At 39.8% G+C, this 69,992-nt stretch overlaps 1 protein-coding gene across 1 annotated transcript; it reads left to right on the plus strand.

Annotated features, from left to right (window-relative positions):
* Nucleotides 1-35,100: 35,100 nt before the first annotated feature.
* On the plus strand, nucleotides 35,101-37,842 carry gcnt4a (glucosaminyl (N-acetyl) transferase 4a). The gene is made up of 3 exons (XM_051676640.1): nucleotides 35,101-35,230; nucleotides 35,690-35,758; nucleotides 35,923-37,842. Exon 3 carries the CDS (start codon nucleotides 35,924-35,926, stop codon nucleotides 37,211-37,213), a length of 1,290 nt encoding a protein of 429 aa, XP_051532600.1. The 5' UTR covers nucleotides 35,101-35,230; nucleotides 35,690-35,758; nucleotide 35,923; the 3' UTR covers nucleotides 37,214-37,842.
* The last annotated feature ends 32,150 nt before the right edge of the window (nucleotides 37,843-69,992 follow it).

The raw sequence follows: 69,992 nt of genomic DNA on the forward strand, positions 1-69,992 counted from the left end.
CACTTAATAACTCATAATGGATAGTGGTTAAAAACATTTTTTTTTTTTAAAAATACATACATACATAAACTTTTTTTCCCTTTTTACTTTGTGTATATTCAACATTACTCACATTGATTTTATTCACTGTTGTTTTTGAACTGTTGTAAATGTGCCTTTTTTTGTATGTGTGTGTGTGTGTCTTTCTCTTTTCTCAAAAGATTCATATATATATATATATATATATATATATATATATATATATATATATATATATCATATAGGTCACCGAGCGTTGCAACCCCCCTCACAATCCATTCCGGCCAGCTGAAAGGGGACTTGCCAATACACAATCTTGGGTTCTGCCATATGCTCGAGGCAACATTTAATTTAGTGTCCGATTTAAACAATCTGGACACTTTAGTCCATACCGAGTGTAAATGCAAAATAATGGGGTGTAACTTAACTTTTCCGATTAGTTTGATAGAGAGGCTTTGTAATGGTGAAATAGGGGCAAGAACTGCCTGTTCAGTAACAAACCAGGGTGGGGCTCTCTCAGGTGGAAGTGGCCAATGAGCCAAATGTCTGAGACTGAACGCATAGTAATAAAACAAAATCTTGGGTAGGCCTAGCACACCTTTGTCAATCGGCCTATGTAACTTATTAAAATGCAATTACCATTCCAAAATACCATTCCAAATGAAGGACTTTGCTATGCTATAAAATTGCTTGAAATAAGAGAGGGGGACATCTACAGGGAGAAACTGTAGCAGGTAGTTGAATTTTGGAATACAATTCATTTTAATAACATTAACCTTCCCAATCATCGATAAATGTAATGAAGCCCACCTGTCCACATCACTCAAAAACCTTTTTATAAAAGGGTCGAAATTAACTCTAACTAAATCAGACAAATTTGCTGGGAATATAATCCCCAAATACTTAATGCCCTGATTGGGCCACTGGAAGGTGCCCGGCTGGGAAGCCGTTACTGGACAGTACGCTGTCAGAGCCAAAGCTTCGGATTTAGACAAACTTTGTATCCCGAGAACTTGGAAAAGGAATTAATAATTCTGTGGAGGCAAGGCATAGATCTAGTAGGTTCAGAGACAAATAATAAAATATCATCTGCGTGAAGCAGAAGCTTATGCGCCACACCTCCCACCACCATCCCTGGAAAATTATCCTCCTTTCTTATCGCGGCTGCTAATGGTTCCAGGGCAAGAGAGAACAATAATGGGGAAAGAGGGCAACCCTGCCAAGTGCCCCATCCAGAGTAAAATAATCTGAACTTAATCCATTTGTTTGTACTGCTGCTACAGGGTGTCTATAAAGTAACTTAATCCAACCAATAAATGTACTCCCGAACCCATACATTTCCAAAATTTTAAAAAGATAATCCCATTCTACCATATCAAATGCCTTTTTGGCATCAAGTGGGATGGCAGCAACCAGAGACTGATCATTCACTACTGACCACATGATATTGATGAGATGCCTAATGTTATTAGAAGAGCTGCGGCCCCGAATAAACCCCACCAGATCTATATGTATAAGAGATGTCATAACCTTATTTAATCGGTTACCCAAAATTTTTTACAACATTTTTACATCTAGATGGATCAGGGAGATTGGATGGTAACTTTACACTCACTTGGTTCTTTGTCCTTTTTAAGAATCAGACTGATCCGGGCTTGTGTCATGGTTGGAGGAATCTTTCCATTCTTTAATGATTCCGTATAAACTTCTAACAAAAGTGGAGCCAGTTCTGTAGCATAGGATCTAAAAAATTCTGCGGCAAAACCATCTGGCCCCGGAGCCTTGCCAGTTGGTAGGGACTTAATTACCTCGTCAAGCTCCTCCAAGGTTATCTCAGAGTCAAGAGAGTTTATTTGCTCAGTCGCAGTTTAGGAAGATTTAATGGTTCCACAAAGTTTCTAATATCTTCATCAGTAGACGAAGATGTAGAACTATAAAGATCAATATAGTACTCTTTAAAGGCATTATTAATATCAGTGGCCGAGGTAAAAATTTCACCACCAGCAAATTTCACTGAGGGAATGGTAGAAAGAGACTCTCTCTGCTTTATATATCTAGCCAAAAGCTTCTCTGCTTTGTCCCCCAACTCAAAGTATGACTGTCTTGCCTTGAATAACCAAAACTCCCCTTTCCGCAACAAAATAGTGTTATATTTGTATGTCAATTCTCTGAGGCCATCAGATGACATACAGCGCTTCAGCTCTGCCTCTGCACTTTTAATATTTTCTTGGATTTTTTGATGAATGAGGCATACTGTATGATCCGGCCCCTAAGAACCGCCTTAAGTGCCTCACAAGCCAATTGAGCAATCAACAACAGATGAAATTAGGGATTTGGATATAAAAAAAAATAATCTATTCTAGAATAAATCTTATGGACTGATGAAAAAAATTTATAGTCCCTACCAGATGGGTTCAAAATTCTCCAAATATCTGTAAGACCAAGATTTTTACACATCCTGTGAAGCGTCAATGTTGCTCTAGGGGGCTTACACACTTTTGCTTCACTATGATCAAGGTTTGAGTCCATCAATAGATTAAAGTCTCCTCCCAATATTATATCATGAGCGGTGCCAGCGGTTTGCAACATCCTTTCAAGATCTATAAAAAAGCCCTGATCATCAGTGTTAGGTGCATAAATATTATCCAAAATCAGACTTTGCCCCTGAATTTCTGCTAAAACAATAATGACTCTCCCTAATTTATCTTTAATCTGCTTGAGATATTTAAATTGTAATTGTTTAATTACCAATATAATGACTCCCTTGCTCTTACTTGAGCCTGCACTAAAGAAAACATGTCCACCCCATATCTTCCCAAATGTTTCTTAAACACAAGTCTTTTAAACTTCCTTATGAAGCACAATGTCTTGAGTGATTGCCAAATTGGATTCATGCCAAAATGTCGCACATCTGACCACATTTTCACCCTACAGACACTAATTGATAAATATGTGCATCAAAATAAAAGACACATTTTCACTTTGTAGACTTCAAGAAAGCATTCGATTCAATCTGGCATGAAGGATTATATCTCAAACTTATTGACAGTGGTGTAGGGGGAAAATTTGATGATTTGATAAAATCAATGTACACAGCCAGTCAATGTGCTGTAAAAATTGGAAAAGAACTGATTTTTTTCTCATGGAGTGGCATGGAGTGAGACAGGGCTGCAGTTTAAGCCATACCCTCTTCAACATTTACATCAACCAATTGGCTAATATACTAGAACATTCTCCCATTCAAGGTCTCACTCTACATGACACATAAATAAAGTGTCTCCTCTTTGCAGATGACCTTGTTCTCCTGTCACCCATTAAAAAGGGGCTGCAGGACAGCCTGAATCTGCTGGCAGGTTACTGTCAGACCCGGGCCCTGACAGTCAACCACCAAAAAACTAAAGTTATGATTTTCCGGAAATGTTCCAGATCTCAGGGAATAACATTCACACTATCACAAAGAACCACTGAAACCACAAAAACATACACTTACCTCAGCCTGAAAATCACTCCTATGGGTAACTTTACTTTGACTGTGAATGAACTCAAAAAGAAGCTCAAAGGGATTTATATCCCATTAAAAGATCAATTAAAATTGACATTCCAATTCAAATCTGGCTCATACTTTTCAAATCAATAATTGAACCAATTGCATTATATGGCAATGAAGTGTGGGGTCCACCTATAAAATCTGACACTGGAATTGGGAAAAACATCTGATTGAAACTCTAAAATTTAGAATTTTGCAAAAGAATACTCAAAGTTCAAAGAAAAACACCAAACAATGGATGCAGGGCAGAATTAGGCCAATACCCTCTCCTTTTAAACATCCAAAAAAGAGCCATCAAATTCTGGAAACACTTAAAGACAAGTGACCCCACCACATACCATTATAAAACCCTAAAATACCAAGAGCTGAGCGAGGCAAGGAGTCCCCTCTGCCAGTTGGTGCTGAGACTGACTGACCTCACTCCTGCAGAGATCAGACAACCTCAGGACAAACTCACACTCACAATCATTCGGACCAACCAAATTCTAAACACAGAAAAAGATAAATACATCACCAATTGGACAAACACTATTAAAAATCAACACAAATTGGAATGTTATTCTGCACTAAATCGAGAGTAGACTGTGGCAGACTACCTGAGCTTAAGAAATTTGACTGATGTGAGCTTAAGAAAAGCATTGATGATGTACAGACTCAGCGATCACAGCCTGGCCATAGAGATGGGGCGGCACAGACAAACGTGGGTATCCTGTGAGGAGATACTCTGCTCCCATTGCAATCTGGGAATGATGGAGACAGAGCTGCACTTCCTCACAGAATGTTCAAAATATTAAATCATCAGACACCACTATTATCCCAAAATTAACTAAATATTCCCCCAATTTAATAATTGCACTCCAACTGAAAAACTTTCTTTTATCCTCGGCGAAAAAGCTGAATGTGCAAATATAGCCGCAAGATTTGTAGCATCCTGCCATCTCCTGAGGGACAACCACAACTAAGGAATGAGCATTCGATAAATGTATTATTAAAAATGTAACCCCCCACTCACCCCGCAAAACCCTCATTACACATGAATGTAGATAATGTTTAATTCAGTTTATATAGTTCATTAGTTAAAGTTAACTTGTTACATAATTGATCATAATAATTTTTATTTATCTGTTTTTCTTCTTTCAATGTTTCTCCTTTTATATTGCCTGTTCAAATCCTAATTCAGTTGTTCTAAACTGTTTTCTATGTTGTTTTAAATGTTTTGGCAATACAAACAATTTACTTTTGTCATGCCAATAAAGCAACTTGAATTGAATTGAATAGATAGATACACTGTCAGAAAAAAAGGTACTGCACAGGTACATTTTGTTCCCAGAGGAACAAAATAAATAATTGTACCTATAAAGGTCCACTATAAGTCCTTAGGGTACATTTATGTACCCAGACGAGGTTGAAAGGTACACTTTTTTAGTGTTCAATGTTAAAGGTCCATATTTGTACCTTTGTAACAAAAAAAGTCTATAGGCCTATCTAGAATATGTCATAACAAAGTATATTTTATTTATATACCCTTTACAAAAAAAAAAAAAAAAAATGAAATAGTACATAAATAGCCAACAGTATGAATATAAAAAGGACTAAAATAACAAATCTGTGCATTTATATTGAACATGTACACATAATATTAATATGGTTGTTCTCTTTATCTCTCTAGAATTGAGTTGGGGAAGATGTCTACAGCTCACTTAATAAAGGAGCTAATTCGGTTTGGTATAGATGTCACGGAAGAGGAGAGGAAGAAATCTGAGGGTGAGTATAAAAGTTACACGCTGAAACATCCTTGGAAAATTAAAGTGTTGACCACTATTTAAGCTTGGTATTAAACTCCACCAAATAGTTAACGGCACATAACCTTGGACTTATAACTAAGGCCAACAGAAAAAAAAAACCTAGTTCTGGAAGTTTCTGTCTCAAATAAAATGACTTTATTCGTCAAATAATAGAGACGCTGAAACGAAAGGGTTTTTTAATTGCACTTTGATGTTAAGGCGCTTGCTGTTCTAAGTTTTGGTGGGCAAGTGGGCCCCATGAAGATTACGTTTGCTACGCTTATGCTTATCTTTATCAGTTTAGTATATTTACAACTGTATGTCTTAATATAGGCAATGCATTTCTACTTTATTTCATAGTCTTGTAAAGTGGTTATACATGTTAGAGAGAGTGTATGTGTGTGTGAGACTGTGTGTGTGTATCAGTGTGTGAGTGTTTGTGTATGAGTGTGTGAGAGAGAGAGAGAGAGAGAGAGTGTATGTGTGTGTGTGTATCAGTGTGTGTGTTTGAGTGTGTGAGAGAGAGAGAGAGAGAGTGTTTGTTCATGTATGTGTGTGTGAGAGAGAGAGAGTGTGTGTGTTTGTGTATGAGAGTGTGTGTGTTTGTGTATGAATGCGTGTGTATGTGTATGAGTGAGATTTTGAAATTCTCAAATTCCCTGTAGATGTTCAGACTAAGCTAGATAGAAAATAATGCAATATTTCTACATCAGATCTAATCAAAATCATAGGAACACTGTATGAAAGCATTGCTCAGTTTAAGATGTAAGTATTCTTAATAACTGTGCCCAAGTATTAAAGGTGTACACTAAATTTGGTATTTAAATCACATATAATGCTAAACTAACATTAAAATATTTTTTACAGGTATCCATCTAATCATTTCTGGTGATACAGTGAAATGAGTTTTCATATGATATAAGGGGAAAATACACAGACCAAATGCCGTTTACAAGCGAAAACAGTCCAAAACAGTTGTAAACAAAGATGTCGTTGGATTTTGATGTGAGAGGAGAAGAGGATGCCATGTTGGATGGTGTGAGGTTGAATAAACCATAAGGGTGAACATTTGTGGGTGAACATTTCCTTTAATATAGACGTAGCCTTAGCATTAACTTATGGGACATTGAAACTGTATAAAATTACATAATTTGATAGGAAACTGCTTATGCTTTTTGTGTCTTTCTAAACTATTTGCAGTTTTATCAAGAAACTGGTTTCCTGTATAAATCTCTTAATGTGTGCTGCTGCTTTCGAGAAGGTTTTGGAAACATTACATCTAGTGTGCTACGGCTTGCTCAAGAGAAATCTCCCTTAGCAAAGCTGCACAAGGACACAAGAGAAGAATCTCTCACTGAAGATCATTCTGGTAATTGATTCTGATTATTGATAATTGATCCTCTTAATTAATCCTTGTCTTCCTTTGGATGGATTCATACATATTTATGTGTCTTATGTTTTAGTTATTGATTTCAAAGCAGCTCTCCTGATGTTGCCATCCTTGTTCAGGGAGAAACTTGAAAATGTCATTGTGCTTGGGGAGGTGCGTGTATGGTCCACCTCTGTTTGTTTATTAATTTTATGTATGTGATCATTAAAAAGTACAAATAATTAAAAACTGCATTTAGAGTTGTGCCACATTTATACATGAATATTGTGAATATTAATTACTATTCAAGCATATATATTATGTCTATCCATAATTTAAGTAACCTTAAATAAAAAAAAAAAATTGACAGAGAAACTCTTATGTGTGCTCTGTCATTTAGAATGAACCATCATCACCATATCCAACTGTTCAGCTACCAGACGTCACTGACTGGAAGTCTGTGTTTACAAGAAGTGGTCAGAGCTGATGGGTTGGAGATCTGCAGGGCTAGCGGTGTGGATGAAGGGGCTCTTGCTGCATTTTGTTCTTACTTTGTCTTCAGCCTGGCATATCCATCTCACTTAAAGAATACTCTGATATTTCTTCAGCGGTATGTTCTGAAACTTGCTGTGGATGGTGACAAGCCTCTGCCTACCCCTGTGACCAGAGTCATTAACCGCTTATATAACATCTACCAAAAATGCCTCGCCCATTCTGTTGTGCAAAATGTTCTACAGACAGATAGACAGATAAACAGACAATAGATAGATAGACAGACAGACGAAAGATAGACAGACGGACGATAGATAGACAGACAGACGATAGATAGACAGACTGATAGATAGAGACAGACGATAGATAGACAGACTGATAGAGACAGACAGACGATAGAGAGATAGACAGACAGATAGACAGACAGACAATAGATAGAGAGATAGACAGACAGACAGACAGATAGATAAACAGAGGATAGACAGGCAGATAGATACACATACATACATACATAGACAGACAGATAGATAGATAGATAGATAGATAGATAGATAGACAGACAGACAGACAGATAGATAGATAGACAGACAGACAGACAGACAGACAGACAGGCAGACAGTTGATTGATAGATTTTACCATATGGAAAACAAATACATTGTGTGAATGACTCAGGAGTTATTTCTAACATTTTACCAATATAATATGCAGCGCTTAAAAAATATTCATATTTATTGACAGAAATAAATGCGTAACTGTAAATTGTTTTGAGAAATAATAGCATGATGTCTCGCAAATGACCTCTCGCGATCAAGTCAACGTTCGTGATTCTGACCAATCACATTAGAGCATTTCAACCGAATTTGGCGCTTAAACTACAGCAGAATCTCCGTGACAGAAGATACTAACCGACGTGTATGTGAAGAGTTGTTAAATATTCCTAATTTCCTAATATAACCAGACTCCACGCTTTTAAATTAGTTTAAATTAATGTAGGCTATTTAAATATGGATTTAGACCAAGGGGAAACAATTACGACCGACCACGACAGTGATGAAGCAGACGAGAGCTTTTACCTCAGCAGGTGAACTGACTAACGGCTCTCTCATTTCTACATCTAAGAGAAATATAGCAGTTTGAAACCTGTTTTATTTATTATTTCAGGTTAATGTTGACGGGCGAGAAGCGGTTATCCTCCCCGAACTTGTTCTCTTCAGGTGACTTGAATGATGGTATGACCATTTACAGCAATTTCACTCAAACCCAGCTCATAATGGTTATTTCTTGGCTAACTTAATATTACAGTTGCTATATAGTCTAGGCCTATATATATATATATATATATATATATATATATATATATATATATATATATATTGATTGAGTTAGACCGAGTACAGTTGTAACTTGCAAAACTGAATATTTCCCTTCTCATGAATGTTTGAAATAGATACACATACATACATACATACAGACAGACAGACAGATAGATAGATATATAGATAGATACACATATAGATAGATACACATACAGACAGATAGATAGATACACATGCAGACAGATAGATAGACAGATAGATACACACACATACAGATAGATAGATAGATACACATACATACAAACAGATAGATAGATAGATACACATATATACAGATAGATGGATAGATAGATAGATAGATATACATACAGATAGATGGATAGATAGATACACATACATACAGATAGATAGATAGATACACATACATACAAACAGATAGATAGATACACATATATACAGATAGATGGATAGATAGATAGATAGATACACATACATACAGATGGATAGACAGATAGATAGATACACATACATACAGATAGATAGATAGATACACACACATACAGATAGATAGATAGATAGATAGATACACATATACAGATAGATGGATAGATAGATAGATAGATACACATACAGACAGATAGATAGATACACATACATACAGATAGATGGATAGATAGATACACATACATACAGATAGATGGATAGATAGATACACATACATACAGATAGATGGATAGATAGATACACAGACAGACAGATAGATAGATAGACTGATACACAGACAGATAGATAGATTGATAGATACACATACAGACAGATAGATAGATACACATACAGACAGATACATAGATAGATACACATACAGACAGACAGATAGATAGATGATAGACAGACAGATATATAGATAGATACACATACATACAGATAGATATATAGATATACATACAGATAGATAGATACACATACAGATAGATAGATATATAGATAGATACACATATAGATAGATACACAGACAGACAGATAGATAGATACACATGCAGACAGATAGATAGACAGATAGATACACACACATACAGATAGATAGATAGATACACATACAGACAGATAGATAGATACACATGCAGATAGATAGATACACAGACAGACAGACAGATAGATAGATGATAGACAGACAGATAGATAGATAGGTACACATACAGACAGATAGATAGATAGATAGATACACAGAAAGATAGGTAGACAGATAGATAGATACACATACAGACAGATAGATAGATACACAGACAGATAGATAGATAGATAGATACACATACAGACAGATAGATAGATACACAGACAGATAGATAGATAGATACACATACAGACAGATATATACAGATACATACAGACAGATAGATAGATACACAGACAGATAGATAGATAGATACACATACAGACAGATATATACAGATACATACAGACAGATAGATAGATAGATACACACAGACAGATAGATAGATACACACAGACAGATAGATAGATACACATACATACAGATAGATAGATACACATACACACAGATAGATAGATACACATACAGACAGATAGATAGATAGATAGATAGATACACATACATATAGATAGATACACAGACAGACAGATAGATAGATAGATAGATACACATACATACAGATAGATAGATAGATATATACACAGATAGACAGATAGATAGACACACATACAGATAGATAGACACACATACAGACAGACAGATACACAGATAGATAGATAGTTACACACACAGACAGACAGATAGATAGATACACAGACAGATAGATAGATACACATACAGACAGATAGATAGATACACATACATACAGATAGATAGATAGATAGATACACATACATACAGATAGATAGATAGATAGATAGATAGATAGATATACATACAGATAGATAGATACACATACAGACAGATAGATAGATAGATACACATACATACAGATAGATAGATACACAGACAGACAGATAGATAGATACACAGACAGACAGATAGATAGATAGATAGATAGATATACATACATACATACATAGACAGACAGATTGATAGATAGACAGATAGATAGATAGATATATAGATACATACATATATAGATAGATAAGGGGTGCTTGGGTCGGCTATGCCTCTTCAAATGATCTCTGTATACATTTACACTCATTAAAAATATCTATTTGAAAACAATCACAGAGTATAAAATGTCTGTATATTTTACTTAAAGGAATATTCCGGGTTCAATACAAGTTAAGCTCAATCGAAAGCATTTGTAATAAAATACTGATAACCACAAAAATTTATTTAGACTCGTCATTCCTTTTCTTTAAAAAAAAGTATAAATCTAGGTTACAGTGAGGAAGTTACAGTGGAAGTGAATGGGGCCAATTTTTGTGTGTTAAAAGACTGAAAGTTTATCCAGAAGACGTAAACAATATGCGTGTTGACATGATTTTAGCGTGATAAAATCGTTTACTAACATTTTTTATGTAAAGTTATAGCCAATTTTACAACTTCGTTACCATGACGATGTAATGTCAACAAGACCCTAAAATCCTAAAGTGACTGTAAAAATGACAATTAAAACAACTTTACAGCACAAATAATACATGAGTTTTAAGAGAAGAATTATTGTAAGTGCTTCTATAAAATTATAAGCTTCACATTTCTATGTTTAAACCCTCAAAAAATTGGACACATTCACTTCCATTGTAAGTTCCATTGTTACCTAGATTTTTGATTTTTTTTTTTTTTTTTTTTGTTTTAAGAAATGTTTTGTGCTAATCAACATTATGCCACAAATGCTGTCGATAGAGGTTAACTTGTATTGAACCCGGAGCATTCCTTTGAGTTTGGTATAATGCCTTATTTAAGTACTTTACAAATGCATAACAATGGGTAAGTAAGGTGCACTGAGTATTTTTCCCCATTTAAAAAGATTTGCTTTTAAAGAAATGAACAGTATTTTTGAAACGTATGTTTCAAATCATGATATTGATCACTCACACTCTGCTTCATGATATTGATCATTCTATCTCAAAACTATTATATTCAACATGGAGCGTGTCCCCTCATGGGGGCTGTCGTGTTGAGATCACTTGACTAATACTAATTGTATTTACCAGTAAATGTCAAAGTTGAATATTTAAAGGCAGGGGTTTGTTCGATCCCAAGGATGAACAAGAGAACAAGTTTGCCATAGCAAGCACCACTTATAGAACCAGTCACTGTTCTGCAACTGTAGTAACTAAAGTAGTGTTTTCTCTCTATTTGATAGTGATTTCCCCTCAGATTGGCCTGCTGTGTTGCAGAGTACAGAACAAAAATGCACCCGCCACAAAACAGGTATATTTCATAAGACTGCACGCTCTGGGAGGATTTTAAGGAATATTCCGGTTCAAGACAAGTTAAGCTCAATCGACAGCATTTGGGGAATAATAATGATTACCACAAAAAAATATTTCAACTCGTCACTCCTTTTCTTTAAAAAAAAGTATAAATCGAGGTTACAGTGAGGAAGTTACAGTGGAAGTGAATGGGGCCAATCCGTGAACGTTAAACTAATTATAAATATATACCCACAAGACATAAACAGTATGCATATTAAAATGATTTCAGTGTGATAAAATCGCTTACAAACCTTAATTTTACAACTTCGTTGCCATTACCATGTAATGTCAGCAAACCCTAAAATGGCTGTAAAAATGACCATTCAAACAACTTTACAGCTCAAATAATACATGAGTTTTAACAGAAGAATGTAAGTGCTTTTTAAGCTTCATATTTCTGCCTTTAAACCCTCCAAAAATTGGCCCCATTCACTTCCATTGTAAGTGCCTCACTGTAACATTGATGTTTGCTTTTTTGTTTTTTAAGAAAAGGAGGGACAAGTCGAAGTAATTTTTTGTGCTAATAAATATTATGCCACAAATGCTGTCGAATAAGCTTAACTTGTATTAAACCTGGAATATCCCTTTAATCTTCACTCGGAAGTTTGGAGGATACTGATGTGGGAGTATTGGATTGTCATATGTTACGTGTCCAAGTGTACACCAAACCTTATGTATTCATCTTTGTCTTGATTAAATTTCTTCAATTTTATATTCTGCCAATTATCCATTATGAATTGAATGCTTCTTGCATTAAGCTATTGTATTATGAATTTCATGTTTTTTTTATTTTATAATGAGCAGACCCATGGCACCATGGTTTTTCCAGCAAGCCCTATAAGGTTTGTATGTCTTTTTTTAGACCCTGATCATGAAAGGAAATGGAAACTTTAAATAAAAAAAAAAAACATTTTTATTTTGTTCATCAGAGTCCAAGACGTTCTTAATGAGCAAGAGAACTCTACGCAAAGGGAACAAAGTGAAGGTACCCCAGTAGACAGACACAGTCTGGAAAAGTGCAGCCTCCAACTTTAAACAAGCATCCTAAGACTCAAAAGCCTTTAGTGCCTCACAACTGATGAATGCATAATTGATAACTAAACACGTTTATCTTTAAAAATGTTTATGTCAGATTAAGCCTGATCCATCAATTGTTGGTTTTGGAGAGTCAATAAACTGTAATGATGTGTTTAACCTTTAACAGTAAATTGACTATTCGAATGTAACTGCTTCCCCCTAGTGGTAAGACACGTTGACATCTGTGGCACTGTCTCATTAGATTTCACTGAGCATTTATTAGCTGTTTTAATTTTTTAAGTATATGAGCCCATGGAAAGCCAGATCCACATTGAGGCCGATATCACAGTAGCCAGGATGTCTGAGCAACAGAGAGATGTGTTGATAAGTACAGTAAAGCCACAGCTCCATGTTACATCAAAGCCTCAATCCTCCACTTTCAATTCATCACAAAACCCATCACAGAATACTCTGCCCAAGGATGAATCATTGTTGGATAAGTTTCACCTTCAGCCTGGTCCTCCTTTGAGACATTCAGTGAAAAAAAGTGTCAAGACTGGCAAACAGAAAACTGATCCAGAGGTCACAATGGAGAAAAAGGACAAGACTCCACGCAGGTCAATGATGTATAAGTAACATGGAATTCACAGATTAGTAACGTTAACTGTACCAAAAAAGTAGTTACCAAAGCATGTTATTTATTCATTAATTGAGCTGCTCTGTACAGTGTGAATGGGCTCAAAATTACATATTACGTGTCACATTTACTGTTTATGGACAGGTCACCACGATCTCAAGTAAGGAATGAGACTCAAGACACTAAAGAGTGTAATAAGGTGTTTGATTCGCCTTTGACCGCATGTGTTAAACCGAAACTACAAGCTAAAGCTTTTGTCAGTCCAGGCAAGTTCTCACACCTGAACACACAAATCAAACTTAGTGGCATGTACACAGTTAAACTTTATTACAGCATGAGTTCTTGTTGATTTTGTGTACAGTCACGTGAAATTGCTTAGCAATCCTGAAAGATAAAACCAATGTTGCCCTGTGTTTATTGTTTACAAGCAGTTTTATAGCAATGAGCAGTGCAAAGGCATAATGTTATTCAGAGCTTAACCTTGAAATGGTATACTTAAAATGTGGTATGGGTGCATATTATGTTGAAACATACAGTTGGGAATGTCAATCAGAGAAGATGGAATTCAGTACAGATCTGAATGTAGCACCACTGTTTTGGCCTAAATGATGTACCCAAACCCTGTTCTGTAGGTTTCCGTGGCACGGGCATTGTAAACCCAAAGACAGGGAAAGTCCTAACTCTCAACGCCATCCACAGACGGAATCGGTTTGGTGAGACAAAGGTGCATGCAGCTGTGGTGCAGGGAGACATTCAAGCTGTCAAAGACATGATCAAATTGGGTGCTTCCGTTAACATGGCGGATTATGCAGGTACAGCATTTTGCAGGATACTGAACAATTCTGTCCTCAAATGTATTGCATGTAAGGGTGTAGGAATAAATCTAAAGAGTTAATAGCAACATTTTGGCTAAATGTAAACAACTTAACCAAGGCAAATTATGCTAAGTTGTCAGAGTTAAGAAATTTCACAGGAGTAAGAGTGCTGTTGTGCCATATAACAAGGCCACAGTCCAATAAAATTGCTTTAATAAAACAGCTCGACATTAAGCATTGTCATGTAAATTGGTTATTCACTTGTCCAAGTAAAAAAATTATTTGTCTGGAGAGAAAAGGTTACATTTAAGTAATAATTACATGTTAAAGTCACATGTCAAAGTTTCTGTTGTATGTTTACAAAAATTACGACAGATGCCCAGCCATATAGTATGCAATCAACTTGATTCTCTGCAACAGAAATGTAAACTGTGCTGGGTAGGGGAGGAGGCTGTTGTCATGGTAGTTACATTATGTTACTTACGATAGTCAAATAAAGAAAGGCCACCATCGCCATCATTTACAGCAGGGGTGCTCAGTAGTCAGTAGTGAAATTTGACGATTCTTGATACCAGCTTCAATACCACAACACATTTTATGCTGAAGTGCTGAAATTTGACACTTCTTTTCCTGTCAAAATGCATTTATTTCCATCTTGGGAAAGAAAACAAAACAAAATGTAACAATATAATGGTTTATTAACATTTTCCCAACAAAGCCTTCCCCAGTACTTAGTACTGCACTAAAATAGCACCAATTTACATAGCATTTAAAGTTTCCCAAAGTCTAAGTGGGAGTTTGACTAATTGAGTTTAACTAGTACCCACAGCGGTTGCATATTCATAGCAATGGGCATTAAATCTCTTAAACTCTCATCCTCCACAATATTAATCATCCGGCAGACTGTGGCTCACCGCGTTCATGATTTGCATCAGGGCATCAGCGCCACTTTGAACTTCAAAACAAAAACGTATCATTCTGCGTTTTGGTGATGGTTAAGACTTGACGTGCTTCTGTGGTAATGAAAATATGCCTTACATAGGCTGGAAAATACTTGATTTTGATGAGAAGTCCCATCTGGACTTGTTTTGTACATCAAATAGTGTTAAGAGGACCTTTCTCCATCATTTTATCATGGAAGCGTTGTTGCGAGTGTGTGTGCAGAGATTCTTTTATTTGCTGAGGTAACCTCCACGACTCTATCATAGGAGAGAGCGTAACAATCAACAAGTGTGTTACAACAGAACCGCCCGTAGAATGTCTATGGGACCGAAGCGTTATGCTATTTTTTTTTTTTTACTAAGTTTGTAGGCTCATCTTGATAAAAGGGCTCTAGTGTGTGTCTGTTCGTGGCATGTGCGTCAGTGAAATGACTTCGGGCGGACACATTACAAAGGTTATGTTATATTGTATTAACGGTAAATGTGTTTATTTGCGATTAAGAATAATTAATGCGTTAAAATTTTAAACGAATCGCAATTCTGACAGCTCTAGTCAAAATATCAAGGAAAATTTGATTCCTCATGACATGATCCCTTTAACAGTACTAGAAAAAATTGGATTATACAAATTGAAAATGTCTGTGCCACTGCTGCTTAAAATTATTACACTGTAGTCATTTTCTTAATCAGTATTGTTGTTTGATTTACTTAATTTAAAAAAAAAAAAAACTTTCTTAAAACTAGATACATTTACTAAATCATTAAAGTGGTCCATATGTTTTGTGTGCATTATATTTAATAATCATTCATTGAAAACTTGAAAACAATAACAAAATTCACGTTTTACCTCTAATAATGTTCTTCAAAGGTTCAAAGGCACACATGTCAACCTGATGGCATTGTGGATCAATGCTACTCAACTTAGAGGTCTATTATTTTTAGGTTGGACTCCACTCCATGAGGCAGTGGATAGAAACAACCATAAAATTACAGAAATTTTACTCAAAGCTGGAGCTCGAGTCAACTGCAGAGGATATAATGGCATTATACCATTACATGATGCCATACAGCAACATTATTATGAGGTGTGTGACCCTCATATTGTTTAACTATTATTATTAAAGGTGTGTATACAATTTACAGACCTTGATTGTTATTATATGAAATGCATGTACTTACAGATTGTAGATCTACTTCTGAAGTATGGTGCTGATCCATTATTGAAGTGTGATGGAGGGAAGACTCCTATGGACATGACCACAGACAGTTCTATGTATAGACTGGTGGAGAAATATCTGCCAAAGGCTAAAAGACATCCTTGTACAGTTGTAAATCTTTTGTCATACACATAACTGAATATTTTTAATAATCATAAATAATGTATAATAATATTTTTTACTCAATTTCGTAATAGTTGAATATCCTCCCAACACCACTGATTCTGCAGCTGTCATAGTAAGTTAAATATGATACGTATTTAAGTAAAATATCTGCTCTCACAGATCCTAGCATAATTTTTTGATCTGATTACTGCTTATTTACTTTTGTTTCATTTGATTTTGAGGGCACAAAAGCTGCTCAAAACTCAAAAGGAACTGCTGATGCAAGTGAGCATGAAAGCAGCCAGCAGCCTATTGAAACTGAACCCATTTCTGGTCCAAGCGTAGGAAAACCAAGCTGTGATCCATCCAAGAAGTTTGAGGCTTATTTCAAAGGTACTCCGAAACATTAGTCAAGGGGTGTGGGAACTAGATAGGGCTAAAAAAAAAAAAAAAGAATAACTAAATTACTTAACTATTTCCAAAGTATCATCAAACAACAGAAGTAGCTTTTTTTTTGCATCAAGTTTTCACAAGCTATGCTGCCAATAGTTTGACTGTTTTAATTTGTTACTCTTTAACATGAGTCACTCACATGCTTGTAGTATGTGTTGTTCAAAACAAGAATGAATTGCCCCCCACTCAATTTAAAGACTATATATTTAATCATTGTATATGACATGTCCTCATTTCCCAGCGGAATTGTCACCACAGTCTAGCACCAATGCACTGTGTCCTGTGAGGGACCAAGGAAGGGACTTCTGTAGCCAGGTCCCCTTACTGGTTCAAGATCTGGAGAATCAGGGATCAGACTCCTGTCTAGCCAGTGATGTTGAGAGTGATGTAACAGTGGATTATACCGAAGCTAATTCATCTTCACCAGAACATTGGACTCTTTGTGCCACTCAGGATTTCTCTGGTTCTTAATGCAGATGTTTCAGCGGACTGTCAAATATCTGACATGTTAAATGAATTGTTATTTGACATTTAGATGTCTGCAATTTAGTTCTCTTTTGTTCATTTACATTTACATGGAATAATTGTTTAAACGATCACAATATATGCATTGATGTCATTGCCATAATGATAAATGTAGTCATCTGTTACATGTTCTAAGTGTTGAAGTTATGCAAGTGAATGTGCAGCCACAATTAAAACATTTGTTTTGTTATACATGATTTAAATTTGTTTTGTTTTATGTTATCTAAACATAGTACTGTACTGTACAATTATATAATCAAATACTTGACACCCATATTTATTTTGTTATGTCAGATCTACTATAGTGTCCCTTGTTTGGAAGTTATGACAATGTGTCTGTTCCTTTCATTTTCCAGAATAAAGATATTGGATTTAATCAGTATCCTGACAATTATTTTCTTTGTAAACACAAAATGCTAAATTGCACAGATAAGATTTTGACATTTATTTAGTCTTTTTATTTATTATTCTTAGGGGCAGCTGGTGAAACTCTGATGAATGATGCCAATTCAGTAGCTGAGGAATCAAGCTCAAATTCTTTCTCTGACTATCCAAAATCTCTGGTGAGTGGGTCCCCTTAACCCAAAAAAGTGTGTTCTGTGTGAATTTTGCATTGTAATGAACCATCTGAAACTGTTTTCATGGAATATTTCAGATTATTGAAAAGGGAAAGCCATGTCAGAGTTCGAGTGGAGATTCATGTCAAATTTGCTGTGTAAAAGCCACGGCAGCAGGAAAGAGGTTACTAGAAGGTTGTCAAGACCATAATGGGGCTGATATTAAGGATGATAAAGATTCTGCCACGGCAAAGAAAAAGATCAAAAGAACAAAACTTAACACTCAAACAGAAAATGAGTTTTTGGAGTACTTGATCAACTTTGATCAGAATCATGTCATAACAGATCTAGATGACCCCTCAATTCAACTGGATAAAGATAAAAGCAAACAGTCTCTTGCTGTTTACCAAAAGTTCCCATCTGAAACTTTGCATATTTCTGACACCCACAATGATATGGGTCATGGTTGTAACATTTCTTTACTGTCACCTCGTCTAAATGAACTAGTTGACTCATATTTACAAGAAGAATTCAAGGGAGACATGATGCTACATCTATCTGAAGTTATGTCAGAATCACCATTACAGCGTGAGGATCTGTTTCAAGCAACCGATTCAAACAATGTAGATTCACCATCTTTGCTAGTGGGCATAATCCATAATAATGGACTAACCTGCAGTTCAGAGTCTTCAGAAGTAGATGAACCAGAAGAATTAGACACAGCCAAAAAAGAGATGACAGTCACATTTACAGCCCATTCGTTATATCATGAAGACCAGCAACTGCAGGGAGCTTTGCCACCACCCTGCTTTTCCATTGAGTCCATCCCTGTAGAAAATATATCTGGACAATCAGAAACCCATATAAACGCACATAATTCTAGGAATGACTCAACACATGGCAACTTTCAAGAAGTGATATCTCCTAACACAAAGTCCATATTGAAGCCTCTCAATCAGAATAAAAACTCAAACAAAAACAAACAAAACCAGCAGGGGGTGTCAGAGATACCATGCAGCACTACTCCAACGCAAGTAAGTGGGAGCTGTATTGAAAATCAAAGCATGGAATACAAAAACCTGGTTGGTGATATATTGATATCAAAATTGTCAGAGATTATTATTGATGGACCTGAGGAACAAAATTCTCCTTGCAAGGGGACAGTTAGTGAGCCAGCGAATGACTTTCTAGAGGATCATCCTATTGATATTAATGACCCCAATACCAGTGCTGTTTCACCCACCTTCTCCTGTGCCAAAGTAGACATTGAACATCTTAAATATTTTACCAGGGCTGATTGTGTTGATGAAGATGATGCATCAAAAGCTTCAGATGATTCAGACTGCACTTTTGTGGAACAGTTGTGTCAGTCAGAGGCCACTGACATACAAGATGTGGTCAACACAACAGTTCAGAATAAAGTCTTCAGTTCTGAAGAGAGATATAGTGAAAAGAGAGCTGAGAACACAGCGAGTACACAAATAACCTCTGTGAGTGTTTTGAGGCAGTTGTCACCAAAGCACTTGTGTGCACTTTCTTCACTGTATATCACTGAAGATACAGCAAGTTTTAAACATGATGGTCCGCACATTGCTTTAGAAGACAAAGAGCTCTCCCACAAAGGTAAGCTGAAAAGACAGAAAAAGAAGACAAAACATAGAAAACTGCGTAAAAGACAAACAAGACTGAATTTGTCAAAAGGAATAAATGAACCTGATACACTAAATAAAGGTAATTCCCTGAAGTTAGTTATACAGTTGTCATAATTATTATAATCATTTTTCAGAAAATTACAACAAATAACTATTCAGATATTACTTATATTGTTATTTATCAACAGTATCAAAGAAAGTTTTTAAGTTTCCTCACACTCTTCACAAGAGAAATGGTTTAGGAGAGACCCACCTTCACCGGGCATGCATGAGAGGAGACCTGCAACTGGTCAAAAGCCTAATTGAAGCGGGGATCGATGTTAATATTTCAGATAATGCAGGTTTGAAGAACCTTTGTCTTACTCTGCCATGTCTACATTATTAACTTAGATCTATTTAATGATTGCATTATGTCTTGGCTGGAAAGGATGGACTGCCCTTCATGAGGCCAGTTCTCGAGGTTTTGTAGATGTTGTGGAGCAGCTTCTGAAAGCAGGCGCTGATGTCACTAGCAGAGGGCTAGGTGGATTGACCCCCCTGCATGATGCTGTTTCAACAGGCTCATATGAGGTTGCTTTTATAATTATGTAATGCTAAATCACAATTTTACATTAGTATCCCTTGAGTCCTGGGTGGTGTATCAAAGTAGTTAAAGGGTTAATTCACTCAAAAATTAAAGTTCTCATTTACTCACATTGATGTTGCTATAAACCCAAATGACTTACTTCCTTTGGAACATAAAAAAGAAGTTTGTTAATAATGCTCTTGTCCATATGAAAGTATGCAGTGACCACGGGCTGTCAAGCTCCAAAAAGGTCAAAAACACCATAAATGTAATCAATGTTTAAGAAATTGAAGCATGCAGGTGCCAGATCAGTAATGTTCACACATAATCATAAAATGTGAATGAAGTGTCAAAAGCAGTTAAAGTTCTGATGCTTGTTTCATGCATAGATTGTGAGACTACTTCTTCAGTTCGGCTCAAGCCCTTATGACAAGAATATGCTGGGAAAAAGTGCAGTAGACCTTACAGCACATGAAAGCATCAAAGAGCTGCTTTTGACATTTAAAGGCCCTTTTCGTAAACCTGGCCAGACAACTGACAATTCCAAACAGGGATCTCAGCTTTTGGCTGTAGAGCACTCACAGCCAGGTAAAAGCCTTTTCATAAAAGCAAAAATAACCTACTTTTACTACATTGCTGTTTTAATGCATCTTTATAGAGCTTAAGACATGTGTTTGTGTTTCTTGAGTCCAATGTGCAGATACCACAAAGAGACCTGAGTGTGATAGTGATTGCAGGTCAAAGTGCTTCAGCAGCTGTGAGAAAAGCACTTTGGGGGTAAGTGAAACTGCAAATATCTCAGTATGTGACTCTAACTGACGTTTTAAATTGTAATGATGCAACCTTATTTCATTTTCAAGTCATTTAAATATTTTATTTTCTCTCTGTCCTTTAGACACAGAGTGAACTGAAGAAAAATGTCATGATGTCAAGAGATCCATTACTCATTCAGAATCAGTCTTCCCTTCACCAGTATCACTTAGACAATATTTCCTACCCTTTGTTTGTTGAGCTGGATGTGCCGCAGTATTGTGAGGTTATCTCTGACAGGACAGGTATTCTAAATGACTATACGTACAACAGTGAAAATGCACCACACTCAGAGACACAACCAACGGAACCTGTTGTCCTCAGACCCTGCGAGGTAACTTCAAATTATGTGAAGGACAAGAATACAGATTGGAAATGAAATTTCATGTTATTGTCTCTGTTTCACAGTTATCCTTAACAGATCAGTGTTTACCGCAGTCATCTGAAACAGGGATAGATTTTGGTGGCAAACAAAAGTTGATCTGCCTTATTAAAGATGGAATCATTCAAAATGGGGACAATAATTTAGAAATTACTCTTAAGGTACTTTGTAAATCCTTTAGCAGGTGTTAATCGGGAATGTTGCCAGTAGACGTTTAATAAGTTATATTGGCATTTTTCAGAAATGTTTCTCTGTTCTCTGTAAGGGTTCTAACCACAAGGCCTCTCTTTTGCTAAATGGATCTATCAGAGATGACAATGGCAGGGTCTTCCTCCTTCCAGAACATTGGGTTGAATCAGTCCTAGGGAACAATATTCCTGTCACCTCATATTTTGCCTGGAAAAAGGTATGAGATATATGGTTGTTATTATTATCTACTGTTAATTCTGATTCTGGTTGTTGTTTATTCAAGCTCTTGTACTTTAACCTTCCCTTTTTATGTTAAATATATACCCAACTTACACTTCCCCTTAATTGACCCACAAAACATACAGGACAGACTAGATGGGTGCACAACCAGTTCCTAGTAATTTCAAGCCATACAGAGATTTAAAAATAGTAATAATAAACATACATGTTTTCTGAAGAATGATCTTAGAATATAAAAATATATTAAGAAATCTGAGAGGATGTTCACAGCAATGTGAAGCGACAAAGTGACTAAAAGTAATTTATGTTTGATGTGACAGTGACCATTGCCAACAGTACTGGGAATGAATAACTGTCAGTGTGAACACCCCAAAAAGGTTCAAATAACTTGCAGTTTACAGTATAATACTTCTCAGCACTCTTTAGAAGCATTTATCAGCTAATAATACTGATAAAACAAAGGTCAGCACTGGTGATGAAAGAGAAAATAGAGACATCAGATTCTTAGATAATGTCGAGTGCTTGTCCCCCTTGAGTTCCAATCGCCCAAGGTCCCTCTGGTGGCTTGAGGGTCCTATGCAGGCACTTATACAAAGAAACAGCCCTGATCAGTTAGCTTAGAGTGGAAACATCCTGGTTACTTTCGTAACCTCCATTCCCTGCTGGAGGGAACGAGACATTGTGTCGATGTAGTGACACTAGGGGTCACTCTTGGGAGCCACAAACACCTCTGCTTTTTGGAAAAAAGGCCAATGAGAATTGGCAAGTGGAATTTGCATGCCACAAATGCCACATGCTACGGACATACGGGTGTAAAAGGAGCTGGTATGCAACCACTCATTCAGGTTTTGTGCTGAGGAGCCGAGACCAGGTCCCGGCCATTTCAGCGGGTAGTTCAGCGTTGTGGCAAGAGGGACACAACGTCTCATTCCCTCCATCAGGGAACTGAGGTTACGAAAGTAACCAGGACATTCCCTATCTGTCACTCACTCGACGTGTCGATGTAGTGACACTAGGGGTCCCTATACAAAACGCCACAACTAGCTGAACTGTGTTACGTGAACTGACAGTGTGTGACGGGCAGACTGCTGTGTGCCTCATAGCCAGCGCACCAGGCCGTCACGTAACCTCCCCCAACGCTCTTATGTGCGTCGAACAAGTCGACTGCCCAACTATAGGGACAGGCTAGCCCAGCCGAGGCCTCTTTTCCCTCTCTTTTCTCCCCAAAAAGAATGGAATTTGTTAACTGACTGGGAGCCATAAGTGTCTGCATCGGGGGGTGTCCCTCCCAAGGGGAAGACACCGCGGAGACCACACCCCACCCAAAAAGAGGGAGGGGTATTTTGAGTGGAATACGTCACATGGTCTTACCGAGTCTTGTCGGAAGTATGTCATGTGGAGAGGTCCCATGGTAGGTCCTGCCAGAAGGGGGAGGAGTTTCTACAGAGCATGGCGACCGGGGGCAGAGGGGCCTCTGCCCAAGAAGACGCAGTTTGCCGCCAGAGCAACGATTTTGCGTAAGATATCACATGGGGTCGCCTTCGGGGAACCAGCACATGTGGAGCACCTACCTCAGTACAGGGGCTCATTAGCGCACGTTCTGGGCCGGTCAGCGAGTTTCTCCGCAAACTCAACTGCCAGAGGGCTAAGGAGGAAAGTCATCCAGGGATCACAGTCTGTGAACACGACTGGGAGTCAAGAGCGCACGTCTTCACCTCAAGGGAGGGGAAAGGCGCTATGCGCAAGTGGTACACCCGGCCAGCTGTCCCAGAACTTACCTGCTCATGCCTGCCAATACACGGGACGAGACCGGCTCAACCGGGAGATTGTAGAACCTCGCAAATGTGTTGGGTGTTGCCCAGCCCGCTGCTCTGCAGATGTCTGCCAAAGGGGCGCCACTGGCCAGGGCCCAGGAGGCCGCCACACTCCTGGCGGAGTAGGCTCATAACCCTGCAGGGGGTGGCACATCCTGAGCCTGATATGCCATCGTGATGGCATCAATGACCCAGTGGGCGATCCTCTGTTTGGAGACAGCGCTTCCTTTCCGCTGTCCACCAAAGCAAACAAAGAGCTGCTCGGAGCTTCTAAGGCTTTGTGTGTGATCCAAATAGATGCGTAAAGCTCGCACCGGACACAGCAACGCCAAGGCTGGGTCTGCCTCCTCTTGGGGCAGTGCTTGCAGGTTCACCACCTGATCCCTAAAAGGGGTCGTGGGAACATTGGGCACATACCCCGGTCGGGGTCTCAGGATCTCAGAGGGGCAGTGGTGGCTCAGCGGTTAAGGCTCTGGATTACTGATCAGAAGGTCAGGGGTTCAAGCCCCAGCACCACCAAGATGCCACTGTTGGGCCCTTGAGCCTATCTGCTCCAGGGGCACTGTATCATGGCTGACCCTGCACTCTGACCCCAGCTTAGCTGGGATATATGAAAAAAAAAGAATTTCACTGTATATGTGCAAATGTGTGATAAATAAATAAAATTATAATTAATTAATTATTATTATAATTATTAATTAATTACATGAGAGTAACCCGGACCAAACTCCAGGCACGTTTCGCCTGCAGGCCCCCTACCTTTTTGATGGAGGTGAACGCAGTTAGGAGGGCAGTCTTCAAAGAGAGTGCCTTAAGCTCAGCTGACTCCAAGGGCTCAAAGGGAGCTCCTTGTAGACTCCGAAGGACTACAGAGAGGTCCCATGAGGGGACAAGGCGCGGTCTGGAGGATTCAACCTCCTAGCGCCTCTCAGGAACCTGATGATCAAGTCGTGCTTCCCCAAATACTTACCATCTACTGCATCGTGATAAGCCGAAATAGCGGCTACATACACCTTCAGGGTGGAGGGGGACAACCGCCCCTCCAGCCTCTCCTGCAGAAAGGAAAGCACTGATCCAACTGCACATCTCTGGGGGTCTTCGCGTCGGAAAGTACACCACTTAGCGAACAGATGCCACTTCAAGGCATACAGGCGCCTCGTAGAGGGAGCCCTAGCCTGAGTGATCGTGTCTACCACCACGGGTGGTAGGCCACTTAGGTCTTCCGCGTCCTGTCCAGAGGTCTGGTCGCGGGTGCCAGATGGTGCCCCGTCCCTGAGAAAGTCCTACCTCAGGGGAATCCGCCGGGGGGGCTTTCGCGAGGAGCATGAGATCCGAGAACCATGTCTGGGTAGGCCAGTAGGGTGCTACTAGGATGATCTGCTCCTCGTCCTCCCTGACCTTGCACAGGGTCTGTGCAAGTAGGCTCAATGGGGGAAACGCGTATTTGCGTAGTCCAGGGGGCCAGCTGTGTGCCCGCGCATCTATACCGAGGGGTGCCTCGGTCAGGGCGTACCAAAGTGGGCAGTGGGAGGATTCCCGGGAAGAAAACAGGTCTACCTGTGCTCGACCGAATCGACTACAAACCAGCTGGACCACCTGAGGGTGGAGTCTCCACTCTTCCCTGAGGGTAACCTGATGTGACAGCACGTCCGCTGCGGTGTTGAGGTCGCCCAGGATGTGAGTGGCTCGTAGTGACTTGAGGTGCTGCTGACTCCAGAGGAGGAGACGGCGGGCGAATTGTGACATGCAATGGGAGCGTAGACCGCCTTGGCGGTTGATGTACGCTACTGTCGCTGTGTTGTCCGTCCGGACCAACACATGCTTGCCCTGGATCAACAGCCGAAACCTCCGCAGGTCGAGCAGTACTGATCTAGGGAGTTGATGTGCCAACGCAGCCTCGGGGCAGTCCAGGAGCCAGTGGCTGTGTGCCCGTTGCATACGGTGCCCCAGCCTGTCTTGGAGGCAACTGTTGTAACCACGACGTGCCTTGAGACCTGCTCTAGGGGAATCCCTGCCAGTAGAAATGCAAGGTTGGTCCAAGGGCTGAAGAGGCGCCGACAGATCGTCGTGATGGTCACGCGATGTGTCCCAATGGCGCCGTGCCCATCTCAGGACTCGAGTCTGAAGCCAGTGCTGGAGTGGTCTCATATGCATCAACCCGAGCGGTGTGGCTGCCGCTGAGGATGCCATATGCCCCAGGAGCCTCTGAAAAAGTTTCAGTGGAACCGCTGTTCTCTGTCTGAACACCTTCAGACAGTTCAGCACCGACTGTGCACGCTTGTTCATGAGGTGCGCTGTCATTGAGACTGAGTCCAACTCCAAACCAAGAAAAGAGATGCTCTGAACTGGGGAGAGCTTGCTTTTTTCCCAGTTGACCCGAAGCCCCAGTCGGCTGAGGTGCCGGAGCATGAGGTCCCTGTGTGCGCACAGCAACTCTCGAGAGTGAGCTAGCTAGTCGTCGAGATAATTGAGGATGCGGATGCCCACTTCCCTTAGCGGGGCAAGGGCTGCCTCTGCGACCTTCATGAAGATGCGAGGGGACAAGGACAGGCCGAAGGAGAGGACCTTGTACTGGTACGCCTGGCCTTCGAAGGCAAACCGCAGGAAGTGTCTGTGTCGAGGTAAGACTGAGACGTGGAAGTACGCGTCCTTCAGGTCTACTGCCGCGAACCAATCTTGATGCCGGACGCTCGCTAGAATGCGTTTTTGCATCAGCATCTTGAACGGGAGTCTGTGCAAAGCCCGGTTTAGTACTCGCAGGTCCAGGATTGGTCACAACCAACCGCCTTTCTCCGGTACAATGAAGTAAGGGCTGTAGAACCCTTTCTTCATCTCGGATGGAGGGACAGGCTCTATCGCGCCCTTGCGCTGAAGAATAGCGATCTCCGCACCCAAGGTAGCGGCGTTCTTGCCCTTCACCGAGGTGAAGCGGACGCCGCTGAACCTGGGCAGGCGCCTGGCAAACTGAATCGCGTAGCCGAGTCGGACGGTCCGGGTCAGCCATCGCGACGGGTTGGAAAGCGCGAGCCACGCGCCCAAACTCCAGGCGAGGGGGACCAAGGGAATGATCATGTCGGACATACCGGCTGGTGGGCCCTCGTGGCCGTGCTGAGTCCAGGGACATCGAAGCACTTTCCTGGCTCCTGCTGCCCACCATAAGATTGGCCGAGGAGGGGGGAGTCTCATCCCCGTAGTCCACCGGACCCAATCCCATGTGGGCGTGTTTGTGCCACAGCTGGGCGCACAAGGGCGGGGGGACCGCCGCTGGAGCGCCATACCTGCAAAGATGGGACGGTGGTCGTGACGACGGCCGTGCGCACCAGACATGTGACCCAGGGAACAAGAAAACCACTCTTTTGTTGAATTTTTGGGTACCGCAGACTCTTGGACATGCGGCGAAATTAAATGAAAACGAAACAAAAGATTCTCCTCCTGGCCCTCCACCAGGGGATGGAGTGGTCTGCTCACCAGCTCCAGAGAAGCGGGTCTCCTTGCCCCTGGGTCACCCGTCTCAGGGGTGCTTCGAAGCCTTCCTCGGGTTCTTAGCGGCCGGCCGTGAGACGGGTGGCGTCTGCTTCCTTCACTGAGCTCCACGCCGGGGCCGGGCCACAGGGGCGGGCTGCGGCGGAGCCGGTGTTGTTGTTGCAGGAGGATGCCCTTGGCGGCGAGCAGACGGGGTGCCGGGGCAGGATGTGTTGTATGGCCTCCATCTGCTGCTTCACCGCCGAGAACTGCTTGGCAAAGTCCTCGACGGTGTCGCCGAATAGGCCAACCTGGGAGATGGGGGCGTCATGTAACTGTGCCTTGTCAGCCTCTCACATCTCAACCAAGTTGAGCCGAAGGTGGCGCTCCTGGACCACCAGGGTGGACATTGCCTGCCCAAGAGACCGCGCCATGACCTTCGTCGCCCGGAGAGCGAGGTCGGTCGCCGAGCGCAGTTCCTGCATCAATCCCAGGTCAGAACTACCCTCGTGCAGTTCTTTTTGCGCCTTGGCTTGGTGTGTTTGCAGGAGAGCCATGGCGTGCAGGGCGGAGGCGGCTTGTCCAGCGGCACCGTAGGCCTTAGCCGTCAGGGACGACGTAAACCTACGGGCCATGGACGGGAGTCTTGGGCACCCGTGCCAGGTGGCGGCGCTCTGAGGACACAAGTGCACCGCGAGCGCCGGGGGAGTGGCATGCAAATTCCACTTGCCAATTCTTATTGGCCTTTTTTCAAAAAAGCAGAGGTGTTTGGGGCTCCCAAGAGTGACCCCTAGTGTCACTACATCGACACAACATCGAGTGAGTGACAGATAGGGAACAGTTTTTAGAATTAGTGTGCAAGCTCTAACTAAGAGACAGAAATTAGTTTCATACAGAATTTTGAGATTAGACATTAACATAATTTAAAGTTAACTCATTTGAGATGTAGTTTTGTAGTTACGTTTGTGATTTAGTAGTGCCTTAAAATCCACCACTGTATTTTAATCTTATCCCTACAGATGATATATCAGTCAAAGTCACTGTGGGATTACGCTGTCAGTGCTTATTCAAATACAGAGAAAACATCCTCACTACAGCCACTGCAGTGTCATACATTCAACGTCTGTACAGCAGGACCTGCTCCGAAAGGTCAGTCAGCTCAGTCACTTGATGGTCTAGTCAGTCCACTCAGCGACCATCTTTGGAATGCTCCTGGGCCTCGTTTCCCAAAAGCTTAGTAAGCCTAAGTAGATCATAGAATACATCTTACGATTCATCTTGGTTTCTCGTCCCATTTCCCAAAAGCATTGTAAGCCTAAATAGATCAAAGAATACATCTTACAATTCATCTTAGTTTTGCGTCCCGTTTCCCAAAACAGGGTACCCTCGAGTTCTTAAAAAGTCTTACATTTACTTTTTAAAATTGAAGGCCATAAAAAGTCTTAAATATCTTAAATAAATTACAAGAAGTCTTACATTTCGTTTTCTGAGGTCTTAAATTTTGGGCCGTGAATAGAGGAGATGCTTAAAACAGCAGTGAGTCATAATCATCTCTCTCTCTCTCATGCAGCCAGCATTTAGTAGCTGACTTGAGTTTAGTGTGAGCACGCGCAGGGAAGCGCATTTTTACTGAACTTACGATGTTACACATGTATATACCTTCATAAACCCGTTAATCAGAAATGCAAATGCCGTTATTCAGCGTCTCTGTAAGCGAGCGATGCGTTAACACTATCACTCCTGCTTATAATCAACAATGCTGTCAGCGTTGCAATTTGCAAGCGCTCGATGTTGTAGCGGTCTTTTGATGCCTTTCAAATTATGGTGCTTCCTTATTTCACATCACCTTTGACAATAATTGTAAAGCTAACAGGACTACTCAGCTGCAGAGTTACCCCTGTTACATCTCTCATCTCCATCTCTCTAGAGCTCCATCTGGCATATACAGGTATTTTCTCTGCTATCTGTATAAAAAAATAAATAATATATATATATATATATATATATATATATATATATATATATATATATATATATATATAATATACATAATATGAAAATATATTATCTATATTTAATATTTAGTGTATAATCTGTTTCCATCATACATCATAATTAATTATGCAGCACAGTTAACATTTTCAATACATCTTGCCAACTTTAAATGGCCATTTTTAAGGTAACTGACGAGTTTTGACTTTTACTTGAGATATTTCACACAAAAATGAAAACTGTCATCACTTACCTTCATGCAGTTGCAAACCTGTATGACTTCCTTATTTCAGTGGATATCATATATATTAGGGAGTTTCAGTCACCATTCACTTTCATTGAATGATAAAAAGATGCAGTAACAGTGAATGAGACTAAATGTTTTGCTTAACATCTCCTTTTCTGTTCCACTGCAGAGAAAATTTCATACAGACTCGAGGGTGAGCAGTGATGATAGCAATTTCATTTTTAAATGAACTGCCCTTTAACTACCTGTTAAAGTATTTGTTAAATGTATCTGTCAAGAAAAGAAAATAGATAAATGTTATTCAGCACATGCTAGACCTTATTCAAAGCAGCGCCATCTTTAATTTTTTGATGAGAATGACAACGAGGCTGTGAGGGATAGACGTACAGTCTCTTCAATGGGCTGTACTGCAGTTTAAAGTGTTTATGGATCGTTCCGCAGACAAAACATTGAAAAAATATATTTTCAAGGATACTCAGTTGACAAAAAACTCCAGACAACATGAGTTGTGGAAAATCAGATGGGATCTAGGAGCTTTTTACAGCTTCATACTGTGCATGCCATTGAAGGGATGGTAAGTCTATCTTTCACAGCCTTGTTTCCATTCCCATTAAAAATCAAACAGGGCGCTACTGTGAATAAGGTCTATAGACCAATCCTCTTGTTTACAAAAATGTCAGCGTATGCGCAGTAAGTGGTAGCAGAAAGCCCACTGACTCTTGTGTTAGATTTGACAGATTAGATGATTAAATGAAAATATGACACAAAACCATCATAAATACAAACATATTCTTAGCGATACAATTACTATAATGAAATGAGTTAATAACAAACATGTAATCATGTTCGCTATAAATTTTTGCTGCAAGGTTGTGAGTTGAAATGATCTCCTCAGTCCAGTCAGCTCTGTTGATGGCTTTAAGCCACAGCAGTCAACGAGAGCCCTCTGAATCATTTTTTAACAACGTAATCCGATAAAAGTTTACTTTTTACGCATGGTTTTTGCCACCACTAACGTGTTTGTTATAAGCGGTGACATTGCCAAAGCATTGGTCTATTGCGTCACGTCTTGCTAGAAAGCAAGTGACTAAAGAGAAGGGTCACAATATAGGCTACATACTTTAGGCTACATGCATTCTTAATGAATTAATTTAGAGTTTGAATGTTGTATTAACTTATTTAAAAAATTAAAACACATAAATGCACAATAAAATATAAAAAACATGTCCAGAGACATCCAAAGAGCATCAGTGGTTTTGTATTTACCAGCTAATGAATTATTTAATGTTCTTTCTTTTTTTATTATTATTATTATTATTGCAAAAGTGGTCTTAAATATATATATATATATTTTTTTGGCCTTAAAAAGTCTTATATTTCATTCCTTCGAACCTGCAGAAACCCTGCAAAAGCATCGTAAGCCTAAGTAGATCGTAGAATATATCTTATGATTCATCTTAGTTTTGCGGCCCGTTTCCCAAAAGCATCGTAACCTAAGTAGAACTTGAAAATGCTCGAAGATTAACGAGTGCTCTGGAGTAATCGTACACCACTAAGAACATCGTAAGCACACAGGCTTATGCAGACACCTGCGGGACAAAATTACACTTTATTTCATTTAAATACCAATAGCTACACTTTATGCTGAGACTTTAATATCAAGATAAGTCTAATAATAATAATAATTATTATTATTATAATTAAATACATAAAATAGATAGTCTAAATAGATGAATAGATTCATTAGTAAGCAAATAAAGTTATTTGTGTGGAGTAGTTGGACAAGTTGGTAACAACAAAGTGGTGTCATGATTGATGCAGAAACTATATAAATTAATATTAGAGAGAGAAGATTTTGTGCATGAAAATCATCAGTATATATTTGCTCATCATCCTACATTTACATTTATTCAATTGACAGACACTTTTATCCTCGTCTCCTCTTCCTCTTTGACACCCAAATGTTCTCTCGCCAGCACTACAAGTTGTGTAACACCACACCTGCAGCACTGCTGTCACCGTTATCACTTTTGGGAGTAAAGAGCAAACCTTCACTTTATTGGTGAATGTCCATAGAGCGCATCTTCTAAATGTCTTCTTATTTTGCGTTCAGCGATAACACAGATAATATTCAATGAATGCTTTTAATTAGCAGGATCATACACAGGGTCTCCATTGTCTAATCCTGGAAGCTTTTATATCAAGAGGAATTTGTGAAAATGAAATATTATAAATGCACACCTGATTATGGAAGTAGATTGTGTAAAAGAAAAAGATCGTTCTGCACAAAATTATTGTAAAAACAATATGTAAATATCAGTTAATTAGGTCGAATATTTAAGAAATAAAAAATAAACATTTTAGTGAGGTAAATTACAAATTGTAAAGTTATGAACAAATATAATGAAGTTACAATGACGAACAGCACTATACCGTCACATTTCAGCACTGTCACATGGACAGCGACTCGCACGTTCATGTTAAGTGCAGTTTTGGGAAATGCACATAAAATATAACAAGTGTTCGTAAAATTGCTTGAAGAAAATGCTCTTAACCGCTTAGATCGAACGTTATTGGGAAATGCAGCTCTGGGCAGCTATTTTCAATGTACAAAATCTAATTGAATGGGGAAAGACCGAAATCTCCAAAACAGTTGATTAAGTTTAGTGTTATTTAATCATATTTTTAATGGCTTGGGAAGTTTGAATGTATTTTTTCTTAACTTGAAATACTTCATTGGGGAAAGTGTCAACTTTATTGGAAATTCAATTAACCCTTATGTGTTGTTCCAGTCATTTTTTACCCATTTTTCATTTTGTTTCTTTAATAAAAATGGAATTCTTCATCTAAATGATCCAAGACTTAGTATGCAGGTTACTTTTGCTACATTTGCCATCTGAACACATAATGTTTTTTTTTTTTTACTGGATTCGATGAGGTGAGGCTTTGTAACAAAAAAAGTAGCACTCATGTTGTTCCGGATCAAAAATCACCCGCCATAGAATCGGAAAGACTACAACACAGAGGATTTTTTATTTGTCAAATAAAAAATCAATAAATCAGACACAATGCAGAAAACACCTGCCTAATATTGTGTAGATCCCCCTCGTGCCGCCAAAACAGCGCAGACCCACATCTCAGAATAGCATTCTGAGATTCTATTCTTCTCACCACAATTTTACAGAGCAGTTATCTGAGTTACCCTAGACTTTGTCAGTTCAAACCAGTCTGGCCATTCTCTGTTGACCTCTCTCATCAACAAGGCATTTCCATCCGCAGAACTGCCGCTTACTGGATGTTTTTTGTTTTTGGCACCATTGTGAGTAAACTACAGAGATTGTTGTGCATGAAAATCCCAGGAGATCAGCAGTTACAGAAATACTCAAACCAGCCCATCTGGCACCAACAATCATGCCACAGCTCAAATCACTGAGATTAAATTTTTTCCCCATTCTGATGGTTGATGTGAACATTAACTGAAGCTCCTGACCCGTATCTGCATGATTTTATGCACTGCTGCCACACGATTGGCTGATTAGATAATCGCATGGATGATTGTTGGTGCCAGACGGGCTGGTTTGAGTATTTCTGTAACTGCTGATCTCCTGCGATTTTCACACACAACAGTCTCTAGAATTTACCGAGAATGGTGCCAAAATAAGGTTGGCGCTGTTTTGGTGGAATGAAGAGGACCTACACAATATTAGACAGTTTTTTTTTCACCCAGTTTGGAATGCCCAATTCCCAGTGCGCTTTTAAGTCCTCGTGGTGGTGTAGTGACTCACCTCAATCCAGGTGGCGGAGGACAAATCCCAGTTGCCTCCGCATCTGAGACCATCAACCCATGCATCTTATCACGTGGCTTGTTGAGCATGTTGCCACAGAGACATAGCGCGTGTGGAGGCTTCACACTATCCACCGCGGCATCTGTGCTCAACTCACCATGCACCCCACCGAGAACGAACCACATTATAGCAACCACGAGGAGGTAACCCCATGTGACTCTACCCTCCCTAGCAACCAGGCCAATTTGGTTGCTTAGGAGACCTGGCTGGAGTCACTCAGCACGCCCTGGGATTCAAACTAGCGAACTCCAGGGGCTCCAGGAGCTACCCAGGCCCGCTTAGACAGGTTGTTTTAATGTTATGGCTGATTGGCGTGTGTGTATACATACATACATAAATATACTGTGTGTATGTATATATATATATATATATTACACAAGTGTGACTCACAAACAAACAATGCACAAGGGTTAAAACAGAAAAGTTAACTTAACAGTTTTTTATTTTTTCAATCCCTTTGGTTATGTTGGGTAATATGTTATATGAATTTATTTTATTTTTATTTTTTTTCTCAACAGAGACATCCAGAAATGAGGGTTTCATGAACCTTAAGACAATTCTCTTGATCAGCGATGAGGAGTTTTGTCCTAGCCATGTAATGGACAGATACTGGGATTTCTTCACACAGAGTGAAGAGTGGACCTTTGAAACTGTTCCTGTGTGATAAAACGTTTATAAATATCAAATGCTTTCCCATTGTTAGTTTAAAAAAAAGTGAATATGAGTGAAGCTTGTACACAGATTGTTTGTACACAGGTCAATGCTCACAGTGCTCCTGTTACAGTGTGTCATCAAGTGAAAAACAGTTCATTTGTTATAAAATGTTTATGTTATAACTTTTATAAATATTCAGTGTTACCTATTGATAGTTTGAAAATGTGAATATGTGTGAAACTTGTTTGTACACAAATCGATTTCCCTGATTTGCACTTTGGGGAATCACAGGCACATACAGCATCTGTCATAGGTGCATTCCAAGTCAGTTTAAGAGGGTGTGTGCTTGTATGTGTTAGCTATACTTTGGGGCAGAATTGTCCTCAATAGTTAGCTAAATCTGACCAAATTTTCCTTGGTGACATTCTCATATTTAAAAATGATTAATAAAATAAATGTTTTAACAATTTAAGTGATTGCATTATTAAATTATAAAGGACTGTAATAGTTGTATTACTTCAAAACAAGAATATAATCATGCATGCGTTTGTTTGTAGTAAGTAGTAGGCAAGTAGTAGTTATTCCACATATACCATAGTAATTGGTGCATAATCACTTTAACCATTTTCAGTTTATGTTGCCAATAAAAAAAACACAATGAGAGGACAATCATAAAATTATAAGTAAGGGCCAAAGGTAAATCTTCCATGCTGGTTTGGATTGAGCGTAACACCCTGAATGGTCCAACTGGCCTATTATTCATTTACTTATTTTTACAGATCTGTCAACTGTGGATGTCATGCATCAAATGGTTAACTTAAAAAAAATGCAGAACGTTTTCTTTTACGGTTAGGGTTTGGGGTTAATCTGCAGTAATTATAATTAGCTTTATAAAAATAATAGACGTCTATCATGTCCTTAAATAGGTAAACATGTATTTATGTGTAAGCCTTATCAAAACCAGCATAATGAGCCACATAAATGCTGTTTAGGCAGCTCGCTGGGTTTTAAGACAATCCCTGGTGTGTAGTGGGCGGACAGGACTTTTTTTTTAGTTCGCGAATCACACTGCCTCTCTTGTCAGACTTAAGTCTAAACTGAAGCAGTCCCTGAACTTATTCATGTCGAGCTGAGTGACGATCAGACTGCACAATCTTACCAACTGTAAGTATCCGCGTGTTCATTCCATCCACAAACAAACATTTAGAGATTAATAGAAGACAAATCATATCATTCGGATTACTTTCGTTGTTTGTAGCCTAACAAAATGTAACGCTAGATGGCAATTTTGTTGTTTATTCAAAACTTTATTGCTTCTGTAATTTACTTGTAATGCACTCCAGAACAGAGTTGTGGACGTATAATTATTGTATTCTTAAATTCATCTTGTATGTTTTCTTACCGAAGCTGGTACTATATCTATATATATATATATAAAGCAAATGTACCCTGTTTCAACTATGAAAGGAGTTAACTATCCTTGAAACTGACGACATCGACCGCCACTTGTTTGCTTTCTAGTTTTTGTTATATCTTTTTCTTTTGAAAGTTTTTGTCCTAACTTGCGCCTCCAAACTTAAGGTGTGCGTTTGCTCAAGTGTCTTCAAATTTTCCGTCACACAGGTTCACAAAATGAAATGTTGAGAAACATTTGATGGCAAGTGACAAAACAAAAGACTGGTAGTCTGCAAGGTATGCAAGCCCACTTCTGTTATCATAAAATAAATAGATTATGTATGATCAATGGCTTTAGTGCATCACTTCTGGATCAAGTTGAATAGTTTTGTCAAAGGATAGTCTATGTATCATATGGCAACCACATTTCTAACACTTCTTTTTATTTAATTTACCAACAGAATGAAAAGTAGACGTGCTGTCGTACATTGGTTAAGATGCAAGTTCTACGTGTCCGTCGTGTCATTATTTGTCGTGCTGAAGCTGGTTTATTTCAAGTTTTCAATGGACAGCAGTATCTACATCGGGCCCTATCAGCCTACACATATATTATCCAAAGCTCAACCTCTGGATGGCATTAACTGCACAGACATTTATCATCTGGAACCGGTGGAAATTGGCAAGTCATTGGAGATAAGACGCAAAACAATTGTGGAAATTGATGACGAGAGTGTTGTTTCTTTCACTGCGGACTGCAAGAAATACACAGAACAGAGGGGCTATAATGACATCCATGTAACCAAAGAGGAATGGAGCTTTCCACTTGCGTACTCTTTAGTGGTGCACAAGAACAGCGCAATGGTGGAAAGGATTCTTCGAGCCATATACGCACCGCAGAACATTTACTGCATCCATTACGACCAGAAATCCTCAAAAAGTTTTATAGAAGCATTGAAGAACTTGGCGAAATGTTTGCCCAATGTATTCATAGCCTCTAAACTTGAGTCAGTTCAGTATGCACACATTTCAAGACTCAATGCAGATCTCAACTGCCTTTCAGACCTGCTGAGCTCAGAGGTCAAATGGAGGTATGTTATCAATTTGTGTGGCCAAGACTTCCCACTCAAATCCAATTACGAGCTGGTGACTGAGCTCAGGAAACTGAATGGTACAAACATGCTTGAATCAAGCCGGCCTAGTGAACTGAAAAAGAAGCGATTCCAGTTTCAATATGAACTTAAAGATGTATTTTCTGAGTACCAGAAAATGCCTGTTATAACCTCAAAAGATAAAGACCCACCACCACATGGCATTGAGATGTTTGTTGGGAGTGCTTACTTTGTCTTGACACATGACTTTGTGAGATATATTATGACCAATCAACTGGCAAAAGACTTTCTGCAGTGGTCAGCTGACACATATTCTCCCGATGAGCACTTTTGGGCAACGATGACCAGAGTGCCTGGAGTTCCTGGGGAGATCCTCAGATCTGAGCCTGATGTTACAGACCTAAAGAGTAAGACACGTTTGGTAAAATGGAACTATCTGGAAGGATATCTGTATCCACAATGCACTGGCACACACAGGCGCAGTGTTTGCATCTATGGTGCCGCAGAGCTCCGTTGGCTTCTGGACTATGGCCACTGGTTTGCAAACAAGTTTGATCCCAAAATCGACCCTGTCATTATTAAATGTCTCGAAGAGAAACTTGACGAGAAACGTGTTCAACATTGCCCAAACAGAGACTCTTAAAAATATGGGCATTTTGTTATTTATTCTGCTTTGTGTTGATTGAAACATGTATGTTTGCTGTTGACTTAGGTCCATTCAGAAAACCAACTGTGGGAAAGGTTTGCTGGATTTCTGAGTCTGACCTGTTACCTTAGATTTCCATGTTGTCATCCACTCCATATGCAGAGTCAGTATAAATGCATTTATTTCACATTTGGAAGTGCCTTTCTGCTTTAGCTTTGTTACTCTGCCCCAAATTTTTTTTTTATTTATATGTGCCTTAGCTATGAAATAACTCATTTTAATTGATTCATTCTAATACTGTAAGTTACATGGAGTCCCTCTAGCTTTATTGAATCAGTTTAGATGGGAACTTTTTTAGGGCTTCAGCAGTGAGGGTTGTGCTTGATTGTGTGTTTCTTTCATATGCAAAGAATTATTACTCGCCTTCAAAGTAAAAATACTGTATGTGTAATGAATTGATAGCAATATCTACCAAAGTTTCTCTCTTTTTAAGTGTAATACACTTGGATTTCTGAATAGTAATTTCCATGGTGATGCTGTGTCATTTTATAAATTAAAATAATTGACAATCTCTACTGTACTGTCTGGTCATTGTTTACTTTATCAAATAAATTCAGCTATTGTAATTTTATTGTACTAGTCTTCCTACCCAACTCTATGAAACAAGTTTAAACAAAACTATGTGGTCACACTTGTGTATTTAGAGCTGTACTATATCCCTCATAATTTTCTTTAAACTATTATATTTCATCAGAGAAAATATATGGAATTACTTTGTGTTTGCTTGGATTGGGCTTGTTTGCACTATGTGCAATGTGATCAAATAACTTATTTAAACAGGATGCAGATATGTGCATTATCATCAAAAGACCTATTCGGATGGGTCTACTTTTCCATACATACTGTATGTCTGTAATATAATTATTACTGCAGATATCTCTGTTTAGTGGTTGACCGATATGTAAGGATAATGTACAGTAAGCCTGTTATTGCAAATCATTACACAGCTCTCTGGAATACTCGATTACGATTGATCAGTGGTGCCATCTAGCGATCAGATATTTCTCAGTAACAACCACACATCTATGTATCAGACCACTCATCTGGCTATTGCGAGTCATCTTTCCTGCTTCTCGGATCACTGTGAGATCTCTACAAGCAAGCTAATAAAATAATTATAACTGAAATACATTTTTCATGTCCATTTATTTATTTATTTGGCAAATAGACTTGTAATAAGATGCATAATGAGCAGTCAGACGTTAATTAATAACAAAATAAACACAAACAGAACTCCGACGCAAACCGGTGGTGGAATTTCAGCTGTTCAGTGATATATTTCTTCTCACATAATTACATAATTTTGACGCAAATCAATGTTTCATGTCCATTTATTTGTTTATTTGGCTAGTAGCCTTGTAATAGGCTGGATTCTGAGGAGTGAGACGGTCATTTTCACAAAATGAACACCAAAAGATCTCCGACGCAAACCGGAGGTGGGATTCAGCTGTTCAGCGATTTCTCTGTACATTATTCCTTATATAAACCCTGACAGGGTGATCAGGACCCCGATGCAAAGTGGAGGTGGAATTTAGCTGAAACAGCTGAAATTCCACCTCAGGCTTGCGTCGGAGTTCTGTTGGTGTTTATTTTGTCATTAGTGAACATCTGACTGCTCATTATGCATCTTATTACAAGACTACTTGTCAAATAAACATATAAATGGTCATGAAACATTGATTTGAGTTTCAATGATTTTATTAGCTTACTTCTAGAGATCACACAGTGATCTGAGAAGCAGGAAAGATGACTCGCAATACCCAGCTGAACGGTCTAATACGTGAATGTGCAGTTGTTACTGAGAAATATCAGACCACTAGATTGGGCCATTGACCAATCAGAATCAAGTATTCCAGAGAGCCGTGTAAAAAGGTTTTTTTAATGGCAGATGCAAATGTTGATATCCAGAGAACAATTTTATTCATAAAACTGTTTAAAAACAAAAACATTTATTTTACACAATATTTACACAAAATTGTACACAAAAATTTGTAAAATAATAAAAAAAGATTTTGTGTGTTTTAGTCATCCCATTTTATTTTTTGTAATTTCTTTCTTTATAGTAAGAATCAATAAAAAATGTTAAAGCATAACATATATACATAGAATTAACTTTTAAACCCCACAACCACCCCTCCCATCCCCAGCCCCGCCCTGGCCTCCAACAAACATCGCTGTGGTCACACATGAGTATATATATATATATATATATATATATATATATATATATATATATATATAAAAGCAAACAAACACACAAACAAACAAAAAATATATAATAATCATACACATTTAAAACTATACTACTCTCTCCATCGCCCCACCCTGGGAGCCCTCCAAAAACTCCAAAGAGTAGACTCATTTCCCAACAAACAAATCCAAATTACCCCGTCTTCCAAATGACACCTCCTCAAAAGCCGCCACCCTCCCCATCTCCATGCACCACTCCAGAAATGGGGGATCTCGAGCTGACCTCCAACCCCTCAAAATAATCTGCCTGGCGATCATCACACTGGTCATAACCCAACACTCTGTGTGTCTATTCCCCACATCGATGACCGCCCCATCACCCAAAACACAGAGTCTGGGGCAAAACGAAACCTGAGTGCCCAACACGTCACACACAAAACTCTGAACCTTCTACCACAATTCCTGGATCTCAACACGCCACCAAAAAACATGGGCCATGTCTCCATTCTCCGATTGGCATCGCCAGCAGGTAGGTGTGTCTTGAAGACCAAACCTATACAATCTAGAGAGGGTCCAATAAAATCTATGTAAAATCTTGAATTGCATAAGGTGCACCCTTGCATCTCTAGATGTAGACTTGACGTTTTTTAGAATCCTAGCCCAAACTCCCTTCTCCAATACCAAGTTGAAATCTTTCTCTTGATAGAAGTTAAAGCTCCATCCTCCAGACTCTGAATTAGCAGGGAGTAATACACTGATTCCTCTGGACACGTTTGTCCAAACCACATGCAAATTCGAGATAACGGGGTGTGACTTAACTTCTCTGGTTAGTTTGATAGAAAGGCTTTGCAATGGCGAATTGGGGAAAGGATTTCCTGTTCAATACGAAACCAGGAAGGGGCTCTCTCAGGTGGAAGCGACCAATGGTCCAAATGTCTGAGACCGAATGCATAATAATAAAACAAAATCTTGGGTAGGCCTAGCCCACCTTTGTCAATCGGCCTATGTAACTTGATGAAATGTAATCTAGGACGTTTACCATTCCAAATAAAGGACTTCGCTAGGCTATCAAATTGCTTGAAATAAGAGAGGGGGACATCTACAGGGAGAAATTGTAGCAGGTTGTTGAATTTTGGAATACAATTCATTTTAATAACATTAACCTTCCCAATCATCGATAAATGTAATGAAGCCCACCTACTCACATCACTCGAAAACCTTTTTATTAAAGGGTCGAAATTAACTCACACAAATTAGCTGGGAATAAAATGCCCAAATACTTAATGCCCTGTTTGGGCCACTGGAAGGTGCCCAGCTGAAAAGCCATTACAGGGCAGTACACTGTCAGAGCCAAAGCTTCGGATTTAGACCAATTGACTCTGTATCCTGAGAAATTAGAGAAGGAACTAATAATCCTGTGGAGACGAGGCATAGACCTAATGGGGTCAGAGACGAATAATAAAATATCGTCTGCATAAAGCAAAAGCTTATGTGCCATAGCTCCCGCCATCACCCCTGGAAAATCATTCTCCTTTCTTATCGCGGCTACTAATGGTTCCAGGGCAAGACAGAACAATAATGGGGAAAGAGGGCAACTCTGCCGAGTGCCCCTATCCAGAGTAAAATAATCTGAAATGAATCTATTTGTTTGTACCACCGCTGCCGGGTGTCTATAAAGTAACGTAATCCATTCAATAAAAGTATTCCCAAACCCATACATTTCCAAAATCTTAAAAAGATAATCCCATTCTACCATAACATACACATTTTCGCCATCAAGTGAGATGGCAGTGACCGAAGTCTGATCATTCTCCACTGACCACATGATATTGATGAAACACCTAATGTTATCAGAAGAGCTGTGGTCCCGAATAAACCCCACCTGATCTATATGTATAAGAGAATTTTTGAAAAAATTTTAACTTCTAGCTGGATCAGGGAAATTGGACGGTAACTCTTACACTCGCTTGGATCTTTGTCCTTTTTAAGAATCAGAGTGATCCGGGCTTGCGTCATGGTTGGTGGAAGCTTTCCATTCTTTAATGATTCTGTATAAACTTCTAACAAAAGTGGAGCCAGTTCTGTAACATAAGATCTAAATAATTCAGCGGCAAAGCCATTTGGCCCCGGAGCCTTGCCTGTAGGCAGGGCCTTAATTACCTCGTCAAGCTCCTCCAAGATTATCTCAGAATCAAGAGAATTTCTTTGCTTAGTCTTCAGTTTAGGAAGATCTAATGGATCCACAAAGATTCTAATATCTTCATCAATAGACGAAGATGTGGAACTATAGAGATCAAGATAGATTTTTTTTAAAGCATTATTAATATCAGTGGCCGAGGTAAAAATTTCACCACCAGCAGATTTCACTGAGGGAATGGTAAAAAAACACACTCTCTGCTTTATATATCTAGCCAAAAGATTCCCTGCTTTGCCCCCTGACTCAAAGTATGACTGTCTTGCCCTGAATAGCCAAAACTCCACCTTCTGTGACAAAATAGTATTATATCTGTACGTATTTCAATTGGGTCAATTCTCTGAGGCCATCAGACGACATTTGGCACTTCAGCTCTGCCTCGGCACTTTTAATATTCCCTTCCAACTCCACAAGTTCTCGTGCTTTGTATTTGTTGGTGAATGAGGCATACTGTATGATCCGACCTCTAAGAACTGCCTTAAGTGCCTCACAAGCCACGCCTACAGAGGATACTGAGGACCAGTTGGTCTCCATATAAACATTGATTTCAGTCTTTAACATTTGTTGGAATTTAGGATTTTGCAAAAGGGATACATTAAAGTGCCAACTATATGATTTCTTTTTCTCCGTATGTGGCAACACCTCTAAACTCACCAGTGCATGATCTGTGACTAAGATGTTTCCAATTGAGCAGTCAATAACAGCTGAAATGAGGGACTTACTTATATAAAAAAAATCTATTCTAGAATAAATCTTATGGACTGATGAAAAGAATGTATAGTCCCTACCAGATGGGTTCAAAAGTTTCCAAATATCTGTAAGACCAAGATTTTTACACATCCTGTGAAGCATCAGTGTTGCTCTAGGGGGCTTACACACTTTTGCTTCACTATGATCAATGACTGAGTCCATCAATAGATTAAAGTCTTCTCCCAATATTATATCATGAGGGGTGCCAGCAGCTTGCAACATCCCTTCAAAGTCTATAAAAAAGCCCTGATCATCAGCCTTAGGTGTGTAAATACTAGCCAAAATCAACCTTTGCTCCTGAATTTCTGCTAAATCAATAATGACTCTTCCTAGTTTATCTTTACTCTGTTTGACACATTTGAATTGTAGATGTTTACTTATCAACATAATGACTCCCCTGCTCTTACTTGAGCCAGCAATAAAGAAAACATGCCCACCCATATCTTCCAAAAATGTTCAGCTTCCTACAGGGAAAGATGCGTTTCTTGATGAAACACTATATCATATTTATTTTGTTTAAGAAGAGAAATAACCTTCCTTCTTTTTATGGGGTGCCCCAACCCATTCACATTCCACATGGAGAGAGACAATCCACTCATATTAACATTTGACATTTGACATAAAAAAAAAAATAGATTGTGTATCAAAAACCTGAACCAGCACAAAAAGAAACAAAAAAGGCGCCCAACTTCCTCGGATGGTTAAGTGAATGTTCAGTATGTCAGGCCTACTCGGCTGCAATGCGAGCAGCACATAAAGACTTACTCATTCCATTGAATTAATAATGAAGGACAATGCTTGTTGGGGACATGTAAATACTTGTGGCCATCCTTAGCATCTATTCTCAACCTGGCCCGGGAACATCAGTGCAAAAGCGACCCTCCATCGATGCAAGAGTTTCTTGAAGGAGTGTTACTACACAAAGCAAATTCCAGCTGTTAGGTGGAACCAGCACAAGAAGAAACAAAAAAGGTGCCCAGTTTCCTCAGAGAGTCAAGTGAATGTTCAGTGAGTCAGGTCCACATGGCTGCAACGTGAGAATCACACAATTACTTACTCATTCCATGGACTTTATGAAGGACAATGCTTGTTGTGTAAATACTTGTAAAAGTAAATACTTTGCGGCCATCCTTAGCATCTATTCTCAATTTGGCTGGGATCATCAGTGCAAAAGCAACCTTCCATTGACGTAAGGGTTTCTTGCATTCCTTGAATCGATCACATTTCTCTCGTCGAATTCGCAAAGTCTGGGAACAAGAAAATGTTGCAGCCTTCCTTTGCTCCTCGCCTCATGTAACACAAGATCTTTATCGGATGATCTCAGAAATTTGGCCAGAATTAATCGGGACCTCTCTCCCTCAGTGGATCGCCGAGCCAAAACCCTGTGAGCTCGTTCGATTTCCAGCTTATGGCCTGTTATGTCAAGCAGACTCGGAAAGAGCCCATCCACAAATTCCACCTTATTCTGACCCTCTGATAAATTACAGCAAGATCCTCCAAGTCAGCAACGACCTTCGTCAGCATTACCGACATGTTCGACAGTTGAATCTCTTTCACCGCACCGTCCAAATTGAGTCCCTGGTCTGAGGCCTGTTGCTCAGGGGCTTCAGCTTGAGCACATAAGTGTCTTTTAATGTCTCCAGATCCCGAGGATTTTGAATTCCTTGACATATTGTCTTCATAGAACAGTTATGGAACAGGGTGTATTGAATCACACCGGTTTATGACACAAAAAGTGTTAAAACTAGCAAAGTGCGCAGAGCTCACCATTCACACGTCCGAATCTCGCATGGTGCCACGCAACTCCCGTCATCCTATTTTATTAATTTGTTTGCAAACAAAGAAATTGTTAATATATTAGGAAGAAGGACATAACAACAGCGCACATAGTATTCTAGCAACCACGTATGGCATGTGCACATTAGCAATCTCATTTTCTGACAAAAAGACAGAATCAAACTAATTGTACGTACAGTGCACCCTGAACATGACATTTACTTTAAGCACGTGAAGCATTTTTAATTTGAAGTTACTCTCTCGTGCTAGTGCTCGTGCAGATCCAGAGAGAATAGGGTCCCTTTTAAACTTATGCCAGGACAAAACAACTAACCCTTTTTAAAAATCTTTTTGCCCTAAGACAGGAAAACTTCTGGCATTATTTACCCTTTTTTATTTTTTTATAATACAAAGTGTTTGTATGCCTTCAGAAGACTTCAGAAGAGGGATATGATGTGCAACGTTTATAAAACATTTGGGCACTTTTACAGTATATACTCCCATTGATTTCAATTCAGACAAAGGGACATTTACTGAATTATTTATTTTGTGTGTCACAGAAGAAAGTCATATGGGTTTGAAACGACATGAGTGTGAGCAAATAATGTCAGAATGTTCATTTTTTGGTAAACTATCTCTGAATTGTTTTCTTTATTCCACAATCTTACAACTGGGATAAAGTTTTCCCAAAGCGCATAGCAGTCTTTAAAGTAAGAAATGAAAGACCAATAAGTAAGCCTTCGTTTCTTGGTTCAACAAGTCAATGGCAGGACAAAAGCACCTAAACTTTCACTGCAACAAGACACTTCAGCTCACACATTGAATAAAATCCCAAAAGCCACTTTTTATAACTGATATGTCCCTTGAGACCTTGTAAAAACAATCATTTTCTAAAAGACTGCTTGTGAAGAATTGTGCTTGAATAATCATTTCAATATTTTGGGGGCCAACACTAAAACATTACATTTTATTTAAAGCTGATTAGTCTGTGTAGAAGTCCTGAGCTTAAACTGTTTCCTGGTTGGAAACAGAAATCTTGAACCTGCTGTTTAGGCTTATTTACAGATGTAATTGTAAAGCATGTTTGACCACTGTGGTAGCCAGAGGGGCTCAGTTTCCTCAATTGAAATGCGGTACGACTGGCACATCCAGTCCTGTTGCAGTGTTGATAGTGTAAGTTAATGCATCTTGGAATGTTGCCACCTGCCATTAAACCTTCTCAGTCATTATTACTTCTCAGACACCACATTGATGCAAATGGTATACAGAGAACCCTCTGTGTAAGTTTTATGTACTAAATATCAGTTACCTGCTTTTTGTTTGAAAAACTGAAAAACATTAACCAGCTCATGAAGGGTATCTTACCATGTGGGTATTTGAAATGACATTTCAAGCAGTGTCCTGCAGTGTGACAAGCGACACTTGTCACACTAAACTAGTGTTTAGCAACACTTATAATATTAGTTCACCCAAAAATGAAAATGTAGTCATTGTTTACACACCACTGTGTTGTTATAACCCTATATGACTTTCTTTCTTTTTCTTAACACAAAGGGAGAAATTGTGAAAAAATTTTGTTCTCAGTGATGCCATACAATGGCAGTTTATGGTGACCACCTATTCAAGCATCAAAAGGACACAAAAGTATAATTCAGAAGTCTAATAAAGTATTGTATTCTACTCATGTCTTGTTCAGAAGGAATACGATAAGATTTGGTGAGAAACAAACTGAAATCAAATGTATTATTAAGTGAAACTCTTGACCGACCGTTGAACTTATGTGCACGTTCATGAGTCTGCATGAGAGCATTAGAGCTCTTTGCACAAGAGCAGCAGCAGTTATGCTGCCACTCGTGTGGTGGGCTGTTCAAGCGAAAACTCATTTTGTTTAACTTCAACAGGACCACCAGCGATATTAACAACAGAAAATACAACATAGTTGCAAACAAACCAAAGAACAGAACTTTCTAAACTACTTACTAACTTACTAAACTTCTATAAGTTTGTAGTCAAAGAATTGTTTTGAGTCCTCAACCAAACAGACAGATGGAGGAAGCTAGAATGTCTGTTACCTCTTCTCCATTTTGACTTGAAGAGAGTGATACCTCCGCAAAAAATAAATAAACAATTGGTATGTGTAACATTCTCAGCCAAAATCAAGTCTTTTTTAGCCGGCTCATGAGATGCTGGCTTTAATATACTGTTATGAGAAAGTTTTTGGACTGTTGCCCGTTCACAGTGTATGGAGTTACTCGCGCAATGCTGAAAATAGAAAACAAGCGTTTGATAGAATGTACCGTTGCTCGTCAAACCTGGTAGGATAAAAACTCTGATTAACATAAGAAAGATAGCTTTTATTGCATGTTGTTTGCTGTCAGGTTAGGACACGGTGTGACTGTGGCTGCCTGTAGCCTCTATGTTTCTGTTTGATTTCCGAGTCTGTTTGATTTCCAAGTTCTGTTCTCTGTTCTCTGTTTTTATTTTTTTTTTTTTTTGCAGCTATGTTGTGTTCTTTTGTCACTATCGCTGTGGCGGACCTGTTTTTAGAGAAACAAAACAAAACCCAAAGCGATGGGGCTGTGTGAACTGTTGCTCTCGTGCACTATAATGAAGGCGCACAGGAGAATAACAGTCGGTCCACAGTTTCACTAAATAATACAGTACATTAGATTTCGGTTTGTTTCTCACCAAACCTTATCGTATGCTTCATAACAATCATGAGTCTCATGGAATAATTTATTAGACTTCTGAATAATACTTTTGAAGCTTGAAGAGGCAGTCACCATAAACTGCCATTGTATGACATCATTAAGGACAACATTTTTTTTCACAATTTCCCCTTTTTGTTAAGAAAAAGAAAGAATGTCATATAAGGTTATAACAACACAGGCGCTGTCCAGAGTGGTGAGGACAGCGGAGGAGGCCATCAGGACTTCTCTCCCCTGCATCATAGACACCTACATCCAGCGATGCAGGACAAGGGCCAGGAGAATTATCAAGATTTTCACCACCCCGAATACAGACTCTTTTCAGTGCTCCCATCAGGGAAGTGCTACCAGATCCTGAAGATCAACACAGAGAGACTCAGGAAGAGTTTGTATCCTCAGAAAATCTGGCTAGTGAATGGGGACACTGAGAGTCTGTATATTCCAGCTTCGCACAGACACAAAACAGTTTGCACTATAATTTTAATTAACTAAAAATTTTGCACACTGTATAGTTCTGTATACTGTGTACATTTGTACAACCTAACCTTAACCTAACCCATTTTGCATATTTTCTACTATATTTTATTTATTCACCTTATATTTCTTTATAGTCTATATATTTTATTCTATTTTTAATTTTTTTTTATCATTATGTGGGTGTATGTCCTTAGTTCGTTGTTGGTTCTGTTTGTTGTTGCACTGTGGGACGAGGAACTAAGGAAAAACATTTCACTACATTACATCACATGTATGTAATATGTATGTGACAAATAATAAACCTTGAACCTTGAGCCTTGAGTAAACAATGACTGAATTTTAATTTCTGGGTGAACTATCCCTTTAACATTTTTCTAAATCTTGTATTATTTTTAATTATTACAAATGCAGCTTTTTTTTTCTTTTTTTCTTTTTTTTTTATAAAAAAATCTAATCATTAATTTTAAAATGTAGTAAGTACCAATTAACACTTCTTTCATTAAACATTAGCAAACATAACATTAAACAGAAGCTTGCTATTTGTCAGATGCTGAGTAAAACAAAGGTGCTTAAAGGGTCATAACAAATAACACTATATTACCCAAGAAGGAATACATTTATAATATACACTGGCGGCCAAAGGTTTGGAATAATGTACAGATTTTACTGTTTTGGAAGGAAATTGGTACTTTAATTCACCAAAGTGGCATTCAACTGATCACAAAGTACAGTCAGGACATTACTGATGTAAAAAACAGCACCATCACTATTTGAAAAAAGTCATTTTTGATCAAATCTAGACAGGCGCCATTTCCAGCGGCCATCACTCCAACACCTCATCTTGAGTAATCATGCTAAATTGCTAATTTGGTACTAGAAAATCACTTTCCATTATATAAAACACAGTTTAAAGCTGTTTGGTTCGTTAAATTAAGCTTAACATTGTCTTTGTGTTTGCTTTTGAGTTGCCTCAGTATGCAATAGACTGGCATGTTTTAAGGTCAATATTAGGTCAAAAATGGCAACAACAAAAAAGAAACAGATTTCTATAGAAAATCATCAGTCAATCATTGTTTTGAGGAATGAAGGCTATACTGCTTGAAATTGCCAAATAAATGAAGATTTCATACAAAGGTGTACACTACAGTCTTCAAAGAGAAAGAACAACTGACTCTAACAAGGACAGAAAGAGATGTGGAAGGCCAGATGTACAACTAAACAAGAGGATAAGTACATCAGAGACTCTAGTTTGACAAATAGACGCCTCACATGTCCTCAGCTGACAGCTTCATTGAATTCTACCCGCTCAACACCAGTTTCATGTACAACAGTAAAGAGAAGACTCAGGGGTGCAGGCGTTATGGGAAGAATTGTAAAGAAAAAGCCACTTTTGAAACAGAAAAACAAAAAGAAAAGTTAGAGTGGGCAAAGAAACACAAACATTGGACAACAGATAATTGGAAAAGAGTGTTATGGATCTTAAACCCATTAAGCTTTTGTGGGATCAGCTAGACTGTAAGGTGCGTGAGAAGTGCCCAACAAGACAGCCACATCTATGGCAAGTGCTACAGGAAGCGTGGGGTGAAATGTCACCTGAGTATCTGGACAAACTGACAGCTATAATGTCAAGAATGAAAATCTGTCATCGCTGCACGTGGAGGATTTTTTCTTTGAAGTAGTTTGAGGAGTTCTGATTATTTTTTTCAAATTGTAATAGTAATATGTCACGTTATTAATGTCCTGATTATACATTGTGATCAGTTGAATGCCACTTTGGTGAATAAAAGTACCAATTTCTTTCCATAAGAGCAAAATCTGTACATTATTCCAAACGTTTGACCGCCAGTGTACATGTATGTTTAATTTTAAGAAAATATTTGTTATTTAGGAAATTAGGATTAGGGATTGGATTTTTTAATCTAGCTTTGAAATCAATAATGAGTAAATGTCTCTGAATATGATGTAGATGTATGATCCTCCTATGTGTACCTCCTCATAATTATTCATAAGAATGTGTGGCCTTAACCTAAATGGCAAGTTTTTCTGCCATCCTGAAGCATTTCCCGAAGAGCATTTGCATTCCGCAAAAGAACAAATCTGCACATGACCCTGCTCTCCTGAAATATTTGTTTGCAACAAGTGTTTTTATAGAAGAGTGTCTAGAGTTATGAACAATTGGACAATGGCTTGTTTGAAACACTTACTTTATTTTACTCAAAAATATATATTTTCGATGCAGGGTACAAATACAAACAGCTTTGCATTTATTTGTGCATTCATTTAGAAATTTTATTTAAAAAAGAAACCAAATGTCCTGTGTGTATTTGTGTATTGCATTGTGAGATTTCAGTGCAGTGTATCAATTTTGGTATGTGCACACATGGCTAGAGAATTAATTATAATTTTTATAATGTATTGATTGCAGAGTTGTACTTGAGACTGGACCATATTGTTATGGTCTTGGTCTTGTCTTGGACTCAAGAGCATTTGAACTCGGTCTTGACTCCAACAAGTGTGGAATCTGACTTTTCCACGAGACCAGTCGAGTCCCTTCAGAAAATAAACCATGAGCGCTTTGACTCAGTGATGTGCACAGACCTTAGCAGGGACAGGGGCAGAAGGATAAAAAAGGGTACTGATTTAAAAAAAAACATTTTATGAGTGGCAATTATAAATACTTAACTAATTTCTTTATTTAAACATTTTCTTGTATATATATATATATATATATATATATATATATATATATATATATATATATATATATATATATACTGTACATAATGTTTTTCCATTTTTCCTTTATCACAAATAATAGCCTATTCTGTTATACTTCTCACAAAAAGCACCATGGTATTTCACTTTTTTATTTGTTTATTTTCAGGCATGGTCTGTGATAACCCCATATTTTTGACATGTGTCATAGTAAAACCATGCTATTTTTAAAAGTACCTTGGAGTACCATGACAGCATCATGAAATATGAACATGATCAATCATTCAGTACCATGGCATTACCCTGGTAACGTGGTGCACAGTGCGAAGGCGTGATGAGAAAGTGCAAGTGTGGGGTGATCGACTGTGTCCCATGTATGCTACCGGGTCCTTGAATAACCTATAACATGCGAGTAAGGGCAGCCAGTTAAGTCCCTAGGGTATGATGGTGCCCCCATAGGGAGTTGGTGCCCTATGCAGACTGCATAATATGCGAATAGGGAGCGGCGGCATTGTGGTAGCCTAATGGTATTTTTCTGAAAGTGATTAGTCTAATGGCTTATTAGTTTCAACAAAACCAACTGGCTTTGGCTGAACCAGACAGCTCCTTCAATTTACATCATGGGCAACATTTAATTTATATCACTGAAAGCAACGTGACTGCTCCCATTATAATTCATAAATCTGCTTACACTAGAGTTATGCGATGTCAGAAATGTGGTAGCAGTCGAGTATTATTCTTTTGATGAACTTACAGCACAATACGTGGAGTGGACTTTTTATCTGACCTGTTACTCGTCTGAGGTAATGGCACTTCGATGATCCGGGGTGAATTCAAAACTGCATTTTTTGCTTTCTTGAAGGGCACTCCTGCGGGAGGGGATGCCACTCGAAAGCTTGTTTGAAATGAAAGTAAGAAAATGTATCTTTTTTTGGAGGGCCCTTCCACAAAACTGTTAGCGAAGGGTATATTCATACAGTAATGCCATCTTTCCTTCAGAGTACCCACTTCAAGGGCTCTGCACTTTGGAGTGAGTAGAGGGCATAATGAGGATCACTTGTGATTAGAATCTGCCCCCGATCTGCTGTAGAGTGCTCTTAAAGGCACCTCCACTTTATTTTCTTTACTACCCCGCGATTTACATAGAAATCTCATATTAACACATTATTAATATTATTGTGAGATTATGATGAGATTTTAATTTTGTTTTATTTAACTATTTTAATTTAATTATTAAAATTTCTCCCCTTTTTCTGGATGACCAAAAGGGCACCTTTAGCTTTGTGAACGAAAGGGGCAGGGGCTTGAGCCTCTGCTGCCCCACTTCTGTGCACATCAGTGCTTTGACTTATCTGAAAAACATTCCTCTTACTGACAATATCAGTGGTCATGATGTGTGTCCCATATTTCTGTTGGCTGTGTAGCTGAATCAGAACTAGTGATGCCCGATCCACTAATGAATTTTTCACTGGAGTCAGTTCTTTTCAGTAAGTCGGCCAAACAGGTTAGTCCGCTTCATTCGGACTGCCCTGCAGTGGTTTCTCACTCCGTAAAACAGTATAGGGATATTTAAGAACACAGAGAACAAACAGAGTGCTAGATGAAGTCAATATTTACCTACAATGATTTAAAACAAAATGCTCCTTTTTTGAGAGTTAACTTTGAACTTCAACTAATGCTGTCATGTGAATAAAGCGTGCACGCCGAACGCGTTTTTGCATCCGTCCATGCTGTTTTTCAGTTGTTTTCCTATGTAAACGTTCTATACAGACGTCTTTGACTGCTGCGGTGCACGTATATCTTTGTTTTCATTGTTTCACGCAGGAGCACCACAATTTTTTCAAGTTCTTTTGTCAAGTTAAAACTGTTAAAAATGCATCTTGAGATACCTGCGTTCTGCTCTAAAAATGCTCCGTCATGCGTTTTTTGTGCAAGAATGTGTTTTATCTAAAAGGCCTCTAAGTCTTTTAGAAGTACTGTACTTTAGTTAAGAGTTACATACAGTATGTGTATAATATAAAAAAATATATAAAAATACTTCTCTCATTGTCATCAGAATTGAATGGGTTGGTATTGTTTTTGCACCCTGAGATGAAATCCTGCATGGCGGAGGAAAGCATAAATGCTTACTTGACTAACAATTAATGAAATATAGTAGTGCAACTGAAATTGTAAACAAATAGAAAGTAAAGATTTAGAATCACTTACTATGAATACAGTTTGTCATATTTAATACAGTATTGTTTGGTTTTTAGGTCAATTTTATTAATAGTACAGTAATACTGTATTTTGTATTGCAGAAATGTTTACTTGACTTCCAATGAATGGAATACAATAGTACACAGAAGCTTGTAGTTAATATTACCATTCTAAGTCACATAGGCACCATGCACCTTTAATTTGAGTTTTTTACTGACATAATGTTAATGCTGATATGACAGAATTGTAATACAATTGTGTTAATTTAAAGGTGCAATATGTAACAATTTTCATGTAATATTCGCCTTTTTTTGCCAATGAGTGAACGGCTTGTAACGCAACTTAAAAAATTAGCCCTTCCCGGACTTCCTAGGTTGCCTATTAAAGCCTGTAGACTAATTTTCATGTGAAGGGAGCGGGACGCTTCCGGGAAAATCCAAAGGATGTGACGTTTATGCGCACTCCCAAGAGCCTTCTACTGAATCCTGTCTGGCTAAGTGGGAATGTGATGGTGGTCGAGCGAAAACTAGAGTGAACATCGGCAGGGCATTTGATTCCCGGTGGGACCTTCGTTTTGGGGATCAAAACCGACCCTGAATTGACATTCTTCTTATTGGACAGATAAGCTTACATAACTGCAAATTGATCTGTGTAATTTTAGCTAACTTGATCTTGCCTGAACAGTAACTGTCATAATCAATGTTAATCTGTAATTATTCAGCTAGGTAAACTACAATAACACATGAAATTAATGCTAGACAGTGTTCAAGATAATGCAAAAAGACCCATTCATTAGTGTAACATAACTTGGTTATACAGAAAATATATACATTCTATTATTATAAAACAATAGCGCATCGATATATCAAAATGTCAGTTGTGATGGAATCACATCAATACTGAACTGTGTCAACATATTTATAATGTACAATCTATTTTATAAACAGCTACTGTCATCATCCACCAAATTTAGCTAACAGCTATTGATAAAGCTGGCTGGCTTGCTAACGCCAACATAGGCTATCGTATAAATGCAGTCAATGTATAATGCAAAGAAAAGTGATTACTTCAAACTACAGACTCTCATAGTCAGACCTATATCCACACTTTGTTTTAGCCCTGTTCCAGCACTGGAGAGTCAAATATAATATACAGTCTCAAAGTTTGTATTAAAACAATCATAACTGTGTAATTTGAATTATGCTACCTCATCTGTCAGCATGATGTCAGTGAATCACATTCAGTCTCTGTACGTTATTGTTGCTCCAATTTTGGAATGTGGCCTTTATAATTTAGTTTTTGACACACAATTTATTTTTTCTAATATGTCAAAATGTCAAATGTTAATATGAGTGGGTTGTCTCTCTCCACATGGAATGTGAATGGGTTGGGGCACCCCATAAAAAGAAGGAAGGTTATTTATTTTCTTAAACGTAAGATATATGATATAGTGTTTCTTCAAGAAACACATCTTTCCCCGCAGGAAGCTGAAAAATTTGGGAAGATATGGGGTGGACATGTTTCCTTTAGTGCTGGCTCAAGTAAGAGCAGGGGAGTCATTATGTTGATAAGTAAATATCTGCAATTCAAATGTCTCAAACAGAGTAAGATAAATTAGGAAGAGTCATTATTGTTTTAGCAGAAATTCAGGGGCAAAGGTTGATTATGGCTAATATTTATGCACCTAACGCTGATGATCAGGGCTTTTTTATAGATCTTGAAGAGATACAGCAAACCACCGGCACCCCTCATGATATAATATTGGGAGGAGACTTTAATCTATTGATGGACTCAGTCATTGATCATAGTGAAGCAAAAGTGTGTAAGCCCCCTACAGCAACATTGACGCTTCACAGGATGTGTAAAAATCTTGGTCTTATAGATATTTGGAGACTTTTGAACCAATCTGGTATGGACTATACATTTTTGTCATCAGTCTATAAGATTTATTCAAGAATATATATTTTTTAAGTCCCTCGTTTCATCTGTTGTGGATTGCTCAATTGGAAACATTTTAGACTCAGATCACACCCTGGTGAGTTTAGAGGTGTTGCCACATACGAAGAAAAAGAAATCATATAGTTGGCACTTTAATGTATCTCTTTTGCAAAATCCTGATTTCCAACAAACGTTAAAGGCCGAAATTATTGTTTATGTGGAGACCAACTGGTCCTCAGTATCTTCTGTGGGCGTGGCTTGGGAGGCACTTAAGGCGGTTCTTAGGAGTCAGATCATACAGTATGCCTCATTCATCAAAAAATCCAAAGCACGAGAACTCGTGGAGTTGGAGAGAATATTAAAAGTACCGAGACAGAGCTGAAGCGCCGAATGTCGTCTGTTGGCCTCAGAGAATTGACCCGATTGAAATTCAGATATAATACTATTTTGTCACAGAAGGTGGAGTTTTGGTTATTTAGGCCAAGACAGTCATACTTTGAGTCTGGGGACAAAGCAGGGAAGCTTTTGGCTAGATATATAAAGCAGAGAGAGTTTTTTTCTACCATTCCCACAGTGAAATCTGCTGGTGGTGAAAATTTTACCTCAGCCATTGATATTAATAATGCCTTTAAAGAGATCTATCTTGATCTTTATAGTCCGTCTTCGTCTACTGATGAAGATATTAGAAAATTTGAGGAACCATTAGAACTCCCTAAATTGACGACTGAGCAAAAAATCCTCTTGATTCTGAGATAACCTTGGAGGAACTTGACGAGTTAATTAAGGCCTTGCCTACAGGCAAGGCTCCAGGGCCAGATGGCTTTGCCACTGAATTTTTTAGACCTTATGCTACAGAACTGGCTCCACTAGAAGTTAAAAGTTTATACAAAATCATTAAAGAATGGAAAGCTTCCACCAACCATGACACCGGATAAGTCTGATTCTTAAAAAGGACAAAGATCCAAGTGAGTGTAAGAGTTACCGTCCAATTTCCCTGATCTAGCTAGATGTTAAAATTTTGTCAAAAATTTTGGCTAACCGATTAAGTTATGACATCTCATATACATACAGATCAGGTGGGGTTCATTCGGGGCTGCAGCTCTTCTGATAACATTAGGCGTTTCATCAATACCATGTGGTCAGTGGTGAATGATCAGACTCCGGTTGCTGCCATCTCACTTGATGCCATGTTCAGTGTAAGTTGATAAAACTAAGAAAATTTACAAAATAAAATGGTGTTGTTTCTACATAAGATAGTTTAACCACGAATAGAATCAAAATATGAAATCGCTCACTCGTTCTGTATTCTCTATAATGATTGCCACACAATGCACTAAATAGGAAATGAAAGCATAGCGGTAGTTCCCTATCTGTCACTCACTCGACGTTGTGTCAATGTAGTGACACTACAGGTCACTCAAGGGAGCCCCAAACACCTCTGCTTTTTTGAAAAAAGTCCAATGAGAATTGGTGAGTGGAATTTGCATGCCACTTCCCCGGACATACGGCTATAAAAGGAGCTGGTATGCAACCACTCTCTTCGGAGCCGAGCGGTTCTATTCATTATAGCTGAATTCATCCGTGAAGTTCATTCATCACTTCTGCTGGATTCTACAGCACATTTCAGCAGCTTCTCCCCCTCTGCACCCGTGGAGTGCAGAGAATGCCCTTGGGCGCTTCGGCAGAAACAACTAAAAGAGTAAATTCTAAAAAGAGTATATTTTCTTTCTAAAAGAGCGGCACATACAAATAAGTCTTTTTATAGATGTCTTTCTGTTTGCGTGTTATTCCTGGTTGTGGTCATTATCTCTCCGCTTCTGACGGCCACGATCACTGTCTTAAGTGTCTGGGCGCTTCCCACGCAGAGACATCGTTCGTGGATGGGTCTTGTCCTCATTGCGAGAACATGACCATGGCAACGTTGCGGTCATGGCTTGCATTCATAAGAAAGCAAGCCACCCCAGCGGCTCTCCGCCTCGGTCCTTCTATCTATGGGTATGAGGCTGTGCTGGTTAGCACTGGGGGTGATTTGGGGACCTCAATGGGACCACCTCCGCCGGGTATCCCCCCACGGACCTCCTATTCCCCAGCACGCTCGCTTGCCCTGGTCGGGCGCTCGGACGAGATCGCTGGCTCATCTCAGGGCGAGTTCGACCTCTCGTTCGGAGCCCAGGAAGAAGACGAGTTATCAAGCGCAGCATCGGAGAGCGGGCTCGTACAGTCGGACGCAGAGGCTTCGGGGTATTCGGTGATCCCCCAGGTGGATAAGACACTCGCGGTGCACTTGTGTCCACAGAGCGCCACCTTCTAGTGCGGGTGCCCGAAACTCCCGTCCAGGGCCTGTAGGTTTACGTCATCCCTGATGGCTAAGGCCCACGGTGCCGCTGGACAAGCCGCCTCCACCCTGCACACCATGGCTCTCCTGCAAGTACACCAAGCCAAGGCGCTAAAAGAACTGCACGAGGGTAGTTCTGACCCGGGATTGATGCAGGAACTGCGCTCGGTGACCAACCTCACTCTCCGGGCGACAAAGGTCATGGCGCGGTCTCTCGTGCAGGTGATGTCCACCCTGGTGGTCCAGGAGCACCACCTTTGGCTCAACTTTGTTGAGATGCGAGAGGCTGACAAGGCACGGTTCCTTGACTCCCCCATCTCCCAGGTTGGCCTATTTGGCGATACAGTTGAGGACTTTGCCCAGTAGTTCTCGGCGGTGAAGCGCCAGATGGAGGCCATATAACACATCCTGCCCCGGCGTGGCTCAAGACCCCGCACCCCGTCTACTCATCGCCAAGGGTGTCCTCCTGCAACTGAAACACTGGTTCCACCGCAGCCCGCCCCCGTGGCCCAGCCCCGGCATGGAGCCCAGTGCAGGAAGCAGACGCCACCCGTCTCACGGCCGGCCGCCAAGAACCCGAGGAAGGCTTTGAAGCACCCCTGAGATGGGCAACCCAGGGGAAAGGAGACCCGCTTCTCTGAAGCTGGTGAGCAGACCACTCCATCCCCCGGTGGAGGACCGGGAGGAGAATCTTTTGTTTCATTTTCATTTAATTTTGCCACATTTTCAAGAGGCTGCGGTACCCAAAAATTCAACAGAAGAGCGGTTTTCTTGTTCCCTGGGTCACATGTCCAGTGCGCACGGCTGTCGTCACGACCACTGACCACCGTCCCATCTTTGCAGGTATGGCACTCCAGCGGCGGTCCCCCCGCCCCTGTGCGCCCAGCTGTGGCACAAACATGCCCACATGAGGTTGGGTCTGGTGGACTACGGGGATGAGACTCTTCCTCCCCCCTCCTCGGCCAATCTTATGGTGGGCAGCAGGAGCCGGGTAAGTGCTTCGATGTCCCTGGACTCAGCATGGCCACGGGGCTTGAATCTCCTTGACGTGGCACCTCGAGCTCCGCCCCACCGCGAGGCCCCACCTGCCGGTAAGTCCGACGTGATCATTCCCTTGGTCCCCCTCGCCCGGAGTTTGGGTGCGTGGCTCACGCTTTAAAACCTGTCGTGATGGCTGACCCGGACCGTCCGACTCGACTACACAATTCAGTTCACCAGGCGCCCGCCCAGGTTCAGCGGCATCCGCTTCACCTCGGTGAAGGACAAGAACGCCGCTACCTTGCGTGTGGAGATTGCTACCCTTCTGCGCAAGGGCGCGATAGAGCCTGTCCCTCCAGCCGAGATGAAGAAAGGGTTCTACAGCCCTTACTTCATCGTACTGAAGAAAGACGGTGGGTTGCAACCAATCCTGGACCTGTGAGTACTGAACCGGGCTTTGCACAGACTCCCGTTCAAGATGCTGACACAAAAACATATTCTAGCGAGCGTCCGGCAAGATTGGTTCGTGGCGGTAGACCTGAAGGACGCGTACTTCCATGTCTCGGTCTTACCTCAACACAGACCCTTCCTGCGGTTTGCCTTCGAAGGCCAGGCGTACCAGTACAAGGTCCTCCCCTTTGGCCTGTCCTTGTCCCCTCGCGTATTCACGAACGTCGCAGTGGCAGCCCTTGCCCCGCTAAAGGAAGTGGGCGTCCGCCTCCTCAACTATCTCAACGACAGGCTTATCCTAGCTCACTCTCGAGAGTTGCTGTGCACACACAGGGACCTCATGCTCTGGCACCTCAGCTGACTGGGGCTTCGGGTAAACTGGGAAAAGAGCAAGCTCTCCCCAGTTCAGAGCATCTCTTTTCTTGGTTTGGAGTTGGACTCAGTCTCGATGACAGTGTGCCTCACGAATGAGCGCACACAGTCGGTGCTGAACTGTCTGAAGGCGATCAGATGGAGAACAACGGTTCCACTGAAATTTTTTCAGAAGCTCCTGGGGCATACTGCATTCTCAGAGGCGGCCACACTGCTCGGGTTGATGCATATGTGACCGCTTCAGCACTGGCTTCAGACTCGAGTCCCGAGATGGGCATGGCGCCACGGGACACATCGCGTGACCATCACGCCGATCTGTCGCCGCCTCTTCAGCCCTTGGACTGACCTTGCATTTCTATGGGCAGGGGTTCCCCTAGAGCAGGTCTCCAGGCGCGTCGTGGTTACAACAGATGCCTCCAAGACGGGCTGGGGCACCGTATGCAATGGGCATACAGCCGCCGGCTCCTGGACTGGCCCACGGCTGCGTTGGCACATTAACTGCCTAGAGTTGTTGGCAGTACTGCTCGCCCTGCTGAGGTTTCAGCCGTTGATCCAGGGCAAGCACGTGTTGGTCTGGACGGACAACACAGCATCAGTAGCATACATCAACCGCCAAGGCGGTCTACGCTCCCATTGCATGTCACAACTCGCCCGCCGTCTCCTCCTCTGGAGTAAGCAGCGCCTCAAGTCGCTACGAGCCACTCACATTCCGGGCGACCTCAAAGGACGTGCTGTCACATCAGGATACCCTCAGGGGAGAGTGGAGACTCCTCCCTCAGGTGGTCCAGCTGATTTGTTGTTGATTCGGTCGAGCACAGGTAGAACTGTTTGCTTCCCGGGAATCCTCCCACTGCCCGCTTTGGTACGCCCTGACCGAGGCACCCCTCGGTATAGATGCGTTGGCACACAGCTGGCCCCCTGGACTACGCAAATATGCATTTCACCCAGTGAGCCTACTTGCACAGACCCTGTGCAAGGTCAGGGAGGACGAGGAGCAGATCATCCTAGTCTCACCCTACTGGCCCACCCAGATGTGGTTCTCGGATCTCACGCTCCTCGGGACAGTGCCTCTTTGGCAGACATCTGCAGAGCAGCGGGCTGGGCAACACCCAACACGTTTGCGAGTTTCTACAATCTCCGGGTTGACCCGGTCTCGTCCCGTGTATTGGCAGGCACGAGCAGGTAAGTTCTGGGACAACTGGCCGGGTGTACCGCTTGCGCATAGCGCCTTTCCCCTCCCTTGAGGTGAAGACGTGCGCTCTTGACTCCCAGCCGTGTTCACAGACTGTAATCTCTGGATGACTTTCCTCCTTAGCCCTCTGGCAGTTGAGTTTGCGGAGAAACTCACTGACTGGCCCAGTACGTGCGCTAATGAGCCCCTGTACTGAGGTAGGTGCTCCACATGTGCTTGTTCCCCGAAGGCGACCCCATGTGATATCTTCCGCAAAATCATTTCCCTTTTGGCAAACTGCGCCTTCCTTGGGCAGAGGCCCCTCTGCCCCCGGTCGCCATGCTCTGTAGAAACTCCTCCCCCTTCGGGTAGGACCTACCATGGGACCTCACCCCATGGCATACTTCCGACAAGACTCGGTAAGACCATGTGATGTATTCCACTCAAAATACCCCCCCTCTTTTTGGGTGGGGTGTGGTCTCCGTGGTGTCTTCCCCTTGGGAGGGACACCCCCCAACGCAGACACTTATGGCTCCCAGTCAGTTAACAAATTCCACTCTTTTTGGGGAGGAAAAAGAGGGAAAAGATGCCTCAGCTGGGCTAGCCTGTCCCTATAGTTGGGCAGTCGACTTGCTCCTGATGGATTGTTCGACGCTCATAAGAGCATTGGGGGAAGATATGTGACAGCCTGGTGCACTGGCTATGAGGCACACAGCAATGTGCCCCTCACACACCACCAGTTCACGTAACACAGTTCAGCTAGTTGTGGCGTTTTGTATAGGGACTCCTAGTGTCACAACGTCGAGTGAGTGACAGATAGGGAACATCCTGGTTACTTTCTTAACCTCTATTCCCTGATGGAGGGAATGAGACGTTGTGTCCCTCTTGCCACAACGCTGAACTACCCGCTGAAATGGCCGGGACCTGGTCTTGGCTCCTCAACACAAAACCTGAATGAGTGGTTGCATACCAGTGGTTTATACCCATATGTCTGGGGGAGTGGCATGCAAATTCCAATCGCCAATTCACATTGGCCTTTTTTAAAAAAAGCAGAGATGTTTGTGGCTCCCAAGAGTGATCCCTAGTGTCAATACATCGACACAACGTCTCGTTCCCTCCATCAGAGAACGGAGGTTACAAAAGTAACCAGGACTTTCTATCAAGAAGACTCGTAGTAGTTGGGCACATCATTCTCTCATACATAATTTCGTTTAACCAATCATATCACACCTCTCCCTTTATAGGTCCATGAACATCCTCCTATACTGCTGCCTACAGTGTGCCTACGTGGCAATCTCCTCCACCCCTTCCACCACCAGTTGAGTCCTGGTCCTTCTGCGGGGGGTAGGCTCCTCAAACAAAAACATAATCTATATTAGACTATAAAAAAAAAACTGATTGACTGTCCCACAGAGATCATACATAGTTGGCAAACATTAACTGCACTGAAGTTGATGCATTTAATTAGTTTTTATTACCATAACACCGCACTTTCCCTTGGTGCTCGACCTTTCTCATGAGTGCGATCTCCGAAGCAGCTACTGGATGCTGCATATAGCGGAACATATGTGACTCGATTGGATTTGGACTGACAACATTTAGATTTCAAAGATTTCTGCCACAGACATTCATTTTACATGCAATATTAATTTAATTTAACTATCGAGGGTATTAGGTACAAATACGTTTTTGGAAGTTCAAATAATCCATTAAAAATCCTCTTTGCTCAAAAATCTAAGGGGGCTTTTTCCCCTTCAGTCTAAATGGGCATGACACCTCTGCCTTTGGCTAATTGGTAATGAAAAATGTAATCTTGGAATACATAAAATGTAACTGTAGTCTGATTTTAAAATGTAATGTAATCTAATTATGAGATCTTTGTTACCAGTTGCAAGTACTTGATTAATCTGATTACATAATACAGATTACATGTAATCCATTACTACCCAACACTATTTGTTGCACTGTGCAACACCATTTTAAGTCAACTGTAAAAGGTGATTAGAAATGGTGAAAAACATACAAGAAATTGTTAGCAACACTTTATCCACCTTTTTACACAGGCAGCAAAATCACCCATAATGCTTAGTGCGTTCTTCCAATGCGGATGCTACAGACTTCTGCCTCGCAACTTGTTCCCATTACCAAGCACTGAAATATCACTAACAACAGTCAAAAACGAGTGAACAGTCTGTGTTTACTTAACGTAAATCCCTTTCTTGCTAAAGGTCATGTGTGGACATTCGGTTTCGACGGCAGTACCTGAACAGATAAGTTAATAATTAATTAATAATTAATAATAATAATTAATAAGTACACAATCGCACACATTTACATGGTAAATTTACTGGACTCTAGCTCTCTCTACACGTGCCCTGTATGTGTGTGTGTGAGAGAGAGAGGGAGAGAGAGATAGAGACATACAGCATGCAGAGAGAGAGAGAGAATTCACAGATATGATGTGCTAGATTTAATTACGTTTTTTGTTGAGCAGTTCAATATGAAAACAGACAAATCGCGGACATTTAGGGAATCTAGAAATCCTGACTGGTCACTTTTTAAGGTTCGAAAAAAGAGGAAACATCTGTGAAAAGAGGACGTATGGTCATAAAAGGTTCCATCTAAAAATCTTCAGATTTGAGGCACGTAACTTTTGCATTATTTCTGCATTAACAAGTGCCACTTTCTGATGCACTCTGCCGAGAACAACTCTGTCTCTCCTTCATTCACATACACTCACAGCGCGACATGAGATATAAACCTTGTAAAGATGATTAATAAAACAAAGGCTTGGTTTAAATGTTTTTCATCTTTGTTATCTTCCAAAATGACAGACAGTATTTGGAAATATCTGTCAATATTTAAAAAAAAAGAAAGTGACGGAGAATTAGTTTAATGCACCCTCTAATTATTACATCTGGTTAAACTCAAAATGTTTCAGAATTGGCAGCGTTTTGGGGGGCTTATAGTTGTGACATTCATTTTCCAGTAGTTTTAAGCCACCTGTAGTTGTTATAACACCCTATAACAGCCAGAGGTGGACAGTAACGAAATACATTTACTTGAGTACTGTACTTAAGTACACTTTTTGAGTAACTGTACTTTACTTGAGTATTATTTTTTTCTGGAAACTTGTGACTTTATCTTCACTACATTTGAAAGACAAATATCATACTTTTCACTCCACTACATTTCAATATCAAGGTCCTCGAGTAGAAAGTCGTTACTATGTAGCAGCTTTGAAAATCAGTGGATGATTTTTTTTTTCTTCTCTGAAACGTGATTGTTTTTTTGCAGGTGACAGACAGCCTATCAATAATCACTCTTGTAGGGTCACGTGTCGTGAAGTTCAATGATTTCCCAGCATTTTTTGAACACTGATCAATTCCTCGGCGCAGTGCGCGCACCCATGGCCATACTTAGAAAATATGTTCCAGTTTTCTGAAAATGTTAGATTCGTTTCGTTTTAAATGTTTGCTTTGTTTGCCTAAAACGAACCATATCACAGCCTTCAAAAACTCGCCGTCCAACCTGTGGAAGCATATTGAGGTATGAAATCTTTTAATTTCTTGTGAAAGCTTGAAATTATCTGTGCTTTAGAGCTAAAGTTTCAGTATGAAGTATGGTCGGTCAAATTATTTTTTATGGATTTGCCCGCCAAATTGCCATAGCCTTGTGGATACACTGCTAACGCATTGGTAAGGTTGGACAATGATGTTAAAACAATGCAACAATAATAAAACAATATGTTGACATAAAAAAGGAAATTTACTTTTGATACTTAAGTACTTTTAAAACCAAGTACTTCTGTACTTTTACTTAAGTAAAAATTTGTCTTTACAACTTTCATTTGTAATGGAATAATATTTGACCAGTAATCTGTACTTTCACTCAAATAATTTGTATAATTTGTCCACCTCTGATAACAGCGCATAATTATCCAGACCCTTAGTTGCTCGCCATCGCGAGTAACGTTCGTCTAGCTGATAACAACAACTAAGTGGAAGTGTGGAGCATCCGAGAGGAAGTCTCTCGCCGCAATGGTGCCGCCCATGGAGGAGTCAGGAAAAAGGTGGATAATAAGGCCCTATTTGTTAACATTAGTAGATACATTAGGTAGCATGAACTAACAAAGAACAATATTTATTTATTAATCTAGTGTGTAATGTAATTACATAACTAGGTGGTGTTTATTGTAATGAAGTTACGTAAATAATGTTAACAAATACAACATTATTGTAAAGTGTTACCAAATAGTTACCAATTACAGCATCTAAAATATGTTAGCCATTTTAAGTCCAAGTTACTGTATTTGTCAACTACCCATATACATGTTGTGGCATGCACAAGTAGCAGAGAGCTGAAAAATGACACATACTGTACATGTATTTGGTAAAAAGTCACATCCAGAACTGAAGCAGAAGATCACATTGATCTCATTTTATTGTTGAAAGATATATAAGAGGAAGTCTGCCCCAATGGATCAAAGGATGCAATGAAGCCATAAATTTCACTCATCCATGAGCAGCAGGGTTGATTAAAGAATGAAAGAGGCCTGCCTGAACAGCAGCCAGTTGGAACTGTACTGGTTCATAACAGGAAACAGAAACCAGTGACTAATAACTGGCCTCTTCCTTGTCTCATGAAAATTGCAGAAGGTTGTAAATGATAGCCTGGACACATCTGGTTCAACATGAGCAAGTCAATCTGCTTTGAACACATGCAAAATTAACCTTTTGTAAAATTGCACATGTGATGTTTTGCACTCTGAAATGTGAGACTCAGTTTTGCCATGTTTTGACTAAAAGCCAAGTGAACTGACAATAGCATCATAAACGCAGGAAATGAAATTGTGTTGAGTGGTAGTGTGGCTTCATTGTGAAAGTCATTCTGTAGTCATACTGCCTTGCATTAACTTATTATAGAAGTATCATGTTGCAAGTGGACAACCATCTTCCTTGTTTCTTTACAAAAACAGGGTGGTTTTTAAGCAGTACTTTTTTTTCTGCAGATGTACCAACTGCAAATAATTGCAAGAGGTTGGTTTTTTCATATGTGTTATCCTGCTGCCTCATCAGAAAGCCTAAACAAATTAGGTAGTTACAGCTTAAATGTTTATAAATGTTGGAATTAGTTTAACCAGACTGATTAGGAATGACCAGAACATCTGTACAGTCTGAATAGACTTTTTGCATTTTAAATCATGTGTTTAAATGTATTCAAACACATGGGATTGAAAATTACAGGCAGGTTTCTAAACACTCAACAAAAAGGGACTGTTTCACAAAGCTTCATCCAGGTTTCCTTTCCATGAAATGGCTGTTTAACTGCCAGAATATTTCCCTTCTCAAAGTGTTTGCATCACCACGAAGTCATTGTGTAAGAAACTGTAAAAAGACAGGCACTAGATTATGCTTTGGTTTATCTGTTTAATTTATGACTTATGCTTACATATTTTAAAGACTGAGGTCCTGAAAGTGGTCCAAAAATGAGGTCATCCTCTGTACTGATATGCAGGCCTTCTCTGAGACCACACATCTCTGTGTTATTCCTGCTAGTGCTATTTAAGGATGTGACATTATTAGCACAACCTTGTGTAGATGTCCCCTCTGCCAAAAAGAAACTGGTGTGAAATCTAATTTACACTGACTGCTGTAAAGTCTCGGCCTATGGCAAAGAGATGGCAGCGTCATAACAGGGGATTTTTACTTCTAAGTTCCACAAAACAGTTTGCATTAAATGAATATTCCAGGTTCGATACAAGTTAATGTCTATCGACAGCATTTGTGGCATAATACTGATTACCACAAAAAATAATTTTGTCTCATCCCTCCTTTTCTTAAAAAAAAAAAGCTCAAATCTGGATTACAGTGAGGCACTTACAATGGAAGTGAATGAGGCAATTTCTGGAGGGTTTGAATACAGAAATGTGAAGCTTATAATTTTATAAAAGCACTTACATTCATTCTTCTGATAAAACTCATGTATTATTTGAGCTGAAACGGTGTTTAATTTGTAGTTTTTACATTCATTTTAGGGTTTTAAGGTTTGTTCACATTACATGGTTATGGCAACGAAGTTGCAAAATTTTATATAACTTTACACAGAAAACGTTATGAAGCAATTATATCACACTAAAATCATGTTAATACGCAAATTGTTTTGTTCTTGTGGCCATACTTTTGAAAGATTGAGTATTTTAATGTTTACAGATTGGCCCCAATCACATCCATTGTAAGTGCCTCATTGTAAAGCAGATTTTTGCTTCTTTTAAAGAAAAGGAGGTACAAGTCACAAGTACGTTTTTGTGCAAATCAATATTATGCCACAAATGCTGTCGATTGAGCTTAACTTGTATTGAACCTGGAATATTCCTTTAATATCCAGAGGACTTTTTTAAGACAATATTTTCTTAGATGGAAGCAAAGAACTGTGGAGAGTATGTAAAGTGGGTTTCTAAGGGAGGAATTTATCAAATCACATTTAAACTTAAAGGGATAGTTCTCCCAAACATTCTGTCATTATTTATTCACCCTCATGTCATTCCAAACCCACATATCTTTCTTCTGCAAACACCATATTTTAAAGAATGTCGCAAACAAATTAAAGAAAATGACAACACGTCAATAACATCAAACCTCATTGGTTTTTGTGGAATGACATATGGTCACGAGACGTGCAATGTTATTGATGTGATGCCAGGCCGTTTCTAGGTATATGTGGTATAAGCAGCTGCTTAGGTCCCCCGAGGGGCCAGGGGGCCCCACAAAGCAAAGTCATTTTAAAAATTTTTGTATATAGTTTTATTGTTATTTACACTCACTGAGCACTTTATTAGGAACACTATGGTCCTAATAAAGTATCTGACATCCACCTCAAGGTTCGACGTGTTGTGCATTCTGAGATGATATTCATCTCACCACAGTGAGATGTGGTTATCTGAGTTACCGTAGCCTTTCTGTCAGCTCGAACCAGTCTGACCATTCTTTGTTGACCTCTCTCATCAACAAAGCATTTCTGTCCACAGAACTGCTGCTCACTGGATGTTTTTTGTTTTTGGCACCATTCTGAGTAAACTCTAGAGGCTGTGGAGATCAGCAGTTACAGAAATACTCAAACCAGCCTGACTGGCATTAACAATCATGCCACGGTCGAAATCACCAAGATTACATTTTGTCCATGTTCTGATGGTTGATGTGAACATTAACTGAAGCTCCTGACCCAGATTTGCATGATTTTATGCATTGAACTGCTGCCACATGATTGGCTGATTAGATAATTGCATGAATAAGTAAGTGTACAGGTGTTCTTAATAAAGTAGTCACCGAGTGTTTAGTCATTTATTGTTCATTTCTACTTGGCTCTAATTAGGAATTCGCTTAGTGCTCCCATATGCTCAGAAACAGCCCTGCGTGTCGCCATATTTAATTTATGCTCTGCATGAACTTTTTTTTTTATTTGCTAGTGAATAACGACTTCAGTCTGTTCATCATACATCATGATCGTATGCCTACAGAAGACTTGGAATATGACACACAAGTTACATAGGCTACTTTTATGTAACTTTTGCCTGCTTTTTAAGCTTTAAAATCAGTCACTATAAACTGCTAATGTATGGAAATCGGCAAACAGAACATCCTTTAAAAATCTCCTTTTGTTTTCTGCAGAAGAAAGTAAGTCATATATACAGGTTTGGAATGACATTAGGGTGAGTAAATAATGACAGGTTGTTTTTTTTTTTGGGGTGGGGGGGGGGACTATTCCTTTTAAAGTATTTATCTTATCTTTAAAGTGCTTACAAACACCCTGTCAATTCACTGCTGAGTCACTAATAATACCAATAAAAATAAAATACTGATACTGATATTTTTCCCACTTATTAACACACACACAAAAAAAAATCTTCTGTACAGTAGAGTCAATGCTCTACCCTGGGAGCTCGGTAAACCCACACCATTTCAATGGACTAGGAGTTTGAGTCAAGTCTGGCTGAAGTCTGTGCTCCTTGGCCAGCTTTGACCACTGTCATCATTACCATAATCATGGCTGTAATCACGTCCATTGTGTGCATGGTGATGGAGCCCCCAGGTTCCATGATAGATGAGCAGAGCCATAGTGACCACAAGAGCAGTGAGGCAAGCCTTGTCACTCAGCATCATGCCCAGAGTCAGCCAGGCGCACCAGCCAAACTGCAACAAAGGGCCTTTTTATTCTCTTCCCTCGTTCACAGCACTCGCCAAACCTCCAGGCTAAGCTTGTCTGCCCCAAGGACATTAGTAAGAGGTCACTAAATCTAGACATCAGTTCTGAACATAGAGAAAGCATGGTGCACAGTTTAAGAGAGTGTGACTGCAGGGTTCTCTCATTGATGTCCAAGTCAGTCTTACCATAGTGTCTTGCCATCTATTGTGTATGTTTACCGTCATAAAGTTGTGTAGATTCTAAAAATAACAATCTGAATAAATCTATTCTTTTTCAGTTCTTTACAGTGAATTAGTACATGTTGCTTTCCTTTTTTACCATTTCAGTCATGATAACTTTCGGAAAGATTTAACAATGTTTAGTGATGGTAATGACATGTACATGAATTTGGTCTTGGCGGGCTAGATCTGCTTACGGCTGCTGCTGCTGCTGCTGAGCAAGTATGAGACTTGCCACTGCAAAAAACTTACGTAGGTATAAGATCTGGTATGCACCGTGCTGCTGCTGTTACTGCAAGAAAAGTAATGTAAGTGCAGCATAGTTCTAGCGGGAAGACTCACAGCTGTACATCATCGCACCATTAGCAAGGTCACTCCTAGCCAATCATGCGTCAGCCATCGCTTCCTCGCCCCCTGCCTCCTATCTCCGGCAGGATATGACGGTTCCGAGAACAACTTCTTCGGACCACCAGACAGGGTTTACACTAAAGAGAGACATTACATTTCTGTTTTTTATATTCATCAAATAAATGTAATCTTAAATTTTACTCAAGTCTGCGAGTCTTCCTGATAGAACATTAAAACCCACAAGCAAATCTAGACATGTGGAGCTAGGGAGGGGGTGGGAGATATAGTATATCTCATTGCACACTGCAGGGAAACGTGCTTGCTGCTGAGATGAGGTGTGACTATATTTAAGTATTTTATGTAATAGGGTGAACAATTTGGTTGGCTGAATAGAATTACATGCATGAGCCTATAAGCTTGCACCCAGTAGAGTTTCCTGACTGAACTTAGATCATTTAATTAGATTCATTAATGAGTTTGCACTCATAAGCCTAAGAAAGCTGTACGAGTTGAGCAAATAAATGTAACAGGATTTTCCATGTCTGTTGTTGCGCAGTGTTGACTTTTCATGAATTCAGCCAAAATACATGTACTATAGCCAGTGGGAATGCTATAGATTTTGTAGATTTTATTAATGTTAGAGATTTTAGATCTTATTCGATTTTAAGGACTTAAAACTAGGGTCCCCCAAGTAAATCTCGGCCATGTCCACCACTGGGTAAGGTAATATGTTAGTTTTAAAATAATACATAGTTTACTTTTCAAATAAACAGGATTCAAATGTTTACTGTAAAGCAGTTGTTCTAAACCAGGGGGCCAGAGCCCACAAGGGGGCCTTAGCAAACTTCTAAAGGGGGCCTCAATATATCTTAAAAGTCATTTAAAATAAGTTATATTTTATTAACTTCATTAAAAACTGCTAAGAAATCAAGATTACAGCGTTAAATGCACAGCTTGGTATTTACTCTATCAATTTGAGAGAGGGAGTGGGCCTGTGAATATTCTCTTGGTTGTAAAGTAATCCATAGTAAATAATTATGTCTACACAGTAGATTATATTTACTGACATATATTAATATATGTATAATGTGTGTCCTCTGTAAGACCATGACATTTTTGCAGAGGGCTGAAACCTGGGAGTGCTGCACTGATGACTCTGGAAATTCAAGTATTACCAGTATTGTTAGAAAAGGTCTTTTGCTTTTTAATCTTGTTTGGAATGTGGATCCTACAGAACAGCGACCTGCAGTTGATTAGAGCAGCCACATATCTTACCCTTTGTGAATCACATATTTAAGTGAATGTGTAACAGTAAGAATAAATAGAGCAGGGAAAGTAACTAAACACTGCAAAAGCCGTAACCTGCAATTGTCACCTTAAAGGAATATTCCAGGTTCAATACAAGTTAAACTCAGTCGTCAGCATTTGTGGCGTAATGCTGATTATCACAAAAAAAAAAAAAACCATTGACGTTACAGTGAGGCCCATTCTCTTCCATTGTAAGTGTCTCACTGTAACCCAGATTTTTGCTTTTTTATTTTAAGAAAAGGACAAGCAAGTTAAAATGTATTTTTTTGGGAATCAACATTATGCCCAAATGCTGTCAATTGAGCTTCACTTGTATTAACCTGGAATATTTATTTAAGGAGCTATTTCTTCCTGAACTCACTGTGATGAGGAGGAGGGCGGGGCCGG

Source organism: Myxocyprinus asiaticus, chromosome 3 (genome assembly GCF_019703515.2).
Source record: "Myxocyprinus asiaticus isolate MX2 ecotype Aquarium Trade chromosome 3, UBuf_Myxa_2, whole genome shotgun sequence".
In the NCBI taxonomy this organism is placed as follows: domain Eukaryota; kingdom Metazoa; phylum Chordata; class Actinopteri; order Cypriniformes; family Catostomidae; genus Myxocyprinus; species Myxocyprinus asiaticus.

Bases quoted from the DNA above. Each gene is read 5' to 3' on its own strand.
- gcnt4a (XM_051676640.1), top strand. From the start codon at position 35,924: ATGAAAAGTAGACGTGCTGTCGTACATTGGTTAAGATGCAAGTTCTAC.